The sequence below is a fragment of the Helianthus annuus genome, chromosome 6 (assembly GCF_002127325.2).
Source record: "Helianthus annuus cultivar XRQ/B chromosome 6, HanXRQr2.0-SUNRISE, whole genome shotgun sequence".
NCBI classification, from domain to species: domain Eukaryota; kingdom Viridiplantae; phylum Streptophyta; class Magnoliopsida; order Asterales; family Asteraceae; genus Helianthus; species Helianthus annuus.
This window is the reverse complement of record NC_035438.2, coordinates 145,303,710-145,375,798: the sequence shown is the minus strand read 5'-3', so window position 1 is coordinate 145,375,798 and position 72,089 is coordinate 145,303,710. Positions and strand designations below refer to the sequence as shown.

The 72,089-nt window shown below is 37.2% G+C and overlaps 4 protein-coding genes and 2 long non-coding RNA genes across 12 annotated transcripts; 3 read left to right on the top strand and 3 right to left on the bottom strand.

Annotated features, from left to right (window-relative positions):
- The first annotated feature begins 24,405 nt into the window (after positions 1–24,405).
- Positions 24,406–26,301, top strand: LOC110866001. Of its 2 annotated transcripts, none has more exons than XM_022115354.2 (3): positions 24,406–24,483; positions 24,581–24,652; positions 25,370–26,301. In XM_022115354.2, exons 1-3 carry the CDS (start codon positions 24,462–24,464, stop codon positions 26,065–26,067), a joined length of 792 nt encoding a protein of 263 aa, XP_021971046.1. In that variant the 5' UTR covers positions 24,406–24,461; the 3' UTR covers positions 26,068–26,301. The 2 variants fall into 2 exon arrangements, with proteins under 2 accessions (XP_021971046.1, XP_021971045.1); XM_022115353.2 differs by having other exon boundaries at positions 24,578–24,652.
- A 592-nt stretch (positions 26,302–26,893) lies between these two features.
- LOC110945114 lies at positions 26,894–29,823 on the top strand. Of its 2 annotated transcripts, none has more exons than XM_035974607.1 (7): positions 26,894–27,109; positions 27,771–27,854; positions 27,935–28,042; positions 28,131–28,584; positions 28,663–28,846; positions 29,057–29,135; positions 29,380–29,519. In XM_035974607.1, the coding sequence occupies exons 4-7, from the start codon at positions 28,157–28,159 to the stop codon at positions 29,499–29,501; spliced, it is 813 nt and encodes a 270-aa protein (XP_035830500.1). In that variant the 5' UTR covers positions 26,894–27,109; positions 27,771–27,854; positions 27,935–28,042; positions 28,131–28,156; the 3' UTR covers positions 29,502–29,519. The 2 variants fall into 2 exon arrangements, with proteins under 2 accessions (XP_035830500.1, XP_022042444.1); XM_022186752.2 differs by having other exon boundaries at positions 26,899–27,109; positions 29,057–29,311; positions 29,380–29,823.
- Positions 29,824–31,893: 2,070 nt separating this feature from the next.
- Positions 31,894–34,567, bottom strand: LOC110945113 (protein FAR1-RELATED SEQUENCE 5-like). The gene is made up of 4 exons (XM_022186751.2): positions 33,861–34,567; positions 33,513–33,771; positions 32,760–33,323; positions 31,894–32,673 (listed from the first exon to the last, which is right to left on the bottom strand). Exons 1-4 carry the CDS (start codon positions 34,565–34,567, stop codon positions 31,894–31,896), a joined length of 2,310 nt encoding a protein of 769 aa, XP_022042443.2.
- A 1,754-nt stretch (positions 34,568–36,321) lies between these two features.
- Positions 36,322–39,319, bottom strand: LOC110866003. The gene is made up of 5 exons (XR_002551156.2): positions 38,802–39,319; positions 38,212–38,473; positions 36,915–37,011; positions 36,659–36,777; positions 36,322–36,560 (listed from the first exon to the last, which is right to left on the bottom strand). It is a non-coding gene; the product is annotated as an uncharacterized LOC110866003 (long non-coding RNA).
- A 340-nt stretch (positions 39,320–39,659) lies between these two features.
- Positions 39,660–40,925, bottom strand: LOC110945112 (F-box/kelch-repeat protein At3g23880-like). The gene has a single exon (XM_022186750.1). It carries the CDS (start codon positions 40,923–40,925, stop codon positions 39,660–39,662), a length of 1,266 nt encoding a protein of 421 aa, XP_022042442.1.
- A 409-nt stretch (positions 40,926–41,334) lies between these two features.
- Positions 41,335–44,153, top strand: LOC110865999. 5 transcript variants are annotated; one of them, XR_004860939.1, is made up of 8 exons: positions 41,335–41,443; positions 41,633–41,911; positions 42,222–42,301; positions 42,997–43,103; positions 43,202–43,248; positions 43,329–43,442; positions 43,846–43,957; positions 44,088–44,153. It is a non-coding gene; the product is annotated as an uncharacterized LOC110865999 (long non-coding RNA). The 5 variants fall into 5 exon arrangements; XR_004860940.1 differs by having other exon boundaries at positions 41,339–41,443; positions 41,670–41,911; XR_002551155.2 differs by having other exon boundaries at positions 41,341–41,559; positions 41,670–41,911.
- The last annotated feature ends 27,936 nt before the right edge of the window (positions 44,154–72,089 follow it).

Sequence of the window (72,089 nt, the reverse complement as noted above, 5' to 3'; positions counted from 1 at the left end):
CACCCTACAGGCTAGCACCAACTGAAATGAAGGAATTGAGGACCCAGCTGGATGAATTGTTAGCAAAAGGTTTCATCAAGCCTAGTTCATCTCCATGGGGAGCACCTGTCCTGTTTGTTAAGAAGAAGGACGGATCGATGCGTCTGTGCATCGACTATCGTGAACTTAATAAGGTCACAATAAAGAATAGATATCCATTGCCAAGGATCGATGATTTGTTTGATCAATTACAAGGGGCTAGTTATTTCTCGAAGATCGACTTGAGGTCGGGCTACCATCAGCTGAAGGTCAGAGATGAAGACGTACATAAAACAGCAATTAGGACTCGATACGGTCACTACGAGTTCCTAGTGATGCCTTTTGGGCTCACAAATGCACCGGCTGCGTTCATGGATCTCATGAATCACGTCTGCAAGCCGTACTTAGACAAATTCGTCATCGTATTCATCGACGGCATTCTTATCTATTCAAAGAACAAAGCTGACCATGAGAAACACCTACGATGTATTCTCAAATTGCTGCATCACGAGAAACTCTATGCCAAATTCTCTAAATGTGAATTCTGGCTACGAGAAGTCCAATTTCTTGGACATGTCGTAAGCGAGCGTGGTATCCAGGTGGATCCCGCTAAGGTAGAGGCGGTCATGAATTGGCAAGAGCCAAAGACGCCTACCGAAATTTGTAGTTTCCTGGGATTGGCAGGATACTACAGGAGATTTATTGAAAATTTTTCAAGGATTGCTTGCCCTTAACCTCCTTGACCAAGAAGAAGGAAAAGTTTGTTTGGGGCCCTAAGCAGCAAGAATCCTTTGATATTTTGAAGCAAAGGCTGAGCAACGCTCCTGTGTTGACACTACCGGAAGGTACCGAAGAGTTCGTAGTTTACTGCGACACGTCACACACTGGCATGGGGTGTGTGCTCATGCAGAAAGGCAAGGTGATTGCCTATGCTTCGAGACAGTTAAAAGTGCACGAAAAGAATTACATCACCCATGACCTGGAGTTGGGTGCCGTTGTGTTCGCACTAAAACTGTGGAGGCATTATCTGTACGGAATCAAGTTTGTGATCTATTCAGATCACAAGAGCCTTCAACATCTGTTTAATCAGAAGGAGCTAAACATGAGGCAACGCCGTTGGATGGAGACCTTAAATGATTATGATTGTGAGATCAGATACCATCCCGGCAAGGCGAATGTAGTCGCTGATGCCCTGAGCCGGAAAGAAAGGGTGAAACCCATCCGGATCAATGCTAAGAGCATTGAAGTTAAGAATAATCTGATTGAAAGGGTGTTAGCTGCACAGAGAGAAGCTGTGTTGGAAGCTAACTATCCTAAGGAGAAGCTGGGAGTAACTGAGGAGCAGTTAACTCTTAGCAAGGATGGAATTTTGAGATTGAATGGGCGAATATGGGTTCCTATTTATGGAGGACTACGAGATGTTATCCTCCAGGAAGCCCATAGTTCCAAATATTATGTCCATCCTGGAGCAGATAAAATGTATCAGGATCTAAAGGCAAATTATTGGTGGATAGGCTTGAAAAAGTCTGTAGCCGCTTATGTAGCCAAATGCTTAACTTGTGCGCAAGTCAAGGCTGAGCATCAAAAGCCGTCTGGCTTGCTACAACAGCCTGAACTTCCTGAATGGAAGTGGGAATGCGTAACTATGGATTTTATTACCAAGTTACCCAAGACGAGCAAAGGAAATGACACGATATGGGTTATAGTCGATAGACTGACTAAGTCAGCTCATTTCTTACCCATCAAGGAGACTTATAGCTCCGACACTTTGGCCCAGTTATACGTTGATAAGATTGTAGCCCTGCATGGCATACCCGTGTCCATTATCTCTGATCGAGATACTAGATACACGTCTCATTTCTGGAAAAGTTTCCAGCAATCTTTGGGCACACGTTTGAACTTTAGTACGGCTTACCATCCTCAGACAGACGGTCAGAGTGAGCGTACTATTCAAACGTTAGAAGACATGCTACGTGCATGTGCCATCGATTTAGGTGGTAGTTGGGATAAGAACCTACCACTAATCGAATTCTCCTACAACAATAGCTATCATACCAGCATAAAGGCTGCGCCTTTCGAGGCATTATATGGTAGAAAGTGTAGATCGCCTGTTTGTTGGGCGGAAGTAGGAGAGGTTCAATTATCAGGACCAGAGATAGTCTTCGAAACAACGGACAAGATTGTCCAGATTCGAGAGCGTCTCAAGGCTGCCCGTGATAGGCAGAAAAGTTACGCTGATCCAAAGCGTAAGGATTTTCACTTCGAGGTAGGTGAAAAAGTGTTACTAAAGGTATCACCCTGGAAGGGGGTGATGCGCTTCGGTAAGAAGGGCAAACTGAGCCTGAGATACATAGGACCTTTCGAGGTTATCGAACGTGTCGGGTCAGTTGCCTATAAGTTGAACTTACCAGAAGAGCTCAATGGAATTCACAATGTGTTCCACATCTGCAATCTAAAGAAATGCTTCGCTGATGAATCATTAGTGATCCCACACACAGATGTGCATATAGATGAGAGCTTGAAGTTTGTGGAGAAGCCTTTGTCGATTGAAGACCGACAGGTGAAAAAGCTTCGAAGAAAGCATGTACCTATAGTCAAGGTTAAATGGGATGCCCGGAGAGGTCCCGAATTCACGTGGGAAGTTGAATCCACGATGAAAGAGAAATACCCTTATTTGTTTGAGTAAATCTCGGGTCGAGATTTATTTTAAAGGGGGCGAGGATGTAACACCTGGAAATTTTGTGTCCAATAATGTGTTGACACGTGTCTTGAGTTTACACGTGGCATTTAATATTAAATAAAGGACTAAAGTTGACAAACCTTGAAAGTATGTAAATTCGAGGGTTATAAATGTCAAACAAGGGTAAGTATACTGTATAGTAACCCTAAACGATGCTCGTACCTTCAAACGAATAAATCATGGATCGTACGGAAGTGAAACGCGAGAGAAATTGAGAGATTACAAGCTGCAGGGGTTAACTGTGTCAACATGTTTAATTATACCTCTGAGTGACCCTTCGACGTACCCGAGGCTTTGTAACAGTAAAATACGCTCACTAGAATGTACTATATAAATTCCGCGAAGTTCCATTTTAAAACGAGAAAGTTATGATCAAATTCGTATGAGAAGGGTTAAAAGCGTCAACAATGAAAGTTAAGGCTTTCCGGATAACTAACAAACTAACCGGGGACTTAACAATGCGGGTAAATAACACGAGGCCCTTAGTTGTAAATAATCAAGGGCCAAATCGCAAAGTTACCCCTTCAAAACCGAAAGGTCAGGCTATTAATTACCAAAGATTCCGTTATTAATTACAAAGATTTAGTCAATGATTATAAAAGATTCAAAAATCCAGAAAATTAGACCTAACGCGGACCGCGTAGAGGTTTTGGATAAGTTGATGCGGGCCGCGAGCCTCCTGCAGTTACGCGTTCTGATATGAAAACTCAGGCGGCCCGCGTCCAAGATGCATGAACTTTCATGCGGGCCGCGTGAACCATACAGATGCAGAAAGTATGGGCAGATTCAATGATTTGGCTTGTAGACGAACTTATGAGCAATCAATGAAGCATGGGCGCCCTCTACCTGACCCCTAGCACCTTAGGACACCTGCTGGACATCCATGCTCACTTGTAGGTTGAGTTGTAATGATCTAGAGGCCATTCTTGCACTATAAAAGGCCATACATAGTTCACAATTGAAACACACCTCAAAACACATCTTCTGATCATTCCTGAAGCTCCCAAGTGTTCTTCTATAATCCTAAGTCGTGCACTAAGCCTCTGTAAGTATGCCAAACCTGCTATGGCTTTGTTTTTGCTTAGTTTAGCCTAAAAGTCAATCCGTCGTAACTAACGATTGACTTTGCGATAAATCACGAATGGTCCAGTGAATTGTCGAATCAAAAGTAGTTATGTGTTGGTATTTATGTGGGTAATAAACCTCTAAAAGGGTTCCCCCTGATCACCACTCTAACTAGTTCAAATGTCGAGTCAAACGTATACTTAAAAAGTCAACAGAAAGCCATTTTTGCGATTCTTCCATAATCTGTAATGTAGGTGATATGTAACCTGTTTGAACACTCATAAAACATGATAATAAGTATACTAACTTGTCTAAGCTCGTTTGATTCGACCATTTGCTATATTGACCCGGTTCGGAGCCGAATGTCGCGAAAGTTTGACTTTTGCTTTGACTTCAGTTCTGACTCGTTTTAGTGCAATGTAGATATGCCTTAGGACTCTCTTAGGACCAGGTCACGTGATGGTACCACCCTCTGTGACCGGTTCGTTGTTTGTCCGAGTCTTTTACGCCTTTCCGTTAATTGCTTAAAAGTTGACCGTAACGCCCTTTTCAAAATAAAACGAGTATTTCGGACACGTGAAGGGACCATAACCTTGCTTACTAAATTCTAAGCATGTCCCTAAAGTTTCACGCCAATCCGAGGTCTAGAAAAGGAGTTATGCTAAATAGCGCAACTAAAGGAAACTTTTGTAATAAACGGCGCGATTAGCATAACGCCTACCTAAACCAAGATTTCGACACCAAACCTTTTGCTCAGTGTTGTAAAATAATATTTTGGGATTTTTAAAGATTTTTAATTAATTTTAACCTGCTCATAACCTGCGGTTATGGCTACGGTTCGGTAAATACCGAATATGCCATTTTCGGCCAAAACTTGAGTTCTACAAGGTCTTTTGACCCGATTCCAGTTGCTACTGATTTTAAATAATAAATAAAGTATTTGGACTTTATAAACTGAACGGGAAACTCAGATTTTCTGTAGAACTCAGAAAGCCCTTTAAAAGTCCTTAAAATGACCGGAAAACCCCTACGGGGCGTATAATGAACTAAAACTCATTACGGGCATCACGGAAGGTATCCTACTGATACCACAACCTCTTTAAGGAATATTGACTTAGGAAACAAGTGTAGGACTCTTACGGTTACCCGTTGCGCCTTTCGCGCGCACGGTTCGGCTTATGTAACTAGTTTACATAAATTAGCCGATACGGGTCGAACCATATTATTTTGACCCCAAAATCCAGAGTGTGAATATTAAACCCATATAAAACAAGCCTTCAAACTTGTTGGGTCGGAATCACATTCCATTCCCGGTTTTCGCCTTTCACGCGATTAAACCGTATATATCCTTTGAAACTGACCGGTCTAAGGCTACGGCTAATATAAAGACCCGTTAGGATTCTAATAGGTTATTTTAAAACCTTCGTTCCAGAATAGGAGCCCAGTAAAAGATATCTGTTGAACAATACTTTTATTACTTTGATCCCCCTGTGGATACCATTCGACTAATTGTGATACATTCGATATTACAATCAATGGTTGAATTATATTTATCTTTATGCTTCCGCTGTGCATTCATATAATTGTGTGGTTTGACTATATTGTTGCCAACTACGTCACGGTAATCCCCCACCGGGCCCACCGGTGAGACACGTGGAAAATCGGGGTGTGACACAAAACATGCGACCCAATACCCATTCGGCCCAAACAATAAAACAACACTAAATCTTGTGCGGTCCAAATAGACTTGTGCGACTACAGACAACTTGTGCGATTGGAGTCTTGGGCTGTCCGGCCGAACCACATCAACAGTTTGTTCTTTTGTGTGTGGCCCAACATATTGTGCGATCGGCACAGGCTTGTGCGATCCACAATATGTTGTGCGATCATGCATAAGTGATTTGTACATAGTGTTTAGACAATTGTACCACAGCCATCTATCGCTTGTGCGACTAGTCCTTGTGCGACCAAGGACTTGTGCGATTGTTGTTGTGCGATCAGAAACATGTGCGATTGAGCTCTTATGCGATTAAATCTTGTGCGATCAGTTACAAGTTCCCTTAAATCCTGGCAATCAGTTATAATCATACAAACAGTTTCCTAGTTTGCGTTTACTTGATCAAAACAATCAAACAGTTTCCAATTAATTTATATGAATTTCCTACTTTCCTCCAACCACAATTAATAACATAAACAACTTTTAATTTGGATTAAACACCTAATGATATCATTCTCAATCATACTTGATCCGACTAGCATGTAACCCTAATCGAAGTCATGACAACCCTTAGCCCGAAATCATTCAAGTTGCACAACAGTCTTTATCAATGATTCCATCTCATAACCCTAAAGTTCATACCATTCTAATCATCACATACTTGGTTAATAACAGTCAATCATACTCATCATTCAAGGTGAAACGATCGTGAACATAATTCATTATACAACATGCAAATCGTGCATTCATGGACCATCAAAATATTAGATATTCATCAATCATCATGTATGTATTATCAAACCATAAACAAGACAAATGTCACACCCCCAAAACCCACCTGCGGAGTATCACCGCTTGGGAGCGTGACTGACCAGGATCAAGCCACCAATCATATAGAACATTGTATAAAGTAAAAGTGATTGCAATATAAACCAAACCAATTCCATATGAAAGGTGTTTCCAAAACATAAGTAAGATATCATTGTTTAGCGGAAGCGTATTAATAAGAACCCATCGTAAATAAGTATCAAATATCAAAAGTGTTTAACAGGGTAATCACGATCCAAGCCCACAACGACCCGCTCCTCCATGTGCAAGCTCCATATACCTAACGACCTGCAAGGCATGTAACAGAGGATCAACAACTAGTTGAGCGAGTTCACAGAAAGTAAATGCGTATTAGTAAGTTCGTTTGTAATAGGTGGCTCTACTGGGCCGTTAGTACGTTCTATTAGTGGGGGCTTCCCATGTTGTATAACCACTAGACTACTCGTAACCATAAGTATCCTTCACAACCGAGGATAGTAATAAGCATAAGTATCCTTCACATCCGAGGATAGTAATAAGTATAAGTATCCTTCACATCCGAGGATAGTAATAAGTATAGGTATCCTTCACAACCGAGGATAGTAATAAGTATAGGTATCCTTCACAACCGAGGATAGTAGTAAGTATAAGTATCCTTCACAACCGAGGATAGTAATAAGTATAGGTATCCTTCACAACCGAGGATAGTAGTAAGTATAAGTCTACGTAGATTGTAAGTATGTGTCCTGCACAACCGAGGACAGTGAATAGCAAAGGTATGTGTCCTGCACAACCGAGGACAGTGGTATGGTAGTCTAGTATTAGTGTCAGTACGTATCTATTCCATCTTATTCCTTCAAACCCATTCCCAAGCCCTTGGGAATCCCATGCCTTAGTAAGGGTGTGAACTCACCTTGGTTTGCTTGGTATGCTATGCTCTAGGGTTTAACAATTGTCTAAGTCCGTTACACACGACCTAGGATACATTGCACATATTTGACGTAAGTATATAAACTCAATTAGGGTTGGCAACTCTTCGTTGATCAAACAATCATATACGATATTGTATCATACAGTACAAGCAGTATCTTAACATGTAGGACCAAGTAACAAGTATCAGTCAACATGTTCTTCATCCAGAGTTTTGATTTAGTATTAACAGAAGGCTTAGATCATGCATCACCTTAAACTCAGGAGTATATGTAAGCATCCAACACATCACGTATCAAACTCAGACAAGGACCTCCTTAGCATTTAAAAGTTGGATACATATGTTACTACCTAAAGTCGGACTAGCATCCCCCTCTACTTAATAATCAGACAAGCACATCACAAGCAAAACTCGGTCCAGATAAGGTGGGCATGAAGCTCGGACCATTAATGGTCGGACAAGAGAGTGGGGGGGGGGCTGCCCCTGTCAAACTCGGACCAAAGGGGATCTTGTCTAAAACTCGGACATTACACAAATATGTTAATAATTCGGACATATATCATACAATAAACTCGGACCATCATGCTACACACACAAACTCGGACCCTTGTGTCTACAAACTCGGTCCATCATGCTTGACACAAACTCGGACCCTTGCTTGCTACACAAACTCGGGTTACAATCCCCTTCAATAAACTCGGATATACAACATCTTGGTTTGAAACTCGGCCCATCACAAAGACAAGGAACTCGGACCAAGATTTTTGGATTGAAACTCGGTCCATTTGCTCATTATAAAACTCGGGCATTTATGTCCTTTATATGAAACTCGGACAGTGCGAGGACAAAGAAATTCGGGCAATGCATGTTGTTCAAAACTCAGACAAAACATGTTTATAAACTTCGGACCTTTATGCTCTACCCAAAACTCAGACAAGAGGATCCAAAAACTCTGACTTACAGCAACATACATACGAATGATCGAGTTTATATCAGTTACGTTCTTATATTGAACCAGTTACGTTTACATACAATCCAAACCCTAATTCACATTACAGAATTCATAAACAGTAAATCGATGATTCCAATAACAATCATATAACAAACGATCCATCCGGCATACAACTAATCATCATCGTCATCACAGTAATTTCAGAATCAAATCAATAACCACAGCCTATCTCATGAAGAACTAGGGTTTTAACATCAATCAATCAATCAACAATTAATCACAAACAAATGATTAAACAATTACCTTGATTCGATTCTAGATGGATTGGAAATCAACTTGATGCAAAGAACTTGTGAATCCAAGAATGATGAGATGGTGGTTGTAGAGAGGATTAGGGAATGTGGGTGTACGTGCTTTGATTCTTGTGATGATTAGAGAATGATTAGTGAAGGAGATTAGGGTTAAGTATTACTAGAATTCCACTAATTGTCCTCTACATCCTCAAGTATTATATTTTACAATAGTACACCATCTCATAACAATTTCATAATTTCACCACCAAGTTCATATATTTATCAATTTCACAATTAACAAACAACCATGCACAATCAAACAATCAAAACATATATAATTCCATGGCAATCAATTGTGCAAATAACGACTAGTCAAAACATGAACGTGCAATAAATGCGAAATAGAATCTTGGAAATTCGAGTTGTCACAATATCCCCAACTTAAAAGAAATTTCGTCCCGAAATTTGGTACGCACTCACTGAGGAAGCTAGGTAAGCTGTAGTGTTCACTGGTTTTCCTGGGGTGTCACATCATCCCCCCGTTGATTTGGAATTTCGTCCCGAAATTCAGTAGTAGTAGCTTCAGCCTCAGTAGTGGTTGCATTGGTTTCGAATAACTGGGGGTACTTTTCTGTCATCTGGTCTTCGCGTTCCCAGGTGTACTCTGGGCCACGTTGGGAGTTCCAACGAACTCGAACAAGAGGGATTCTCTTGCTTTTGAGGACCTTAACATCCCGGTCCGTGATTTCAACTGGTTCCTCGACGAACTGCAACCGCTCGTCGATAGTGAGTTCCTTGAAAGGAACTATGAGGGTCTCATCTGACAGGCACTTCTTCAGATTCGACACGTGAAATACATTGTGAACTGCACCGAGTTCAGCTGGTAGGTTCAGTCTGTAGGCTACTGGACCTATTCTTTCAGTGATTTCGAACGGTCCAACATACCGTGAATTGAGTTTGCCTCGTTTACCAAATCGAACCACACCCTTCCAGGGTGAAACTTTGAGTAAAACCCGGTCCCCGACCTGAAATTCCAATGGCTCCCTACGCTCATCCGCGTAGCTTTTCTGGCGATCACGAGCTGTCGCCATGCGTTGTCGTATTTGTGCTATTCGTTCAGTAGCGTCAACTACCATTTTCTGGTCCTGTAATCTGACTATCTCCCACCTCTGCCCAACCGAGAGGTAACCAGCATTTACGTCCGTACAATGCCTTGAATGGAGCGGCTTGTATGCTGGTGTGGTAACTGTTATTGTACGAAAACTCCACTAAAGGGGGTTGCTTTTCCCAGCTGTCGCCGAAATCGATAACACACGCCCGAAGCATGTCTTCTAGAGTCTGAATCGTGCGCTCAGACTGCCCATCCGTCTGAGGATGATATGCTGTGCTCATGTCTAATCGTGAGCCGAAAGATTTGTGCATCGCTTGCCATAGTTCTGACGTGAATCGTGCATCCCGATCCGAAATAATGGAGATGGGCACCCCGTGCCTCGAAACAATTTCTTTAAGATAGATGTCTGCGAGAATGGAGAACTTATCCGCTTCCTTTATAGCCAGGAAGTGTGCAGACTTGGTGAGTCGATCCACAACCACCCATATAGTATCATTCCCACGCTGGGATCTGGGTAGGCCTGTAACAAAATCCGTGGAAATTTCTTCCCATTTCCACTATGGTATCCTGGGTTGTTGAAGTAAGTCTGAGGGTTTCAGGTACTCTGTCTTGACTCTCGCACAAGTCAAACATTTGCCGACGTAAGTTGCAATGTGGGCCTTCATGCTAGGCCACCAATAAGTAGTTCTGATGTCGTGGTACATTTTATCCGACCCCGGATGTACCGAGTAGCGAGACTTGTGTGCTTCATCCATCACAAGTTCTCGTAAACCGCCGCATAGTGGGACCCAAATACGTCCTGTTACATAGTAGGCGCCGTCTTCCCTTTGTTCTAATCGTTGCCTTGAGCCACGCAAAGCTTCAGCCATAACGTTTTCGGGTTTCAATGCTTCTATCTGAGCAGCTCGTATCTGTGCAGGAAGACTGGACTGAATAGTAAGCCGTAGCGCTCGCACTCGCTTAGGTAGGGTGTCCTTTCGACTGAGGGCGTCGGCCACAACAATGGCCTTGCCTGGATGATACTTGACGGCGCATTCGTAGTCGTTCAGTAGTTCAACCCATCTCCGTTGACGCATGTTCAAATCCTTTTGCTTAAGAATATGCTCGAGACTCCTGTGATCGGTGTAAATCGTGCACCTGGTACCGTACAGGTAGTGTCGCCTTATCTTAAGCGCGAAAACAACAGCTCCCAGCTCTAAATCGTGCGTCGTGTAGTTCCGTTCATGAACCTTGAGTTGGCGTGAAGCGTAAGCAATAACTTTATCCCGCTGCATCAATACACAACCAAGCCCCTGTATCGATGCGTCACAATAGACTACAAAATCGTTCGTGCCCTCTGGCAATGAGAGAATAGGTGCGCTGCAAAGCCTATCCGTTAGGTACTGAAAAGCGGTCTCTTGTGAATCTCCCCAACGGTAGGTGACATCTTTCTGTGTCAACATTGTGAGCGGCTGCGCGATCTTGGAGAAGTCTTTAATAAATCGCCTGTAATACCCCGCCAAACCCAAGAATTGGCGTATTTCTGTCGGTGTACGCGGTGCAGGCCAATTCCTGATCGAAACTACCTTGGATGGATCGACATGAATCCCATCCCTGTTCACCACATGGCCTAAGAAGTGGACTTCACGAAGCCAGAAGTCGCATTTAGAAAACTTTGCGTACAATTGCTCCTTTCGAAGGAGTTCCAAGATAAGACGTAAGTGCTGCTCGTGTTCCTCCTGACTCTTGGAGTAGATCAGAATGTCGTCGATGAAGACAATGATGAACTTGTCAAGATAGGGTTTGCACACCCTGTTCATAAGATCCATGAAGACTGCAGGCGCGTTCGTAAGCCCAACTGGCATGACTAGGAACTCGTAATGGCTGCAGTGAGTTCTGAATGCTGTCCTGGAGACGTCCTCATCCCGGACTCTCAGCTGATGATAACCAGACCTTAGATCAACCTTGGAGTAGTAACTCGACCCTTGCAACTGGTCGAATAAGTCGTCAATGCGTGGAAGAGGATAACAGTTCTTCACCGTGATTTTGTTCAGTTCGCGGTAATCAATTTCACATCCTGAAGGTTCCATCCTTCTTTTTCACAGATAATTGGTATCCAAGAGTTCTTGTGGCTGCGTCGATAGTTTCTTCCGATTCTGGTGGAGCTAAGCGATACGGTGCACGAGCTATAGGTGCTGCTCCTGGAGCGAGCTCGATTTGAAATTCGTCCTGACGATGAGGCGGTAGACCAGGTAAATCTTTAGGAAACACCTGAGGAAAGTCGCGTACAACTGGATGGTCTTCCAACATCTTTTCTTTCGCTGATGCGTCAGTAACGAGAGCCAAAATTGCGGTGTGGCCCTTCCGCAAACATTTCTGAGCCTTCCAGAAAGAGGTGATGCCAACCATAGCACCACTCTTGTCGCCTTGAACTTCGAGAAGTTCTTGACCCGAACGAGAAATGCGAACAATCTTTTCTTTGCATAGGACTTCTGCTCGCTGTTGCTGCTGGCGATTCCGATTTGCTGGCCGTGGACTCCTGAATCCTTAGCTTCTGCTGTGCTCTGGTGATCACTATTCTTGCGCTGCTGCTGTGCTTGAGACTGAACGGTAGCCGAACCCTTGCTGGAATACCCATCCCATTTCCGCTTGTTGTCACTAGGAGTAGCGGGGGTAGCAGAAGTGGTAGCGGTAGTAATAGCGCTGATACAACTAGGCAACATGTTCTGTTCCACTGCCTGATCCGTGAGGCGATAAGCAAGACGCTGAATGTCTTGTATATTGTCGTGGTTAGCCGATGAAGCATGGCTCTGAATCTCTGAGGCTAGACCCTTGAGGTAAAATTCGATACGCTTGCTTGAAGGGTCCACCATGGTTGGACACAAGATGACCAGTTCGTTCGACTGTTTCGTATAAGCTTAAAGTTCTGACCCCGTCATTTTCCAATGGTAGAGCTCCACTCCCAACTTGTGGATGTCATCACGCGTGTAGTATTCCCTTATAATGCGTTCTTTGAATTCGTTCCATGGGGTGGCGTTAGCAGCTGCCAACCCTAGTATCCGTACTTGCGCGTTCCACCAGATTAGCGCGATTTCTTCCAAAGTACCAGGGACGTACTTGACCCTGCGAGTCTCAGGGCATTCACACATCCCGAATACTAACTCGAGCTTCCCAAACCAATGGAGTAGTCCCACTGCTCCTTCTGTGCCACTGGATGTGCTTGGACGACAGTCCATGGAGTTCTTGAATGTGCAGACAGGCTGCTATGCGTTCTGACCCGTTGCGTGAGAAAGATAGGTCAAGGTTAAGCGCGAGAGTTGGGTCATGAGAGTAGGATCTAACATCCTAGGATAGGTCTGGAATAGCAGGTTATACCTCCTGCTTGTGCGGCTGCAAGCGCCGCAGCAACTAGTTCGATAATAGGTGCCGTCAACTGGGCTTGATTCATGTTAGCATGTCCAGACATGATCGAGTAGTAAGAGTAGCGTAAGTATGAATGGTTCGCGAGTAGTGCGATGACAGAAAAGTGTAGGCACATAGGTGTTCTCAAGCAGTATCAAGTAGTGAGCAAAGTAATGTAAGCATACTACGAGCAAAGTTCTATGCAATTCTAGCATGTAGGCAATAAACATAAACCTTATTACCTAGGATGTCGAGTCTTGCACGTGGAGCGAAGCGTCGTTGTGGATCGTTGAGAGCACTGTTCTGGTTATAGTCTGGTTTTAATAAAAATGTTTTCCCCATATTAAAACCAAGTTCTCTATAACCAATGGCTCTGATACCAATCTGTCACACCCCCAAAACCCACCTGCGGAGTATCACCGCTTGGGAGCGTGACTGACCAGGATCAAGCCACCAATCATATAGAACATTGTATAAAGTAAAAGTGATTGCAATATAAACCAAACCAATTCCATATGAAAGGTGTTTCCAAAACATAAGTAAGATATCATTGTTTAGCGGAAGCGTATTAATAAGAACCCATCGTAAATAAGTATCAAATATCAAAAGTGTTTAACAGGGTAATCACGATCCAAGCCCACAACGACCCGCTCCTCCATGTGCAAGCTCCATATACCTAACGACCTGCAAGGCATGTAACAGAGGATCAACAACTAGTTGAGCGAGTTCACAGAAAGTAAATGCGTATTAGTAAGTTCGTTTGTAATAGGTGGCTCTACTGGGCCGTTAGTACGTTCTATTAGTGGGGGCTTCCCATGTTGTATAACCACTAGACTACTCGTAACCATAAGTATCCTTCACAACCGAGGATAGTAATAAGCATAAGTATCCTTCACATCCGAGGATAGTAATAAGTATAAGTATCCTTCACATCCGAGGATAGTAATAAGTATAGGTATCCTTCACAACCGAGGATAGTAATAAGTATAGGTATCCTTCACAACCGAGGATAGTAGTAAGTATAAGTATCCTTCACAACCGAGGATAGTAATAAGTATAGGTATCCTTCACAACCGAGGATAGTAGTAAGTATAAGTCTACGTAGATTGTAAGTATGTGTCCTGCACAACCGAGGACAGTGAATAGCAAAGGTATGTGTCCTGCACAACCGAGGACAGTGGTATGGTAGTCTAGTATTAGTGTCAGTACGTATCTATTCCATCTTATTCCTTCAAACCCATTCCCAAGCCCTTGGGAATCCCATGCCTTAGTAAGGGTGTGAACTCACCTTGGTTTGCTTGGTATGCTATGCTCTAGGGTTTAACAATTGTCTAAGTCCGTTACACACGACCTAGGATACATTGCACATATTTGACGTAAGTATATAAACTCAATTAGGGTTGGCAACTCTTCGTTGATCAAACAATCATATACGATATTGTATCATACAGTACAAGCAGTATCTTAACATGTAGGACCAAGTAACAAGTATCAGTCAACATGTTCTTCATCCAGAGTTTTGATTTAGTATTAACAGAAGGCTTAGATCATGCATCACCTTAAACTCAGGAGTATATGTAAGCATCCAACACATCACGTATCAAACTCAGACAAGGACCTCCTTAGCATTTAAAAGTTGGATATATATGTTACTACCTAAAGTCGGACTAGCATCCCCCTCTACTTAATAATCAGACAAGCACATCACAAGCAAAACTCGGTCCAGATAAGGTGGGCATGAAGCTCGGACCATTAATGGTCGGACAAGAGAGTGGGGGGGGGGGCTGCCCCTGTCAAACTCGGACCAAAGGGGATCTTGTCTAAAACTCGGACATTACACAAATATGTTAATAATTCGGACATATATCATACAATAAACTCGGACCATCATGCTACACACACAAACTCGGACCCTTGTGTCTACAAACTCGGTCCATCATGCTTGACACAAACTCGGACCCTTGCTTGCTACACAAACTCGGGTTACAATCCCCTTCAATAAACTCGGACATACAACGTCTTGGTTTGAAACTCGGCCCATCACAAAGACAAGGAACTCGGACCAAGATTTTTGGATTGAAACTCGGTCCATTTGCTCATTATAAAACTCGGGCATTTATGTCCTTTATATGAAACTCGGACAGTGCGAGGACAAAGAAACTCGGGCAATGCATGTTGTTCAAAACTCAGACAAAACATGTTTATAAACTTCGGACCTTTATGCTCTACCCAAAACTCAGACAAGAGGATCCAAAAACTCTGACTTACAGCAACATACATACGAATGATCGAGTTTATATCAGTTACGTTCTTATATTGAACCAGTTACGTTTACATACAATCCAAACCCTAATTCACATTACAGAATTCATAAACAGTAAATCGATGATTCCAATAACAATCATATAACAAACGATCCATCCGGCATACAACTAATCATCATCGTCATCACAGTAATTTCAGAATCAAATCAATAACCACAGCCTATCTCATGAAGAACTAGGGTTTTAACATCAATCAATCAATCAACAATTAATCACAAACAAATGATTAAACAATTACCTTGATTCGATTCTAGATGGATTGGAAATCAACTTGATGCAAAGAACTTGTGAATCCAAGAATGATGAGATGGTGGTTGTAGAGAGGATTAGGGAATGTGGGTGTACGTGCTTTGATTCTTGTGATGATTAGAGAATGATTAGTGAAGGAGATTAGGGTTAAGTATTACTAGAATTCCACTAATTGTCCTCTACATCCTCAAGTATTATATTTTACAATAGTACACCATCTCATAACAATTTCATAATTTCACCACCAAGTTCATATATTTATCAATTTCACAATTAACAAACAACCATGCACAATCAAACAATCAAAACATATATAATTCCATGGCAATCAATTGTGCAAATAACGACTAGTCAAAACATGAACGTGCAATAAATGCGAAATAGAATCTTGGAAATTCGAGTTGTCACAACAAACACTAGCAAGAGGCTAACCGAATCAATTGAGGATCCAAGGATTATGCGTGAATGACAGAGCTTCGAGAAAGAGGAGGAGAGATATCAGTCCGCTTCCACTTCGATGGGGGCTGTCGTCGGGTCTCAATGTGAGAGAAGAGGAACTAGGGTTTGGTTATCCTTGTGTGTTTCTGAAATTTATGAGAAACTAGCCCCTAACGGGATATATGAGCGCATACTAGGAAGTGGGCCGAACTCAATCATAGGGCTGTCCTTAGCTACGGATCAAACAAAGTGGGGTTGGGCCGAGAGGAGTAGTGCGAATAGAGGTACGGCCCAAAGGGTGTTATGCGATTAGACTAAGCTTATACGATTCACATAAGTTATACACATAAACATAACATATCACAATCTTGCATCACATTCCACATAATAAAGCATAATCGTTTGGTGTAAACAAACACATTTGTCAACTCATAAAGTTCACACAGGTTACATCAAGGAACAAGTATAAATTTTGAAATACGAGTTGTCACATTATCCCCAAGTTGAGAGAAATTTCGTCCTGAAATTTAGCATGCGGTTACTGAGGAAGCTAGTTGTGTTGATTACTGGTTTTCCTGGGGTGTCACAGTACTGGTTCGCCACCAGTCGTCATTTCTCTTGTTCCATTCTAAATATATTTGGGAAACGGGTTTTGTGCATAATTATGCACATGTGCATTAACATGACTGGCCTTGTTAGCATATTATGGCAAACTATGCACATGTACATCAACATGAATGACCTTATTAACCTATTCTATCAAATTATGCACATGTGCATAACTGTATATCACCCAATGCTACCGTATTATCATATTCAACCATGAGTTACAGGTTCATATAACTTCATAATATAATTGATTACATAATAATATAACTGCATAACTGCATGTCATAACAAAAAACAACACCAAAATAACAATACATACACATTATATATCATTTATGAATAAATAATTGGCATTAGTATTCAAATTAATGTGCATATTAACCAACTATGACAATTTATGCATACGTGCATAACTATATAAAACACAAAATCACCTTATTATATTAATTTATTAAGTGAATCCTATTCAAATTTTTGTACATGTTAACATACTATTACGTTTTATGCACATGTGCATAACTATGTATCACACACCTCATTGTCTTATTCAGTGTAATCGTAGTTTGTCAAACTTTACACATGTGCATAACTGTATAGAATATAAAATTAGTTTATTCATGTTCCATATAAACCTATTATGTATAAGCCTGTTATGTCGTGTTAATGCACATGTGCATTAACTGTATATATCATAAAATGATCTTATTATACTGTTTCGTATAAGCCTATTCTGCCTTTTTCTGTATAAGCCTATTATGTCGTGTTAATGCACATGTGCATTAACACCACATAACTTGTCGACGTCATAATTCAGTAGTAAAACCCTATCATTTACCAAATCAACTTCCGTGTTGCCAATCATAACCAACATTATGCACATAACATCATTCTTTAATAAAAAAAAATACATAAAACAACACATCAGTACCACATTACACATAGTATATCACAACATTAGCCCTTCTGTTCACTCAAAAATCATATATATACCACGATTTTCAATAATTCATCTATGAAACCGCTGTTTAAATGTAATAACCACATAATAACATGTCTGAAAAGACGATTGATAATTGTTTTATCATATACGACTACAAAACAAGGTGTATGAACTTACAATTTCACGGAACGGTGCAACAAAGGATCGATAGTCTGTTGGACGACTTGTGTTCTTCCGATTATCCCTATCTGTGCATTACGATCGTTTTGCCCTAATTTAGACTGGAATACAAATGTGCAATCGGTGATTATGTTGTTAATGCATTGATATCGACTAATTTTGATGACGAATACATGATGAATTATAAGATCGAGATGATGAATTTTGGGGGATTTGGAGAGTAACGTGATCTGAGATGATGAATTGTGTAGAGATTGGATCCGGATGTGAACTGAATATAAATGATGGTTTAATCTGATGTTTAAAGTCCAGGAGGAGGAGAGGCAGCTGATTTAATTTTTATTATGTATTTACAATAATGCCATGTGTTCACATTGGTTCTCACGGTTCTCGCAATAAAGATGGTTCTCGCATGAACCCTACCCTCTATATATATATATATATATATATATATATATATATATATATATATATATATATATATATATATATATATATATATATATATATATATAGGGTGAGGTTCGGCTAGAAAGTCCAAGTTTCCTAAAAAGTGTAAAAAGTCATAAAACACAATAATTTCAGGCATAAAACACACCTAAAACTCACAAATAATAGAATGAAGATTACTAAAACACCATATTCAAACTCTAATAGTCCATAAAAACTTAAAACACACATTCGTAGAACTATGAATATAAAACACAAAAAGCTAAACAACATAAAACACAATAATATTTGTCATTCCATAATCAGAGCCTTAACATCTAAAACACAACACAAAACCCACATACATAATGTTTTAGTAATCTTCATCATGTTATTTGTGAGTTTTTTGTGTGTTTTATGGTTGACATTATAGTGTTTTATGACTTTTTACACTTTTTAGGAAATTTGGACTTTCTAGCCAACTCCTAGCATATATATATATATATATTGTTGACGAAGGACGATGAAGGTAATTTTATTTTTATAATAATAGATAGCTTTTTATTATTTTTTATTTAATATATATTATAATACTATATTATAACAATATATATATATATATATATATATAATTTACTTTTAGTAACATATTTTTATTTTTTTCCTTTTTTAAAAACACATATTTCCTTTACCATTTTTTTAATAATTCTTTTTTTTTCTTTTTGTAGAACATATATTAATTTATCGATTAATTTGATACTTGTTAATAATTTACGCTTATGACTTTTTTTCTAGAAACTTAAGTGCGTAGTTGTGCTTGTTTTTTTTCCCTGACATTTCGTTATAAATTTTGTTAAAAACGAAGTTGTATTCAAAATAAAGTATTTATTTGGTATCATAAAACGGTACGATGAAAAACTAAACCGTTCTAATGGTTTGACTTTTTAAACAACATGCTTTACTTTTAAATCACATTTGTTTTGCATTATTATTTGCTCGGTTTCGCCGCAACGCGCGATGTAAAAAAACTAGTTATTTAATAATTCAGAGTCTCTAAGTCTATTAATATCGATTATTTAGGATATCTTACTTTTAATTCTCATTATATTTAACTATTGTACACTATCTTAAAAGACAAAGTCGGTGGGTTTCCTTACCCTCTAAACTTTTACCATAAAACACAAGTGCTTAAAAAGATTCCCTTTATATTGACACTGCGATTTGCTTTTACGAGAATTGTTTCGCAATATTAACAATATTGAACGAAATCTGAATCAAGAGTACACATGACACTCCTTTCACCATCCTTAATTTTGATATTATACGCACATATGCATGTCTAGACATAGATTTTGAAAGAAGATATTACATAAGTTAAAGAATGACTAAAGAACAAAAGTATGGGACTAAAGAACAAAAGTATGTTGTAAAATTGACTGGATTTATATAATGAGCTTGTAGTGGACTACTCCAGAACCAGCAGTTAATCGAATTGACAAAACCATCTTTCCTGGTGATAGAAATAACCGATCCGTTATGAAGACATAAAAGCCAAAAAATTGGTTATAGTTTCTGTTTTGGCACATCACCGACCCGATCTATGCTCACCTAACCGCCCATTTGCCACGTCTATATTAGCGCTATATTTGTAATGTTTTAGTGTCAACTGTCATAAAAGAGACAAAGAAAACTACTGAATCTTTAAAGGCATGTACTGAAACTGAATATGAAGATTTCAAAGATAAAAGCTTCAATAAAGCATACCATAAACAGGAAACAGTGTGACGTTGACTCAATGGAACCAATTCACTCGCTGCAACTTCGGAAGGCCTTTCTTCATCCACAGGTCTTTTACTTGTTAAAAATCCGCCTCTCAATAATGACTGTAAACAAACTTCAAACTCATGTATAGTTCAAAAACTTGCTAGACATTAGGAGCATACTAAAATCATATAATCATATGCCAACATGGTTATATATGGCTTTAGGAGGAAATTAAAAACAAAACTAACCTGAATACGGTTGTGATGTGCAAAATCAGAAACCGCCCGTTATTTATTCTGTGAAATCCTGAAGTTCCCTCTGTCAGTGCGATAGATACAACATCACCTGATCAAGCATAATACTTTTCTATCGTCAACATAGTTGTAAATAGTGAATAGTGAATAGCGACAAGTTACCTATATGCCACATGGCGAATAGCGATAAATAGCGAACGGCTATTTTATAAATAGTGATGCACAAGAAAAGAAAATTTAAAAATTTTGTACGTGTATTATATCAAAATACCCTCGTGTAAATACTATTTTACATGTATATTAAAAAAAACCCCTAAAATCCAGCTATTTTATAGCTATATTTAATTGCTATTTATATTAAAATACAAATAAATAAATTAATTGTCGCTATCTATCGCGACAACCCTAATATAGCAAGTCTAGACCTATACGCTACGTAGTGCGCTATAGCGATCGCTACGCTCGCTATTGACAACTATGATCGTCAATGATACAAGTCAACACGAATATCAAACGGAATGAATCGATCCGTGATCCATTACAATTAATGGAGGAAACACAAACAATAGTTTACAAACGAATTCAATCTCGACACTGCAAATGAAACTACCTCTGAAGCAGTTGAAATTGGTTCGGAGATGGTAAAGTTATTGAATTTAGGGGAGAACGGTAAAAGTTGTTGAATATACACATGACGAAAATGAAGTTGTTATATGAATTTCCAATTAATTTATATGAATTTCCTACTTTCCTCCAACCACAATTAATAACATAAACAACTTTTAATTTGGATGAAGTTGAAATTGGTTCTGAGATGGTAAAGTTATTGAATTTAGTTGTTAAATCAAAACAATCAAACAGTTTCCAATTAATTTATATGAATTTCCTACTTTCCTCCAACCACAATTAATAACATAAACAAGTTTTAATTTGGATTAAACACCTAATGATATCATTCTCAATCATACTTGATCCGACTAGCATGTAACCCTAATCGAAGTCATGACAACCCTTAGCCCGAAATCATTCAAGTTGCACAACAGTCTTTATCAAGGATTCCATCTCATAACCCTAAAGTTCATACCATTCTAATCATCACATACTTGGTTAATAACAGTCAATCATACTCATCATTCAAGGTGAAACGATCGTGAACATAATTCATTATACAACATGCAAATCGTGCATTCATGGACCATCAAAATATTAGATATTCATCAATCATCATGTATTTATTATCAAACCATAAACAAGACAAACACTAGCAAGAGGCTAACCGAATCAATTGAGGATCCAAGGATTATGCGTAAATGACAGAGCTTCGAGAAAGAGGAGGAGAGATATCAGTCCGCTTCCACTTCGATGGGGCTGCCGTCGGGTCTCAATGTGAGAGAAGAGGAACTAGGGTTTGGTTATCCTTGTGTGTTTCTGAAAGTTATGAGAAACTAGCCCCTAACGGGATATATGAGCGCATACTAGGAAGTGGGCCAAACTCAATCATAGGGCTGTCCTTAGCTACGGATCAAACAAAGTGGGGTTGGGCCGAAAGGAGTAGTGCGAATAGAGGTACGACCCAAAGGGTGTTATGTGATTAGACTAAGCTTATACGATTCACATAAGTTATACACATAAACATAACATATCACAATCTTGCATCACATTCCACATAATAAAGCATAATCGTTTGGTGTAAACAAACACATTTGTCAACTCATAAAGTTCACACAGGTTACAACAAGGAACAAGGATAAATTTTGAAATACTAGTTGTCACATTATCCTCAAGTTAAGAGAAATTTCGTCCCGAAATTTAGCATGCGGTTACTGAGGAAGCTAGTTGTGTTGATTACTGGTTTTCCTGGGGTGTCACAGTACTGGTCCGCCACCAGTCGTCATTTCTCTTGTTCCATTCTAAATATATTTGGGAAACGGGTTTTGTGCATAATTATGCACATGTGCATTAACATGACTGGCCTTGTTAGCATATTATGGCAAACTATGCACATGTACATCAACTTGAATGACCTTATTAACCTATTCTATCAAATTATGCACATGTGCAAAACTGTATATCACCCAATGCTACCTTATTATCATATTCAACCATGAGTTACAGGTTCATATAACTTCATAATATAATTGATTACATAATAATATAACTGCATAACTGTATGTCATAACAAAAAACAACACCAAAATAACAATACATACACATTATATATCATTTATGAATAAATAATTGAGATTAGTATTCAAATTAATGTGCATATTAACCAACTATGACAATTTATGCATACGTGCATAACTATATAAAACACAAAATCACCTTATTATATTGATTTATTAAGTGAATCCTATTCAAATTTTTATACATGTTAACATACTATTACGTTTTATGCACATGTGCATAACTATGTATCACACACCTCATTGTCTTATTCAGTGTAATCGTAGTTTGTCAAACTTTGCACATGTGCATAACTGTATAGAATATAAAATTAGTTTATTCATGTTCCATATAAACCTATTATGTATAAGCCTGTTATGTCGTGTTAATGCACATGTGCATTAACTGTATATATCATAAAATTATCTTATTATCCTGTTTCGTATAAGCCTATTCTGCCTTTTTCTGTATAAGCCTATTCTGTCGTGTTAATGCACATGTGCATTAACACCACATAACTTTTCGACGTCATAATTCAGTAGTAAAACCCTATCATTTACCAAATCAACTTCCGTGTTGCCAATCATAACCAACATTATGCACATAACATCATTCTTTAATAAAAAAAATACATAAAACAACACATCAGTACCACATTACACATAGTTTATCACAACATTAGCCCTTCTGTTCACTCAAAAATCATATATATACCACGATTTTCAATAATTCATCTATGAAACCACTGATTAAATGTAATAACCCCATAATAACATGTCTGAATCGACGGTTGATAGTTGTTTTATCATATACGACTACAAAACAAGGTGTATGAACTTACAATTTCATGGAACGGTGCAACAAAGGATCGATAGTCTGTTGGACGACTTGTGTTCTTCCGATTATCCCTATCTGTGCATTACGATCGTTTTTCCCTAATTTAGACTGGAATACAAATATGCAATCGGTGATTATGTTGTTAATGCACTGATATCGACTAATTTTGATGACGAATACATGATGAATTATAAGATCGAGATGATGAATTTTGGAGGATTTGGAGTGTGACGTGAACTGAGATGATGAATTGTGTAGAGATTGGATCCGGATGTGAACTGAATATAAATGATGGTTTAATCTGATGTTTGAAGTCCCGGAGGAGGAGAGGCAGCTGATTTAATTTTTATTATGTATTTACAATAATGCCATGTGTTCACATTGGTTCTCGCGGTTCTCGCAATAAAGATGGTTCTCGCATGAACCCTACCCTCTCTCTCTCTCTCTCTCTCTCTCTATATATATATATATATATATATATATATATATATGGTGAGGTTCGACTAGAAAGTCCAAGTTTCCTAAAAAGTGTAAAAAGTCATAAAACACAATAATTTCAGGCATAAAACACACCTAAAACTCACAAATAATAGAATGAAGATTACTAAAACACCATATTCAAACTCTAATGGTCCATAAAAACTTAAAACACACCTTCGTAGAACTATGAATATAAAACACAAAAAGCTAAACAACATAAAACACAATAATATTTGTCATTCCATAATCAGAGCCTTAACATCTAAAACACAACACAAAACCCACATACATGATGTTTTAGTAATCTTCATCATGTTATTTGTGAGTTTTTTGTGTGTTTTATGGTCGACATTATAGTGTTTTATGACTTTTTACACTTTTTAGGAAATCTGGACTTTCTAGCCAACTCCTAGCCTCTATATCTATATATATATATATATATATATATATAGAGGGCGGTTAACCTACATTATGAGTAATCGTACATAACATACGTTATAATCCTGACCGTAGGATCAAGGGATTAAAAGCGTGATTAAATAATTGTTTAAGGGTCTGTCTAAAACGTAATTATGTGAACCAAAGGTTAAAATGGTCAATTTCCTATACCTAAATACCCGGCTAAATCTCAGTATCTAATCAAAAACCATATTTGATCATCAAAAATTTCGGTGAGTTTCAAACGATTCCGACCGACGGAGAAAAAACGATTCCGACCATCGGAGAAAGACGATTAACAACGGTGAACAAGCAACGACCATCGATTTCACTTGAGAATGACGAATACGGCATTAAGAGGTATCGATTTAATCATCTTCTGAACCCCGTTTATTTTGTTAGCCAGTCCCAACCTTATAGTTGAACTAATCGGCGGTTACATTATTTGTTGAAGAAGCTAAAAGAGAAAGACGGAGCAAGAAAAGAAATGATCCGGTGAAGCCGGTGCACATTAGCGGCATAACTACAGGTTTGATGTTGATTGAAGTTTTTTTAAGCCAAAATTAGGGTTGGTTAACTAGCGTTATTTGATAAGAACGAGCGTAATTTTTTGCTGATTCATTGATATGTAGTAGCGGGATTATCAGGCTTAACATTAGATGATGATTCTCTTTAATGAACTAGCGGAATTAGGTTACATTGTGCAATTGGGAATTTTACCACTTGATATTGGGCGTCTGATCTAATTGTGAAATTGAATCATTTTAGCTAACAAACAACATTAGCATGATTGATATGGAATATTGAATTAGGTTACATTGTGAATTGGGATATGAAACTTATAATCTTGGGGCTTCTGCGGTAATTTTAAGCCAAAATTAGGGTTGGTTAACTAGCGTTATTTGATAAGAACAAGCGTAATTTTTTGCTGATTCATTGATATGTAGTAGCGGGATTATCAGGCTTAACATTAGATGATGATTCTCTTTAATGAACTAGCGGAATTAGGTTACATTGTGAAATTGGGAATATGAAACTTATAATCTTGGGGCTTCTGCGGTAATACTGAAATTGGTGATTTAGAGGTAACAAGCGGCATTAGCATGATTGCTATTACATATGTTGAATATTTGATATGACCTAGCGGTTCTAGCTTAAAAATTGTGTAGTTGGAGATTTTGAAATAACAAGCGGCATTATCATGATTCATTCCATCTTTTAAATTTTGTATTAAAATATGATGTAGGGGTTGCTGATGATGATGATGATTTTGAGCCCCCGATTCAGTCGATGATGACAAAGCAACCTCAGAAATTAAAGGTTAATAGAAAGCATACAAAATTAAGTCTACAAGATGATGATGATGACTTTGAAGTACCTATTAGAGACTTGATACTCAAAAGGGGTGAAAACACAAGAAAAAGGCCAAATACTACAAGTAACCAAGATGGTGATGACTTTGAGCCAGTAAAAAAGAAACAATCGAAAAACGAAAAGCAGATGGATCCTATCGAGGGGAAACGGAAGATTACCGGTGCAGAGCCTATTAGGACAGAACCAAGACCGTACTATGATTATCATCATGATGTAATAAGCCTACGGTGCAGTCCTTCAGGTTTTTTGGATACAGTTAAGCACTTTACTGAAGCGCAGGTGGCGGATGTGAAGAGCATTGGATTTGGTGAGGTCCTTAATATAAAGCTTTATCATATAAGCACACGTTTAGGGTATTGGCTCGTACGAAACTATGACGAGCAATACAGCACACTAAACATAGGAAATCACAAGATAGAAATCACCCGAGATTCAGTACATGACGTGTTTGGTATTCCAAAGGGTAATGTTATTGTACGAGAAAAAAATAAGCCTAGGAAAGGAGCAATAGTGGAGAAAAATACGGCTACTCAAGGCGCAGAAACAACCATAGATGAGTTCAAAAACTAGTGGCCAGACACAAACAAAATTACTCATACTTTACTTGCAAGAACTATGTCAGAGCAAACCACTGGCGGACGATTATTCAAGCTAAATTTCCTAGCCTACTGGAACACTTTGTTTGTAGAGATAACAAAGTCAACAACTGTTAAACAAAGTTTTCTACTTGCAATTGACAAAGAGGAAGACATTCCAAATCTGGATTGGTGCTCCTTCGTTTTAGAATCGCTGAAACGAACAAGACAAGGTTGGAAAAAGTTAGACTCACAATACAATGGCCCGGTTGCATTCCTAACGGTATGTTATGTACACATCTTTAAAGGTTATGCTAAATACGATATTAATATTAATAATTTGGTTTTTTTCAAAAAACAATATGCAGCTTCTATACAGCCATTATTTCAACCAAAGACACAAAATTTTCGATGAACCTGTCAAAATGCCTGTCATACAGTATGTAACCTCTGGTATGATCGACGACGTGGAAGAATATTTATACAACAACGGGCCGCTAAGTGTTGAAGATTGTGATGAAGTGGAGGAAGACGAAGAAGCAAATGATAATCGCCAGGATCAACAACATGTTACTGCCTCACGCATCAATGGCAATGATCATCAAAATCAAGAGGCTACGACCGCACCATTCGAAATCGTAAAACAGAACACTTCGACGCTGTACACTGACCTTTTCGCTGACAACATCCCGATACACGAGGCAGCTGCAGTACAAGAAAACCTCACCGAATTCAATACATTAGATCAGCGTATGGAAGATACGGATGAGTACATGATACCACCAGTGGATACGACACATGTCTACAACAGAAGAAACCTGGATGGGGAGGATCCGATTGACGAAGGTGACATACCATCAAATACGGATTGGTTTGACGGGTGGAATCCGAATGAACATATTTCAGCTTTGAATTTAGATGAAATGGACATAGGGACACAAACGCAAAAAGAGATTGACTACTGCAGCACTCCGGTTCAACTAACCGGGGTGATCTATGATCATGCTGCGTGGGAAGCCTCGAAAAAAAGTAAAAAGGTAAACTGGATTTTTTGTTTTTGTTACTGTCAATAACACATGCTATAATACTTGTTTATGATGTTAGAAAATAATTACTGTACATGTAATAACGCATATTGGACAACAAATTAATAACGCATGGTTGGGGACTTCAGAATTTGACAGTTGGGGTTCCAAAAAATGAACGTATGCTGCTGCTGGTTTGGGCTGACATAAGTCTGGACTAAGGAAAAAATATATATGACTGTCAAATAGGAGGCCCATTAGCATAAATCTTGATGCCATAAAAAGTGCAATGGGCTTCTAATTTTATTTACTACCCACAAGTTTGAGCTGTTGGTCCAATTTTTTAGTAGTAACACATATCCTGATAATCACGCATGATATTAAAAAAAATGAAACTTGGCTTCTTAGACTGGTAATCACGATTGAACTTTTTGAATGTCCAATTCCGCAGGTGTTGTTGAAAACAATGGACAATAATATAAAGAAATACATTTCTCTGGTTTCGGATATGAATAATCTCGTTAAGGGGGTAAAGGAGAAGTATTTCTGGGATGTTGAAATTATGGAAAGGTGTAAAAATGGAATGATGCGGTTAAAAGTACAGTTTCTAAAAATAGAGTTTCGATACCTGTTCACGTAAGCTCTGCTGGTGATGAGGTGGTTCAAAACAAAGTTGGACAGGGTGGCGAAACAAATCAAGAGTTAGAGGGCGATGGAGATGCAAGGTTGGAACATGAAAACACAGGGAAAGATAAAGGTATATAATAATTTCTCTTATTTGTTAATATTTACAGTAAATTATGATTAATAAAAACCAAAACGTTTGGGATTTTATAGGATGTGATGATGTTCATAATACCCCATTTGATGATGGTGGTATTTCGGACTCATGCCTGGCTGCCTTACAAACAATCGAACCAGGCGTATACAGACAGACTACAGAAGGTAACAAAAATACGTTCATTACTAAAAAAAGGTACATTTTTGTAGCTTGTGATTACAAAAAAATTAACCAAATCAAACATAAAAACAGTGGCACAAGCAGATGTGGTAAACAACATGGACCAACCTGTAAATTTGGCAAAGTGCAGTCAGCAACAAGCACATAAACAGAATACAATAACCGACGCCTATGATAAAGAAAAGCCTCCGACAACATCAGCTGATGAACCTGATGAAGTGACCGAAGCAGAAATGCAGTCGGTTGAGACACTTTTAAAATTGGCTCTAATCCTACAAACATCAAGTGCAAGTAATCCAAAGACTCCTGTGTCAGCGAACACAAATAAAACGGATGACGAGAGGCATACACACCTAGTGAGAACGCGTATCAAGATGATCAGGGAAAAGAACGAAAAGCGGATGGCAGAACTAGGTGACGCATACAGATCACCTTACTGCAACAGGGTAACCGACTTATATGAGCCACTTTTGGCACGTGACCAAACAATCATCTGTTATCTCTTAGCTCCGGTGGGAGATATTGGGTAAGATTTTTAACCCTAATAATTAGTTTAAAAATTTCATCTTTTTTTAAACTTTTCTTTGTTGGTATTAAAAAACAGGACATTGATATACAAGTCTGACAGTGGAGTCGAAACGCTAAAAATCATATTTGAAACCTTCCACCCATCGCAATACATATCATATGGTGGAATGGACGCATTTGTAGATGTTTTAAACTTTGAAGAGAAAAAAAGGGACAAAAAATCATCACCCTACAGGCTGTTCTTGCCAACTACAATATTGGTAAGTTTTTCAACAATAATCACGCAAGGTTGAAAATTTAATATGTTAATCACGCATGGTTGCATTTTTATATATTACACACCCGTGTATTAATGTTTAATAATGAATACATGTTTAATGTTACCCACCCATTCTATATTATAATCACTCTTGTTAACGCTTAAATGGAGCGATGGATTTTAATGAGAAAAATCACGAAAATTCTTGCAGCAAGACGAAATGTTTGAGCCAAAAATCACAGATAGTGATCGATTGAAAGTATTCGGACCAAGCGTAGACGATATATTGTGTAAGTATCAGGTGAAGAAAGTTGACAAAGTTGATCTCATCTTCATTCCAGTACTACTTTCTGATCATTACTGGTGCCTATGCTTTAACATGAAAAATGGAGATATCGAGTTAATAGATAACTCTAGGTATGCCGAATCGTTTACCAAACGCTACCGTGGACGCCCCGAAAAGCTGGTAATTCTAAGTAGCTTTTTATTATTATGATGAATAGGTACTAATATGAATTTTTATCGTGCTTATAGCGGAGAGTTCTAATACTATACCTAAAAGGCAAAATTGGACAAAAAGAGTGGATAACAAAGTTGGAAAAGGCAAAAATAATTCGAAAGGAAATGGATTGGAGAACTCTTCAAAACGGTTGTGACTGTGGTGTCTTCACTATGAGACATATGGAGACATACAAGGGCAAATCTCCATGGGATGCAGGGTTTAAAACGGAAGACCAAAAGAAGATGCAAGATTCACAACTACGGTTTTTGCGGTACAGGTATCTTAGTAAGATTGTATTGTCCGACTACAATCTTATAAGGAAAGAGGTATACGACAAAGCTACGGACTTTATGAAGAATTCGATACCCGCAGATGCTTTGCACGATCTAGATATCAAAATAAGTAACAGATTGGATCAGTTCTTCAAGCTCAAAAAGGGGAAACAAAATGAAAAGTCGTAGTACTACTATCTTGCTGTCTTTTGTTCGAAACATCTTTGACATGTTGGATTTTTTATTTTTATTTATAGTTCTAATAATTTCTGGTTATAAACATAAACTAGTCGGACATTTTCATTATTCAAACACACAACTTTCATACAAAATATAAAAACACTTAGATAGACATGATTTCACACCCCATATGATTGACGATACATAATAACCATCAGAAATAAGTCTCTAAAAACTGGATCTTCAACTCCATAGAGCATCCCAAGACGGTAATGGCGTCCGCGAGTTGTTTTAACTGTTTCTCATCCCGCTTGCCAAGATCAACCATAAACATCATAGCCACCTCTTTGACACTTGAATCTGACATACCAGACAACAAATTCAGTATCTCTTCTCTCCTTTTCATGTTCTCTCTAACCCTATGAATGTTAGTTTCCAGCAAGTCTTTACAAGACTTGTCTTCAGCTATTTGATCCTCAATTCTCTTTTTTAGATAAGCACGCATACCAGATGACGAAGACGAACCACTCGATGAATTACAAGAATCTGCCATGTTTTAAAATAAAAATTGAACGGATAAAAATTGAACGGTTTTCCAACGATATATAAAAGGGAATTGCAGAGCAAGAGGACAATATAAAATTATTGACCATGACAGCTGTTTTTTTTTTTTTTTTTTGTAGTTTTGTTGGCCCATTACAAGTACAAGTTAGATTCTTTTTATGTTAAAAAAAACGCTTGAATATATGAAATCACGCATGACCAATTTATACCGCAGGAATTAAAAATATAACCCATGCCCAAGTTTTATCCCGCATGAAATGATAATTAGGCAAACATTATATTAAAAAACACGCTTACAGTATACAACTTTTATTCCAGCATGAAATCACGCATGTCCCAATTATACCGCATGAACACATTAGGAAAGCACGCATGACCAAATTATACCGCAAGAATTAAAAAAAAATAACGCACGTCCAAGTATTTATCCCGCATGAAGTGATAATTATGCAGACATTATCAGTATGCAACTTGATGTATAAAAATACTTATCTCTTCAAATAATGAAACCCTATAACTAGATAGACTACTGTTAAGTCGATATGACTTGTAATGATGTAAAATATTAAATTTAACTTACCAAAATATCTCTCAACTACCAAAATTAATTACACAGTAACACACATATATGATGAACTCACCCCCCCCCCATTAGGCATATACTCAAAAAAAACATATATCAGACTCTCTTCAAGAACAACAATGTCGACAGATCCCGCAAACGAAGCAATCAAGGAGCTCTTGAATACCCGCAGGTTAACGGAACTTGCTTCTAATGTTAACTCTTGTAACAATATTCTGGATGTGCAGGGAAGGCTATTAGAACAACAAAAAAAAAACCCAGGAAGTGTGGGGAATGCTGCTGGAAGAACCAAAGTCTTTGTTGAGGGATAAAGCAATACAACTGATGAAGGATCAAGCATCTGCAGATAACTTGGTATACTCATATCTGAAAGATGCAGTGGAGACCGTTGAAGAGAAGATGGAGACGTCCGAGAAGGAGGTTGGGAAGATAATGTCACCGAAGTAGGTGGTATGGCTGATTAATAAACTATTTTGTTGATTTTCGGGATGACCTAATGTGTTGTTGGTATTTTGAACAATGGTAGTTTTAAGTCTAGTTTTATGTGTATTGAAGTTATATGTGGTGGTATATTTTGGTAAATCATCCACCCATATCTAGTTATGATGATGAGACTCGGTGTTATGTCACTTGATGTCTCATACTTTTTTGAATGTTGCTTTAGCAATATTGATATGAAAAAAATGCATGTTAAAAATTATCACGCATGAGTTTTTATTTTATTACGCTAGTTATGGAGATGAGAATCAGTGTTTGGTCACTTGAAGTCTCCATTTCAAATAGTCCTGTGTATGGTTATGATTAATCACAAAAAAAGGGGTAAAAAAATCAATTGAGATATATAATCACCCATATCATGTGAAAAAAAAACATGTGAATGTCATAGATTACATAAAGTTCAGTCATAACAAAATCATTAAATATGGAATGTTTATGTTGTTCAAACACTACTCGTCTTCGCATTCAAAATCACTATCTTCTGCTTCGTCGGACTCCTCAAACTCCTCTTCGTCACCAGTTTCAACCTCCTCGTCCTCTTCATCAACTAAATTAGGATCCTTCTCTAACTGAATTGCTCTTCTTTTCCTCCCCTCCTTATTGGCAACCTTATCAGCAGCAGTAGCTTCACCCTTTAACACCTTGCAAGTTCGAATGTCATGACCTTTGTTTTTGCAGTGACTGCATGTCCGACCTCTCTTGCCTTTTAGACTAATAATTTTCTCTTTTTTTGATTTAATGCGCTTATGTGAACCGCGTCCTTTGTTTCTAATACCAGTTGGCACACGGACTGTAGGTGGATCGTCAGTGTTTGGTTTCTCGTAACCAATTAACCTTGAATATCTATCAAACTTAGGGTCGATGGGCTTGGTTATGCGAAGTTCATCAACCATTTCTTTCATCTCTCTCATCCGATCCCTGACTATAAGTAGATGATCGAAATCTTTGATCAGGTTACCAATAAGATACTCTCCAGTCTGCATAATCTCATACGCAACCTCTTTGGCCTTTTTATGCGCATCATCACCGTCAACAGTAATATCAAATGTATTATTAAGATCATTCGGTACGACATCTTTAGTCCATCTTCTCATTACATACTTGTTGGGAATTTCCTTCACTTTGAACATCTTGAACATGAAATATATATGCTTGCACAACAATCCATATTGTTCAAACCTGCGACACGTGCATAATGCAATTACATCCTCCCCCTTCTTGAAACATACCTACACAAGAAAAATAATAAAAAATAAAATAAAAAGGAAACATGGTTTGGCAATAAACGCATATTAGCTGATGTATATATTATTACCTCTAATAAACCGTCGCCGTGAGCTTTCCAATCCTTCATACTTATCCTCAAAAAAGGTTCCTCAATTTTAGTCTCTATAGGAAGGCACTCGGACAGTGTTCCTTGTAACTCTGCCTGTTGATCAGCAAAAATTGACCTGGTGTAAATTTTCATGGCATCATCCTCTAGAGTAGATTCAGAAAAGTTATCTGGGACTGTATTTCTAGATATATGGTCATTCTTCCGATGGTTGAATCTTTGAATGTCCATTGCACCATCAAAATGGTTAAAGAACTCAACAAGGGTAAGTTGAGAATTCGCAACTTGACAGAAAAAATGGTTTTCGCTCTCTGATCTAGAAGTGGTCCGCATAAGCCCAGACATAGGCTCATGACGATAGAACGTTGGGATCCACGAAGGTCTCATGCCAAACATATCATCAATCCACTTATTCTCAGTTAGACCGAAATCAATCATTATCAACTTCCAGTCTCTCTCAAACGTTTCTGGCGTAATCGAATCTGTCCATACAATGTCACACATACGTCTCTTAAAGTCTTCGTTATTGCACAGCTGATGTACGACCTATTAAACCAAAGAATTGGAACTTATTGAATAAGGGTAATGAAAAAAAATGAATAATGAACATAATAACGCATGATGTATATAATAACGCATGATGAATATTTTTAGTGTGGGCAAATAAAGATATGAAACCAATACAACTATTACGCCAGTTCTAACATAATCACGCATACTCTATTTGAACCTAACCTTATCAGCAAGTTTCTTCATTATGTGCCACATACATAATCTGTGCCTACTCTTATCGAACACTGCTTCGATGGCTTGTTTCATCGCGGGATCCTGATCAGTGACAACCACATTCGGCTGCTTACCAAATGAGTTCAAAAATGACTGTAAAAGCCACTTGTATGATTCAATGCTTTCGGATGCTAACAACCCGGCTCCAAGTGTCACATTTCGACAATGATTATCAATACCAGTAAAAGGTACAAAAACCATTTTATACCTTCAAAATGTGAATTCAAAAAATGAATATAAAAAAAACAAGATGATTATAAAAAAAATAACAGTAATAAGCTTGAACTGATGACTAACTTGTTGGTTTTAAATGTAGCATCAAACGATATGACATCTCCAAACTCAGCATAGTTACGTTTGCACAAGCCATCGGCCCAAAACAGGCCGGTTAATCGTTTGTTTTCATCGACCGAATGAAAGAATGAATAATCAACCATAAACTGCTTTTTATCGGTCAACCTATTGATAACCATATCTGCATCATACTGTCCGATGTAGCTATGTATCCTAGCTCTAAAATTCTTGCAATCGTCTTTAGTTGCGCCTACATTTTCAAACCCTCCGTATCTTTTTCTCATTATATTAAAGGCTTTCACTGGCCCAAGATTCAATGTACCAAGCTCCCATATCATCTCTTCTTGTGTCTCAGACAGATGTCTATAAGCTGGTAATAAGTGCATATCTTTGGGGCACACGAATGAATGATTATGCGATTGAACAAACTTATCAACCTTAAACAACACCCCATCCGTCGAACAAAGCTTAATTTGTGCTTTACAGCCGGTTCGAATAGTCGGTCTGTTCCTACGTTTATATGGCTTAGACAACTTCGAATAATTATCATCAAATGCCTGTGGTTTATGCCCCTCTTTTGAATACACAAAATATTTAGACTTTATGATACCACCAACATGATGTTCACCTCCTTTTCGAGCGGAGAACCCTGCCTTCTTGGCATATATCTGATAAAAAACATATGCTTGTTCTATGGAAGAGAACTCCATTCCAATAACAGGAACACATGATGAAGCTACCTCTGGGATATACAATCTTTCATCTACATTTAAAAAATGACAACAAGAAAATATTATAAACATACAGAGAAATAAAGTAAAATCACGAAAATTGAAAAAAAAAATAACGCATCACTATAAATAACGCATGTAATAATAATAACGCTTCAGAATCTAATACCGCATAAACAAAAAACACCCAGTAAATTAAACTTCTCTTGCATTCAAACAAACACTCGTGATTAAAAACACATTTAAGAAACCTAATAACTGTGAAAATGATGGAGATAAAACACAACACATTTAGTAAAGCCATTTACTTTACAACTTACTAGTCTGATCGTCTAAGGTAACGTTGTTGTCTGATGTCGGATTCCGATATTGCTCTGCATCATAATGTCCGGTATCGACCTCAGCATCTTCAAATTCGACATCATCTATGTTTCGAGCATTACTACTCTGTGGATCCATTACAAAGAAAAAACTGATGAAACCCTACACGCCCACCAATAACCGCTAATTTTATAATTTGAAAATGGAAATCAATTGAAACTGATACTGATCGTAATTACCGGGATGCTGGAGATAACGAACTCGCGTAATTTCCTTGTTTTTAGTAAATGTCTGAATTACCCCTGTGACAAGAATGAAAAATACTAATCTGCCCTTAATGATTAAACCTTAATTGCGAGATGATCAAACAGATCTGACGGTCAGCATATTAGCGTACGTGATGTACGATTACCCCTTTTGTACATTACACTTCCTCTATATATATATATATATATATATATATATATATATATATATATTGTTGACGAAGGACGATGAAGGTAATTTTATTTTTATAATAATAGATAGCTTTTTATTATTTTTTATTTAATATATATTATAATACTTTATTATAACAATATATATATATATATATATACATATAATATACTTTTAGTAACATATTTTTATTTTTTTTCCTTTTTTAAAAACACATATTTCCTTTACCATTTTTTTAATAATTCTTTTTTTTCTTTTTGTAGAACATATATTAATTTATCGATTAATTTGATACTTGTTAATAATTTACGCTTATGACTTTTTTTCTAGAAACTTAGGTACGTAGTTGTGCTTGTTTTTTTTCCCTGACATTTCGTTATAAATTTTGTTAAAAACGAAGTTGTATTCAAAATAAAGTATTTATTTGGTATCATAAAACGGTACGATGAAAAACTAAACCGTTCTAATGGTTTGACTTTCTAAACAACATGCTTTACTTTTAAATCACATTTATTTTGCATTATTATTTGCTCGGTTTTCCGGCAACGCGCGATGTAAAAAAACTAGTTATTTAATAATTCGGAGTTTCTAAGTCTATTAATATCGATTATTTAGGATATCTTACTTTTAATTCTCATTATATTCAACTATTGTACACTATCTCAAAAGACAAAGTCGGTGGATTTCCCACTGGCTTTTTCTTACCCTCTAAACTTTTACCATAAAAGATAAGTGCTTAAAAAGATTCCCTTTATATTGACAATGCGATTGCTTTTACGAGATTTGTTTCGCAATATTAACAATATTGAACGAAATCTGAATCAAAAGTACACATGACACTCCTTTCACCATCCTTAATTTTGATATTATACGCACATATGCATGTCTAGACATAGATTTTGAAAGAAGATATTACATAAGTTAAAGAATGACTAAAGAACAAAAGTATGGGACTAAAGAACAAAAGTATGTTGTAAAATTGACTGGATTTATATAATGAGCTTGTAGTGGACTACTCCAGAACCAGCAGTTAATCGAATTGACAAAACCATCTTTCCTGGTGATAGAAATAACCGATCCGTTATGAAGACATAAAAGCCAAAAAATTGGTTATAGTTTCTGTTTTGGCACATCACCGACCCGATCTATGCTCACCTAACCGCCCATTTGCCACGTCTATATTAGCGCTATATTTGTAATGTTTTAGTGTCAACTGTCATAAAAGAGACAAAGAAAACTACTGAATCTTTAAAGGCATGTACTGAAACTGAATATGAAGATTTCAAAGATAAAAGCTTCAATAAAGCATACCATAAACAGGAAACAGTGTGACGTTGACTCAATGGAACCAATTCACTCGCTGCAACTTCGGAAGGCCTTTCTTCATCTACAGGTCTTTTACTTGTTAAAAATCCGCCTCTCAATAATGACTGGAAAAATATAAACAAACTTCAAACTCATGTATAGTTCAAAACCTTGCTAGACATTAGGAGCATACTAAAATCATATAATCATATGCCAACATGGTTATATATGGCTTTAGGAGGAAATTAAAAACAAAACTAACCTGAATACGGTTGTGATGTGCAAAATCAGAAACCGCCCGTTATTTATTCTGTGAAATCCTGAAGTTCCCTCTGTCAGTGCGATAGATACAACATCACCTAATCAAGCATACGATCAAAACATACTTTTCTATCGTCAATATAGTTGTAAATAGCGAATAGCGATAAGGTACCTATATGCCACATGGCGAATAGCGATAAATAGCGAACGGCTATTTTATAAATAGCGATGCACAAGAAAAGAAAATTTAAAAATTTTGTACGTATATTATATCAAAATACCCTCGTGTATATACTATTTTACATGTATATTTAAAAAAAACCTAAAATCCAGCTATTTTATAGCTATATTTAATTGCTATTTATATTAAAAATACAAATAAATAAATTAGTTGTCGCTATCTATCGCTACAACCCTAATATAGCAAGCCTAGACCTATACGCTACGTAGCGCGATATATAGATCGCTACGCTCGCTATTGACAACTATGATCGTCAATGATACAAGTCAACACGAATATCGAACGGAACGAATCGATCCGTGATCCATTACAATTAATGGAGGAAACACAAACAATAGTTTACAAACGAATTCAATCTCGACACTGCAAATGAAACGTACCTCTGAAGCAGTTGAAATTGGTAAAGTTATTGAATTTAGGGGAGAACGGTAAAAGTTGTTGAATATACACAAGACGAAAATGAAGTTGTAAAGGGGTAGGTTACCAGCAGATGATGAGGCCAAGGTTTTTTAAAGTGAATTGTGACAATAATCAATGACCATAATTAAATAAATGATACGTTAACTTCATAAATGTTTTGCCCTCTAAATCATTACAATTTGATATCCAAGTAAAAATACCATTTTATCCTTTATAAACTTAATTAAGTTGTTGTACCATAAGCACAGAATATTGTAATTACTTAAATTTTACCGTCATCCTTCTTAAATGCTTTATAATATAAATATAGATATAGATACAGATACATACCACATTATCAAGCACATAATCAAAATATTAGGCATAGCTCATCATAATCGTCATACTCACATATAATCTCAATATGATTATTCTACCATTTAATACACATTATTAGACATAAGATAACATCAAAATTATGTTAATTAAGAATTAAAAGCCTCCCTTTTGGAATCCATGTCAAAAGCCATCTCAAAACACCTCCCGGTGAACTCGTTTAACACTCATCAACCATCTACAACCCGTTTAGAAATCTTTTATTTATTTGTAATTATCAGACCAAAAACATGTAAAAAATTTAAAGGCATATAGATCGCACCTTGAACGTCGTCAAAATGTTTAGCTTGCTCTTGGTAGATCATTGGGTATAAAGTTGCCAGAACCGTCGCTGTTGAACTGCCTTGGCATCTCGCTGTTGCTCCATTGCTTCTGTACAGGTTGATCACAGGTCACCACTACCCATAAACACCTCTAAGGCAGCCTTACCAGCCGTCTTGGCGTCTTCATTTGCCTGCCGCCGCCGTTGACTATAGTATGCCGTCCAACTGCTGCGGTAACACCGTCTTGGCGTCTTCATGTATCTTCAGTGCAAATCTCAAACCCCCAAATAAAGAAATAAATAAAATATTTAATATAACTATAAAAAATTGCCATCCCTTTTTCATGTGTTACAGGAAACAAAGGCATGCATGAACCTAGTGAGCGAATAATAGAAAATAAGGAAACACCAATATTACCAAATATTGAAGGATACTAAATTAAAGTCTGGTGAAGATGTAACAAATTAGTTTTTTCAATTGAGAGACACATGAAATACAACCCCAACTCCGTTGTTTACAAACTCGAAGATGACTACTTTAAAAGGTAACACAAAATTATACTAAAAATGAAAGTTCTAAAATCACATACCTTGAGATTCGATATCTAACTCGAACCACTGCTGGACAGAAATCGAACGATGATGTTGACAAACAGTTCTGGATTTTGCATCCGTCGCGTTAAAAGAGGTAGTTGAGAAGACCATCTATCCATTCTGATCCGTTTTTAGTTTTTAGTTTAGTTTTTCCTATTTTTCAGGTTTGCCCACTATGACCCATTAAAACTCATATCTAACCCAAAACAACACATCATCTTAAAATGAATGTCCAAAGTGGAATAATTATCAAAAGCTAATTGCAGATTCAAGTATCCTTATGTTTTGACCACACTATTGAATGGTCATTTTGGATTGTTTCAAGGCCTCCATTATGTTTCAAACCACTATCTTTGTTAGAGAAGCAAAACCATTAATATTGTTTCAGTACAAAAAACAACACGAAGAAAACCATGTTGTTAGTTTAGTTGTTGTCTCTATCAAGGGCATGCATTAGCCCCATAAACCCTGCTTGCTTTTGACCCGATACACACCACACCATATGGAAAGTGTAAAACAAGTTGACCATCCATAACATAACAACAAGGATGAAGGAATCATATCATAATTCATAAAATTATCATCTCAAAACTGAACAAAATTGGATAAAAATTCCAAGAATTTAAAAACGAAAACGAACCTTTGAGCAATAGAAGAATACCAAATGCACAACACAATCAAACGAAAACGAAAACAAATACGAGGTTTGTTCTTTCAAAATTTTGTGAAAGGAACTAAATAAAAAGTCCATTACATTTCATTTCATTTCATGTGCGCCTTGCATTTCAATGGATAATAGAATGAGCAAAGAAACTAAAATGATTCATTACCAGAAGTGCTTCCAAGCTATCGGTTTATACCTTGCTTGTATGCTTCAAAAGGCTTAAAATCTCAGCTCTCTTCTTAACGATGTAGCCTTTACCTTTGTCATAAACCATAAAATCTGGTTGGTCAAGCAGAAGTAGTGTTTCCTTGTAGGAACACACATAAAAGGAACCTATTCCATTAATCCCAAGATTACTGATGTGTTTTGATTTGGGTTCATAAATGGCAAGCATTGACGGGTTATACGGGACATAACGCGGGTCAGCATCATTATCTAAAATTTCAATTACAGGTTCACAACTTCTCCTAAATTCTAGCACACTTAGTAGTGTTGCATCTGGTGAGTAAATAGTGAATAGCTTTGTAAACGACTTCGATACACCATCATCCTTCATTGACCAAACATAACAAACATTCTCTTCCGGATTTTGATCAAGCACAACAAGAGACTCCCTTAGATTAGAGATGTTCAAATAAACAACAGACCCCTCATATATTAAACTATCTGGAAGGTTTACTTCTGTAAATTCTTCACTTGTCATATGAAATGAAATAATTAGATTATAAGCCTTAAATCCAGGATCTATAGTACTCCTATCAGTAGCAAGCCAACAACAGAACCCATCTACAACAACCTGCGAAAAGCTGAATTCAATTGATTTACGAGGGAGATTGGTGCTATATGGACATCTCCAAACCCCTGAGCTTACCGTAAAAACCTCAACCTGCCAAGGGATGAGAGTTACGCTTTCCGTATCACTCCACGTAATAATTTGTGTGATCTTGACAACCTTAGGGTCACTAGTCTCTGGACAAACCCCAAAACTCAGACGTGTTCCATAATTCTCATTCCCATATGCAAAATTAGGCAAAACAACAGCAATAGCTTTTCTAATTGAAATATTCCAAATAACAGCCATTATGGTTCCAAGACCAAATATGTCATCATCGCCATAAAAACAGTGCAAACACAACAAGCCATGGGAGCTGCCGATTATTATAGAATCTCTAAGCCAGTTAACCAACGGGGGAGGAGTGAGGGAAACTCTCCGGTTGTTGGGTAAAGTATGATCATCGACAGCTGAAGAATATATTGGCGTAGAAGTATGTCCGTGATCATACCTCACGAGTAGATGTTGCAGCTGTGGGTGTGGGGCGCTGTAATCTGCAATAAAAGCACTACTGCTAATGAGAGACTTCCAGGCTTTGGAGACCAACCGGAATCGGATCAATGATTTGATAGGAAGCCTTTTGATAATTTCTACTTGAATTTCGAAAGGCACATTGTCTGACATGTTGATTTTGATCAAGGGAGAAGGTAAGAATTTCTAGGGTTTATACAACCTCAACCTCTGATGAATTGGTTCAAGCTGGGATTCAAAGCGAGACGGATATCTCTATACCTAATAAAACAACAAGGTTCTGCCACTTGGCACCCCCACATTCAACCAATACACATGTCAAAATTCTAGCCAGTCCACATCATCCTATCCTAGGTGTAATTTTGTGAGATTTTTCAATTTTTGTGTATTATTAATTCTTTCAAATATGCTGAAATGTTTGGGCGGTATTCTGTGGATTCAATTTTTGAATTTGAATTCCATTTACTCATCCCAAGAAACTCATTACCCTGTCCTCTCACTATCAACTTTTGTGTATTACTGTTTCATATTCTCTAAATATAATAAAACAAAAGGTTTCTATCCTAGATGGCATCACCACAAACAACCCCCTTTACCTCTCTCCTATCTTCCGGTTCGATTTGATGAATTCAAAAACCCTAATCCTATTATCAATTGAAGACGGCTTCAAGGTAACTTGCAATCGAACTTGATTTTAGGTAACTTTCAACTTCTTTCAATTGGTTATCGTATGATACTCGTGGGTTTGTCGAAAACCCTAATCGGTTTTCTGAGCGATCTGATAAAGGTAAATCCAAAACCTACATATGTGTTTTTTTAAGGTTTTATGATCTTCATTATTCTGGATTTGGATTCATCAGATCTGGTTTTAAGGTTTTAAGCGATTCTTTCAACCAGTGCAAAAAGATGGGTCCTTCAAGAAACCCAACCTCTCTTCTTCTTCTTCACCAACACCAGCAGTTGATGGTGAAACAAAAACACCAGCAGTTGTTGAAGATGAGGAGAATAAATCGCAAAAGAAAGAACCCACAAAGTTGTTAACTTGGAATGCCAACAGCTTTCTTCTTCGTGTTAAAAACAATTGGCCTGAGTTCGCCAAGTTCATCGATGACATTGACCCTGATGTTATCGCCATACAGGTCACATTCTGCCCCTCAATTTTTATTTTCTTAATATAATTAATTTTACCCTAAACAAGTTTGAATTCAATTTTTTTTTTTGTATGAGAATTTGAGGAATGTTGTCATGTTATTGGGGATTTGTGTTGTTGGATGTTATAAATTGTGAAATGGGTTTTAGAGCTGTTAAATTCATACGATTTCATCTTAAACATTCGTTTAGGGTTCAATTTTATATGGAAGCATATTGTTGATGTTTAGTGCATTGGAAGTAAAAAGAATGGAATCTATATCTCTGAAGTAATCCATTTGTTTGGTGATTTTTTTTCAGGAGGAATCTATATCTCTGAAGCTTTACACTACCAGACTTGGAGTAAAGCTTTGTTTTTGAAGTGTTATGCTCTTTATTTGGTTCGTTTTCTCATCCCGATAGTTCCATATATTTTGTAGCAACTTGGTTTAGGATTATTTAGGGAATTGTTACTTGTCTGCTGGACTGTTTAGGGTTGTTGTTTTTCATGCATGCCAGTTGTTCGATTAAATGCTGGTAGTGTAAGTTGATATGATGCCTCTTAAAACAGTTATTATGTGTGTTTGTTTAGTATATTTAGGAACGTTATAACTCCAATGATGATTTTTTGTGATTGTATTAGTTCTTTTTTGTGGTGCATAGGTTAAAGAACGCTGTCTTATATTTCTTGATCATATCATTGACTTCCGCTATATAAATAAGTAAATGAGGTCGATCATATTAAAATCATGCCCTTATGTTGCCACGAGAATACAAGATGCATTTCGTGATTGATATTGATAATGAATGCTAATCTGCCTTGCTACCTTAACAAATGATCAACATTACGTATAAATGAAAAGCTAAAATGAGATAAACACAAAAAATTCATATGCTATTCTATATGCATCGAAAATCATCTTTTAGCATCGAAAAGCTAAAATGAGATCAACGCGATTTTTTTTTATTCTAAATATTCTGACTGGCTTCGATGACCTTTCTTTGCAATTTACACTTTTTACTCCATTTAAAATTCTTCTGCAAGATTTTATTATTGGTCAGTTTTGGTCAATTTACATTGTGTGCTTTTTAATAGGAGGAATTGAAACCGGATCTATTACTGAAAGATACGACGAGTTTCGTTGTGGGAAGACTCAACTTTGTCACACTCTATGCATAACTTGCCAATGCGTAACTTGCCAAGTAAGAATGTGTTTTTTGACTATCATTAATTAACGCGTGTCTTACAAAAGATAACAAATGTGCTGACTTTTGGTTTTATTAATTATTATCTTATCAAGGTGGTGGTGAAGGGAAGGCCGCAAAGACTCTTACAGATAGCCGACAGGTGGTGGACATCGTTGTCAAGATCAGCATGTTTTTTACCTTATTTAATTCATTTTTTAATCATGTTTTTATATGTTGCAGGTTTGGGTTGAATGGTAATGATGTATTAAAGAATGTAGCATATGCAAGAGCTTACAACACAGATCATCAGTCAAGGCTGCTGCTTGAAGCGGCTTCCATGATGGTTGAAACCAGGTTTTCTTCTTTAAGTCTTTATGTATTCTTATTTGACATAATAAGGGCTGCCGTTTGCATACGTGCATATCGAACCGAACAAATCTTAACAAGACTGACATATTTTAAAAGTTTAAATCTTTTCCGAGTGTTCTAATTACTCAAACCAACTGATAAAACAGCTTATTACTATAGTTACCCTTTGTTTGATCAAGAAAAAGTTGTTAAAAAAGAAGATCTAGATCCGGTTAAATATATTATTCAAACCAACTGATCTTATTTGCTTCTTTTATGTAGAAAGTGTAATCCACTATCATTTTTTGTAGAAATTTTATATTTTGGATACATATTTTTTTGGGTAATTTCAACATCAAAAATTGTCCCACTATGCTTGATTTCTTACGATATTGCTTAACTTATACAGGAAGGCCGTCGAGTGCACGTGATTGAACGGGACTTAACTGAACCAGATCGAATTGTGGGTGAACTTCTACAGCCAGGTGGCTATCTAAAATTGATCGAGTTGGGTCTTGAAGGTAAAGTTCCTCTTAATCTTCCTAAACACAATCTCTAATTCTAAAACCTCATGTCTAACCACGATATCCAAACTTAATTCTCGGTACCAGTATCACTGTCTGACATCTTTGTACATACTTGTTGCTATAGATTGTGTGGATGGAACTGAAGCTCAACAAGTTTTCGGTTATGCCATTTACATGGATGGCCAAAACACAAAACTCTCTTATCCTTTGGAAAAGTTCGAATCTGATATATCTGGAAGAAGCTTTCACAACGGGCGGTTTATTCAACGAATGAGGGAGAAAGCTGCATCTCTTCCAAAGTATAGTTTGTAACATATTAATCAAGCTGCATCTCTTATATGTGTTTTCTTTTTTTAGCGTTCAATCCGTGTGACACACGATTTCATCTTAAACATTCGTTGCGATACAGTCCATTTCCACAGTCCATTTCCACAGTAGGTTTATATTTGAAATATACATTATATATTCATTTGTTAAAACCCGCGTATACGCGGGCAATAACCTAGTTCTTCTATATATTAAAAACTGAAGCATTTGAACAATAACAATAATAATATAATAAGTATATAAACACTATAGGGTATGGGGTGAGGGTTCAGGTGTGGGTTGGGTACAGATACCCAAGCCAAAACTGAAGCATTTGAACAGTAACAATAATAATATAATAAGTATATAAACATTATGGGGTATGGGGTGAGGGTTCGGGTGTGGGTTGGGTACAGATACCCAAGCCACCATCTCGAGTGAGCTTGGGTTTCGGCGTGAACAGTAACAATAATAATATAATAAGTATATTAACACTATGGGGTATGGGGTGAGGGTTGGGGTGTGGGTTGGGTACAGATACCCAAGCCACCATCTCGAGTGAGCTTGGGTTTCGGCGTGGCCTCTTGGGCGGGGCTACGAGCATGACATGGCGGGATCGCATTGGCCAAGATTTCTAGCCGTTTGGGTTAGCCGTTGGCCAACGGCTATGTTTATAAAAAAAGGAATGAGTAAATGGTATCGGGTGTCGGTATCGGTAACAAATTTACCAAACCGGAGGTTCGGCACCGGCATTTATCGTTTTTTACCCTCAAATACCGGTGTCGTACCAGTACCGACCATATCGAGCCGTACCGTACCATGTATATTCGGTACCGATACCCACTTTTGGGGATTTCAGTAACGGTATTTTCGGTACCGGTTGGTACCGAGCTAATCAAATCCTGTAGCAGCGTAGCAATGCAAGTAATTGCACCATTTAGATTATTTTTAATACACACAGTAAGTAAACTGTATTTTGTTTGAATGAGGTTTTATATACACAACTGTAGGTCCCTCTCGGAGGATGACGAACCTAAACCTTGTTATACTAACCCACTAGCGAGTGCGGAATCCAAGCTAGCAAGCAAACCGGGATGAAACAAGCACAAACACAAACACACAAAGATTCACCGATTAACACCACTTGTATTAATGCGAATGAAAGGTTCCGGTTACAAGCACAATGTTCACAAATGTGTTTTGCAAACTCTCAAAGTGTGTGTGTGTGTTTCGGACAGAATGCTCTCAAGTGTCTCTCTATCTTTCTGTGTGCATTTATCTCTCAAGTCTATCTTTAACACACACTGCATGGGTATATATATACCCAGCACAGATTGTCTTGTCCGAAGGATCCGATAGATAAGGATCATCTATCGACTACAAAGCCATCGAAGGATTTACAGGGACCTCAAAGGATGATCTATCGAGGTCCATCAATCGAAGCATATCTTTCGAGGAGATCGAAGGATCTACATCATCCTTCGATCTCTCATCCTTCGAGACAGACAGTTACAACTATAATTCTAACAGATTGGCCAAGTCAAACCAGGAGGACGGTTGACTTGGTCAATTTACAGGACTGACAAGGACATCGTTTACATCGTGACTGAATACAGACAAAGTACAGACACAAGTGCACCAACAAACTCCCCCTTGGCTGTAGCTTTGTCTCGATCTTCGATGGTTGTAGATTTGTCTCGATCTTGATCATCTTTGATCTTCGTGTCTTCAAGACTCTGATGCCCTTTCAAGTCTTCAATGTCGGAGGATCTTCAAAGTCTTCACGTCTTGAAAGCTGAGAGTGTATCAACAAACTACCCGTATCATGTAGGAAGTGTGTTGACAAACTCCCCCTTAACATAAGCTCCCCCTTGAGTTATGCTCGTGAAATACTTGATCTTTATGAATTGAGATCCTTGAGGTGTTGATGATGGTCAGCGGCAACTCGAACATATTCATCATTTGAGTGCCTTCACGTCATGTCTTCATTCCGAAGCTTGTTTATGTGAAATTTGGGATGTGGTATTAGATGTATCCCTTTACTAGCTTAAGACCCCGTGTGTTACACGGGTTGGTAAAAGAAATTTTTTCATTAATATCGCTGACATTAAATATTATACTTTTATACACGTTAAAGCACAAACAAATAAATTAGATTACAACGACAAATTGAAATAGATGAATATGCAACCCCACCTACAAATAGGTTTTTATGTACGCCATGTATAAGTGTGTGTATTTTGTGTGTCATCCATGTGTTTATTCGAGTCCCTGCAAATTTACATGCTCTTAATCTCCATTGTTGTTCCAAAACATATTAAACTGGTCAAAGTAATAACCGATCTCAGCCCCTTTAAAAATTACAATAAATTCCATTAAAAATATCTCATAAAAATTACAACATTTTTTGTCCTACACTTTGTGGTCTCAGACTGAGATTTAGGGTTCAAAAGAATTGATCATACATGTATAAATAAATAAATACAAAACAAAGTGACATACAAAAGCAAGATTAACATGAACAACTTCAAAGTTAAGATCCCAGATCCCCTAACAGTTGTCACTAATCAAATTTAAATGGAAACATTGAACAAATATGTGCTAAAACTGTTAATAACATAGCTATAAAAAAATACATACTTTGAATTAATAAGGACCATGATTTTTTTTACCATCTTGTTTGTTAGCACCCATTTCTTCCTTTTCTACATTTGTTTCTGGTATACGAACCCGCTTTGAAGACCATAATACTCCACCATCTCTCTAAAATTTGAAACAAAACTCTATATCAATCACTTGTAAAAAATAATCACAAAATGTGTATGATAGATTGAAAAATTTAACTATATACTTAAGGATTCTTTTTATTTAACTGGTAAGATTAAACCCGCTCTGGAAAACATTTATTACAAAAACTCGATACGATTTGTCAGCCGGGGATTTGCAACTTGACCTCTTACCGGTCTAGTGTCCAATTTAACAACTTGACCTCTTACCGGTCTAGTGTCCAATTTAACCTTTTACCTATCAAAAACAACCTGCAATACCAAGCAAGAAGTAACCTATAATATGAAAACTTGACCTGCCAAGAGGCGGTTCTTCCTTTAAAGTAAATAGTTTTAAGCTCAGAAAATGAAGAATTAAAGTGGAGTGAGACGATTAGTGGGAAGTAGAGTTGTTCATTTTTATCCAAAACTTGAAACCCGACCCGAATTCAAAGCCACCAGAACCCGAATAAGGGAATACTCGAAAAACCCGAACCCGACCAACCCGAACTTTAAATGGTACGGTTTTCGGGTCAATTTTTCCAGGCCAAAAACCCGAACAACCCGACCCGAAAAACCCGAAACACGAAACCCGAAAAAAACCCGAACATTTATTGTTTTTTCTTATAAAAGTGTTTAGATTTTGAGTCTTTAATAGATGGAACACTAAGTTTTAGGTTTTTTTTTAAATATTATAATAGCATATTGTCAATTAATCTTTGAACTTTGATGATATTTATAAAGTAACAATATGAATTTTGATGATATTTTGTAAAAAATAAAAACATTTATTTTTATTTTACATCTAAACCCGAAAACCGAATAACCCGACCCGAACTGACCCGAACCCGAATAACCCAAACCCGATTAACCCGAACTTTAAATGGGTTGGTTATCGGGTCAATTTTTCCCAGAGAAAACCCGAACAACCCGACCCGAAAAACCCGAAACCCAAAGAAAAAACCCGATGAACACCCCTAGTGGGAAGTAATACCAAATTGCTAATAGAACCATCAAGACGAACTGTTAACAAAAGGTGAAGCCAAAAGCAATTGTTGATCATTGAATCCACCTATGTTCAAAGCCGACAGTTAACCGATGGTCAACGGAATTAACCGAGCCTCTTGTAAAAAAGTAAAGTAACCCATCCATTAATACCAAAACCTATTGATATGAAAACTACAAACACTCATGCTCATCCCTAATAGACAAACAAAACGTCACCTGATAACATATTTCAGTTTTATATCACCCTTCTCATTACACCATGTTCGGTTTAAAAAACGGCATTACTTGAAATGAAGGATTTAAAAAGCAAATATTCATTGTAATTGATACTATTTTATTTTCATAGTTCTCGTCGTTCAAGTGGTACTATCAAAAGATATCGAAAACTCTATATCAAAATAAAACTTCATTAGCATAAAAAAACTAAAAAATTACCTATTAGTCATTCCTCCCATTGCCAGATGATAGAAGTGAATTGAATTCCTTTAATTCTCGAAGGTGATTCAGAGGTTGCTGAAAAGGTGTCCTCAACTTATGATCAGGTAATAAACTTTTAAAATAAAGAACATCAATTAGTAGAAGTTTAGAACAGAGATAATAAGGTTATAATATGACATTATTTCACAAATAATACAACGCCAACTTCTAAAAGGAATATCTTAGAATTGCATATGTTAGAGATATAATTTAAAAACAACAATAAATATACTATCCTCAGAAGATATAGATAAGTATGGAAATCACTAAAGAGCTGCGTTGCCATTAATTCCTAGAGAAAGTTCTTAAAAACAATTATATCTTAATTCAACGTTTTACCAACAAAAGTCCATCCATTAGGGATTTAGGGCCATTCCAAAGTTCAAAGACAGGAATCCATCATTTAGAAAATATTATATAATATAATCAAACAAAGATTTTCATTAAAAGTTAGCAACTTTAAATCTTGAAGTTGAACTCATTATTCACAAAATACTTCAGGTTGCATCAAAACTGCCTCAAGTGAGTGGTACTCCATATTTAAAGCCAATTTCCACAATTACACTCACTATAAAGCAAGAATGATTGAAAGAGTAAAAGAAAGAGGTTAAATGACGTAAAATGCGAATTCTAACAATGGTACTAAATCATTATCTTAAATAAAATAATACCAGTAAACACCTTAGTTCAAAACATACTTGCTTACCATATCAATAGACACTTTTCGGAATCGGGTCAACTTGTTTAGAAACCACGACGGGTTGACCGGTTTATAATCATAATCAAACAAATTATTTAATAAATAGCCATCTTATTAATATAATTAATAAGTTGTTTACCTTCTCAGTTCTTGCTCTAATAGCCGAGTGTCACCAATCCTTTTACGCGCGTCAACTCGAATTCGGTGGTTCCAACTCCGATATAAAGATATGCACCTACAACCGCACTATCTATGTCAAATTCAATAAGATTAGATATGAGAGATTGGAGTGAGCAGGTGAAGAGAGACTACGACTAACATCAACAAAACCTAAACAAAGAACTGAAAAAATGCTTAGATTCTTTAAACCTCACATAAACCAAACATCAAATTCCTATCGAGAACAAAAACACATGAAACCCTTTGATAAACCTAAACTAACAAATCCACTCAATCTCTAACCCAAATAACAGAATCTTATCACCGATTTCCACACATACCTTGGAAAAATGCTTTAATCATGTTATTAACACAACAGACACAAATTTCTAAACACCATATGGTAAACCATGAGAAACCCATTATTGCAACAAAATAACAAAGTATGGTGGTTTGAGATATCAATAACCTTTCTTAAAAAAGAGTATGAATTTACGATTGTAAAAAAGAAGTTATAGCCAATCAAGCATGCTACAGCGCCACTTCTCAAGAAGCCTGCCGGGATTTACACCACTATAGAAGCGTCAATTTCTCACATCTATCACAACAAAGCCAATTTTCACTCACTACTGCAGCTGTACCAGAGCAGGCCCACCATTTTCCATTCTAGGTAGGCCCGGGCCCACGGGACCCACTACTAATAAAGATGGTTTTGGACCTTTCTTTTCAAGTCTATCCTTTGAAAAAACATCACTTTCTATAGTGTTTTTTTTTCGGTAAGATTTTCCAATTTTGACACATATATGTTTTATTCTTTAGGTAGAGTATTATCTTTCTTTAAACCATTCTCCAAGATCTGACTTCCTTTTGAGATTTTTTATTTCAATAAGATGGTTTCCCCAATTTCCACATCAAAATTCTATTATATTGTAGTAAACTGTATTTAGTAAAAAGGATCATAATGTTCTACCATACCTCCAGAAAGAAAATCATAATTAAAAGAGCATATTGGACCATAGTGTTTATAATTAAGGTGTACCTTTAGTGGCGCAGTTAGATTGCCATCCACAGAAAAAAACAATTCTCCATTTTTCTCCATCAAGCCGAATTGCTAATCAGACCTTAATAAAATAACCATACATTTGAGATTTTAATATGTATATACTTACATCACCACTGCCCAATCAGACAGCTTTTTTACTGGTTCATGGCTGTTTTTATCCCGTTAGGTACTTTTGGGCCTTTGGCACCGTGCTACACGTCATGGGTTTTGCTACTCCCTGCCTTCCCTAGGCACGCGCCTTTGATTAGATAAACTGAAACAAAAAAAAACATACCTTGACGTGTAGTAGAAGCGATGAAATGGAATCTGAACCCGACCAACCCGAACTTTAAATGGTTCGGTTTTCGGGTCACTTTTTCCAGGCCAAAAACCCGAACAACCCGATCTGAAAAACCTGAAACACGAAACCCGAAAAAAAACCCGAACATTTATTGTTTTTTTCTTATAAAAGTGTTTAGATTTTGAGTCTTTAATAGATGGAACACTAAGTTTTAGGTTTTTTTAAATATTATAATAGCATATTGTCAATTAATCTTTGAACTTTGATGATATTTATAAAGTAACAATATGAATTTTGATGATATTTTGTAAAAAAAACATTTATTTTTATTTTACATCTAAACCCGAAAACCGAATAACCCGACCCGAACTAACCCGAACCCGAATAACCCAAACCCGATTAACCCGAACTTTAAATGGGTTGGTTATCGGGTCAATTTTTCCCAGAGAAAAACCCGAACAACCAGACCCGAAAAACCCGAAACCCGAAGAAAAAACCTGATGAACACCCCTAGTGGGAAGTAATACCAAATTGCTAATAGAACCATCAAACCGAACTGTTAACAAAAGGTGAAGCCAAAAGCAATTGTTGATCATTGAATCCACCTATGTTCAAAGCCGACAGTTAACCAATGGTCAACGGAATTAACTGAGCCTCTTGTAAAAAAGTAAAGTAACCCATCCATTAATACCAAAACCTATTGATATGAAAACTACAAACACTCATGCTCATCCCTAATAGACAAACAAAACGCCACCTGATAACATATTTCAGTTTTATATCACCCTTCTCATTACACCATGTTTGGTTTAAAAACGACATTACTTGAAATGATGGATTTAAAAAGCAAATATTCATTGTAATTGATACTATTTTATTTTCATGGTTCTCGTCGTTCAAGTGGTACTATCAAAAGATATCGAAAACTCTATATCAAAATAAAACTTCATTAGCATAAAAAAAACTAAAAAATTACCTATTAGTCATTCCTCCCATTGCCAGATGATAGAAGTGAATTGAATTTCTTTAATTCTCGAAGGTGATTCAGAGGTTGCTGAAAAGGTGTCCTTTAATTCTCGAATCTGACCAATGACCGTTAATTGCTACGATCTGTGTGGTATGCAAAGGAACTTTTCCAATAAAATAATTCAACCATATATTATGTGATATCTTCTTCTTTTTCTGATGCAGAATCAAATGAACTTTGTTTCAGAAACAAAAATAAACATATAACACGAACATTTCAAGTATTTAAAAATTAAACAACTCTTAGAGATACATATACAAACAAAGATGGACTACTGAATAGAATAATCAATTAATTTGAAATTACAGAGCCATAAAAAAACTTATAATCAGCATTGAAGAGCCCATGTATGTTAGATAGTTATCCTAATATGAAACGAAATGAGGAAGTTCATGAAATAAACTTATAACAAAATAATCAATGGTGTGTATTGATAATATCTCTAATATAATAATCAAAACACATGAAATTCGAATGAGAAATATTAACACAGTTGTGGAAACCCAATACAAAATCAGAAAACAGAATCAAAAGTAAAACCATACCTTTGATGTAAAACAAAAGATGCAAGCTTGTAGTGGTTGCGGGAATTACCTTAAGAAGGAAAACAAAACAGAACAAAGGAAGAACAATCAGGAATGAAAAACACAAACAACCGAAGAATAAGAACAATTACCTTAAGAATTAGAGAATCAGAAGCGACATAGTGAGGTGTAGACTGAAATTTAGGGTTCAAAAGAATTGCAGATTTACATATCCATTCTCAGTTTGACATAAACATAGAAGCTTTGAAATAAATATTATGATTTTGTACCTTTGATTGCGAGAAATCCACACCAAACAATCGTAGAATGAGGAGATTATCTTGAAATCCATTGATAAAACCATTTGATTCTTTAACAAATCGACACTGTTTAAACAATATAAACCCTAATTTCAGATATGGAAATTGAACTTAGAATCAAAATCTGAAGAAGAAGAAGAAGAAAAACTACAGAGAAGAAGAGTCTAACCTTGATCTAGAATGTTAGATCCATTGTCTTCGCATAGATTAATTGTCAAAGTAGATTGAAAAGGAAGGGTTTAAACAGAATGGAAAGTCTGGTGAATTGATTGATAGTGAAACGTATCAAGCACTCTTTGATAAAAAAGAGCGATGTAATGAGATAAAGAAGAATAGAGGTTTGGCGCCCAGAGTGAATTCTCTTGATTAAGAGGGTGTCCACATCATCAAAATGATTGGCTAAGAATAGCCCATGTTGCCTAAGAGAATTCATTTGGTATAATAGATAGATTACCCTTTTACTAGATTATTAGACCCATGTACTTCTCTTCGTAAATTTATATAAGTGAATTCTTTACCGTAGATGATGCAACAGTTGGTCATGTGTAAAAACTAATTCTCTTATAAACAAACCAATTTTACATAAAAATTGTCCTATACTTTTATTTATCGTCATGGCAAAACATTGGGCCAGAGGAATCTATCTCTTTTCAATATAAATGAAATATTTCTATTTGGAGGTATTAAACGAAATTTAGGGATAAATGTTCAAGTGTTATTATTACTTCCGAAGGATAATATGAGTGCCTCAATAACCTAGTCACCTAGTGATAGGACCTGTAGTCGAGTTCGTTACATAAACTATTCTTTCAATGAATATTTCTTAATAACGTCACTGGAACATTGACCTTTGTTAATTATCAATGGTATGGCAAGCCTAAAAATATAACTCCATTTAGGGCATCCAGTGAGTATAGACTTGTATCAAAATTAGTATGAAGATATTATATCCTTAAACGCAAAAGTGTTTTCAAAGCATGGAAGTAAACCGATTTTCAAATATCAGATTAACCTATTATTTACCTTTTTTATTATTATAATATAAAATAATAATTTATTGTAAAGAAATCTTTTTTTAAAGAATAAGAAGGTGTTGTCACATTGACATTATATGAAATTGTTTATTATAAGTATAATTGTTACTAATAACTAACTATATATTTTAGATAAGTCAAAATTAAATAATTAATATCTAAGTAAACAATAAAATATTTATTAGTATTAAGTTGTTAAGGAATTTTTTATTGTTTTGTATTAATTAATTAAATAATTAATAATAATAATAAATGTGAATTGAAGGAGAAAATGATATATGGCTTTATGTAGGCTTTTGTTTAGTATGAGAATGTCATGTGGCATTATCTATACCTTTTTATTAGTATTAGATTATTCAATCCTTGGTATTAGGTAGGATATCTTGCTTTTAATTCTCATTATATTTAACTATTATTTAATAATTTAGAGTTTCTAAGTCTATTAATATCTATAATATGAGGGAAAAGATTAATTTTGGCTTGGAAGGATAGGAAGCTATAGGATTATGACATGTGGCAACATTTAAAATAAAGAAAGATGGTATTTTAGTCAATCCAACTCCTTCTTCTTCCTTTTTCAAAACCCAGTAACTTCAAAACCCACCATTTTCAAAACCCATCATCTTCAACCATATCTTCACTTTCTATCTCAATAATCACTACATTATAGTGCGATTTTCATCACCAATCAATGATTCAAACCCCGATCAACGTGTTCTTCAGCTTTTTTTTTTAAGAAAACCTAGTTTAATTTCATAAAAAAATCTCGTTTTTTCCGGTGATTTTGGAGATAATCACTCGATTCGTTCGATTCGAGCGTTGATAAGTGTTTCTATCATTCAGATTTCATCAATTGATGAAGAAATCGGCTTCGATCCATGTAAGAAATTCTTTAATTTCATTTTCACAATCTGGGTTTTTTATTTAGTCATTGCGTTTTACGATCTTGGCGGGGGTCCGGGGGCGGCAGCCCCTGGCGGGGTCCAGAAATTGGCTCATTTCGAAGACAGTAATTCGTAGACAATTCAGACAGTTCACAGTGACAGACAGTTTTATGTGTCCACTGCGTTTTAGAAATAAGAGAGTTATATGTGGTTTCTGGCTATTGCGTTTTAGAAAAAAAAAACACATTTTTAAGTGTTTTTAGTTATTGCGTTTTAGGTAAAAACACATTTTTTTAGGTGTTTTCAGTCAATTGCGTTTTAGAATGAGTCATTTTTAAGTGTTTCTGACCATTGCGTTTTACAAATAAGACATTTCTTTGTGTTTTTGGTGCATTGCGTTTTAGGTAAAACACTTTTTTATGTGTTTTCAGTCCATTGCGTTTTAGAAAACAGACATTTTAAGTGTTTTCGGGCAATTGCGTTTTACAAATAAGACATTTCTTTGTGTTTTTGGTGCATTTCGTTTTAGGTAAAACACCTTTTTATGTGTTTTTGGTGCATTGCGTTTTAGGTAAAACACATTTTTATGTGTTTTCTGGCCATTGCGTTTTACAAATAAGACATTTCTTTGTGTTTTCTAGCCATTGCGTTTTACAAATAAGTCATTTCTTTGTGTTTTTTGTGCATTGCGTTTTAGAAAATGTCATTTTTTAGGTTTTTTTTTTTCATTGCGTTTTACGTAACTGGTGGTTTTTCTATTGCGTTTTACGTAACTGGTGGTTTTTCTATTGCGTTTTACGCAACTGGGTTTTAAATTTTTTTTTTTTTAAAATATAGCAATAGTATACTCGTTTTAAAGATAAAAAAAACGCTCGTTTTTTTGGTGCAATTTTTATAAAAAAATAATGTCGTATGAAAGAGTTATTAACGTTTAAAAAATGGGGGGAATTGGAGGAGAGAGAAACTATTGGCTTGGATTGACTAGAATGCCCTTGAACAAACTCAAGCGCATCTTTTCTTCCTTTCAATTTCCCTGATTTAATCTTAGCCCTTGATTAACTTAATGGATGGTCAAGATCACTTCCTAGCCTTCCTAGCCAAATAAACTTCCTATTGTATCTCCACCCACCCATAATATGATAGTAAAAAAATTTTCTAATTTACAAGTCTGGCCACCCGAGTACACACATAATCAAAAAGTCACTCACATTTGCAATCGCAGACAGTGCTGGTGACTGGCCCGTCACTAATTCTGCTAGAGAAAATTATCAGGATAGCGCTAGACCATTACCCCTTGGTCTAATTTTCCCATTTTATTTTACTTTTGTCACACCCCAACCGATGGTGGAATCATCGGGGCGCGGCACTGAGCGAAACAGATTGTTCAGAAGTTTCCAAAACAACTATTTATATAATCCAGTTAAAGATACGTCCCATACCGTATCCCGAATAAACAAACATGTCATTACAGATAATCATCCAAACAAGAAATTCTGTTCCGACAACTCAGATTCATTTATTATTACAGACAATTGTTTATTATTTCTAGACTCCCTAGCCTCGATTTCATCACCACGCACCTAAGCATCCTAGCAACTTAAGCACTTGTCACATACGTTAAAATAAAGTCAATACATATAATGTAAAGGTGAGCATACAAGTTTGATAATAGCATATAGAGTTCGAATAGTTTACGCATAACCATCACGTACACAGAGGAAAACGAAGCATGTTAATTATCGACATGGACCTATCGATACCAATGACCCGTCCGAGACGGTTCGCAATACATGAATACCACCGTAATCCATGCAAGTAATTGTCCTTAACAACCCCCGTGTGAACGGGTGCTGAGTCCAAACTATAGTACTACGTCGTTAAGGCAGGTAGACAGCATTCCACGTGTAAACACAATAAACAAGCATTCATTAAGTCACGTAATACATGCATATTGGTTAGCGTTCAATAGTTTGAGTAGTGTGATCGTTTGTGTTTGATATAAGCAACGTATGTAACACCAAAAAGTGCTAAAAGCAAAAAGGGATCGAGTATACTCACAGTGATTGATTATGGATTGAAGGGAGCGCTGAGAGTAGGGTTAGCCTGAATAGTTCGATAGCACAACAATGAGTAACGTGGAAATGCAACAAATGTGAATGGATCGAGTGGGCTGGTCGATCGAACGGCAGGTTCGATCGAACGGGCTGTTCGGTCAGCTGGTATGTCCGGTTGGACAGTCCTGTTCGATCGGCCGGTAGGCTCGATCGGCTGGCCCAGTCGAGTGGATTGTTTCTTCCTCTGGTGTGTTTGTGTTTGAGGATTTGAACTTTTGAAGTTTTCGTTGTAGTATATGAGAACACAAAAATGTCCTTACCTTTCAGGTCGATCGATCGAACGGTCTGTTCGATCGGCCGGCTTAATCGATCGGCTGGGAGTTTTAGAAGTGGTTCTCAACAGAATGTCACTCGATCGAACAGACTGTTCGATCGGCTGGCATTCCCTACTATGAATGAGTTGTGAAAACAATTAAGTATTGAAGCATAGTATCTCATGATCCGAAGAGTAATGTTTACCAATCGAGTAGCGTTTTCGATCTAACATCACTTCGTCAATAGTATTGTAACAACTGTCACTAAAATCAATAATTAGGATGATAATTAGTCAATAAGAAAACCCTAATTGAGACACCCAAGTAATTCTGCATTAGCCTTAAAATTTTCAGAACAATCGGAATCAGGATCAGGGCCCATAAAACTCAAAGGGGGTAAACCCTATTTGGACGTTTATCTAAAATAAACGTTGTGTAGATTTGATTGGTCCATCTCATTGACTCAGCTAGGCTAGTCCCACGCGTGGCAACCTATAGTCGGTTTGTACCCCTTACGGACCGTAAAGGGGTCAGTCTTACGGTCCGTAAGCTAGGCCAAAATTTGGCTATAAATAGCCGACCTTGGGACTTAAACAGAGAAGTTGAAACGACGCTTAGAAGTTCTGTGTACGTCGAATTAGAGCTATAATACTACAATTAAACACACACGATTCACGAGGTGCTGCCGCAATCAGGGTAATAACTCGATCGCTATTACGATTCAACGTCCGATCGATTATAACTATCCAACGATTATCCGAGCGCTGCTCAAATTGAGCTTGTACTTTGATTATTCGTCGTGATTTCGACTTGAATATTTGAGTGCTGTTCGAATTCGGACTATGCTCTGTTATTCGTTGTGAATCCGATCGAATTATTAAGTATCGTACTTGTTAATCGATGTGAGGGTTTGATCTCGTGAATTGACGTAACTGCTGAATTAGTTACTAACCCGTTTGTGTGTGTGTATTATTGTTAAGTTAGGAATAATCAAGGCTAATCAGTAAGGCTTATATCTTGCTCGTTAAATCTGCAATGTGAGTCATTCTCTTTTTATCAACTTTTTACAATACCTCAAATTATTTTCAAAGTGTTATAATTAAAGGGACTAAGTCGTGGATATCTTTATTTATTGGTTAGTGGGGTATTGTGCACATTACTATTTCTCTCAGTTAGGTTCATTGACCTACTAGGGAGGAACGTCACTATTAGAGTTCATTGACCTAATAGTGGTATGACCATCGTCACCATTGTGACTTGTCACCATTGTGACAGAAAGCCAGATAAAAATAAGATATGAACCATTGTAATCGCTCTTATGCTGTAATTTATAACTATGGGTCATTTCCTAAAAACTCGAATGAACTCACTCAGTATTTCCCCGCTGACAAAACCTTTTTCAAACATGTTTCAGGTGATCTGTTGTGAGCAAAGAAAAGTGCCAGGAAGCACTACCAGCTTAGAAAAGTGGCTCAGTGTAAATAAATAAAGAAACATGTTTTGAAAAATAAAGATTTCCCAGATAAAATCACATTATTGTAAATTATGGGATTTTATCCCCAAATTATGTAAACGAGCAGTTTTAATAATAAAAGATCCTGTTTTAAAAAGACTTCCGCTGTCACCTAAATTAAATACCACAGGATTTCTGTCCCGCGGCTCCTGAAACGGGTCAAACCGGGTCGGGGGCCGTGACAAGTATACTTCATAAAAATTGAAAAGTGTAGAACCATGGGCTAGCCGGTCGGCTGGCCCGGTCGATCGGCTGGCATGTCCGATCGGCTGGGCTGTTTGAACAGCCTAGCCGTTCGGCCAGCATTTCTGACCTGGTCGGCCTTTCGTCTAACACTTGGCTGTTTGACCACTTGTTGTCATTTCGAGGTAGTTTGATAATGAGTTGAACTATGATATCCTCTGTTCCTACTCGTTTCTTCGACTCGGACAGGAATCACCCAAGTCCGGCCGGTGAACGGTTCGGAACGTCGGTTTAGAGTTTAACCCGAAATCGGTGAACCTTGTTCATAGAATCCGAATCTTGAACCTCTTAACTGTTAGAATGATTAGTTAGTCGGTTCAAGCTCCGTTTCTACCAGTTTTAAGGTTTTCGAGTGTAAAGGTTGAAGAATGTTGGAAATTATCCATAAAAATGTTAAGGCTTGTAAGAATCTTAGTTTGTTTAAGTGGAAATCGGTCAGATCTAAGCTATTCATGGTTGAATGAGGCCAAAGTTTGGTGTTCTTGAAGAACACTATGATGACATCACCCAAGAACACTTAGATCTTGATGATTTCATGGTTAGAAATCGAGTTTTGAAAGATAGAAAGGTGTAGAATCATGCAATGATCAAAAACGTACAAGAATTAGAGTGAAAACTTACCGGAGTTGAGAGAAATCTGAGAAAAGGTGAAGAAGAAGGCTGGTTCGGTCAGAGCTTTCCAAAAATGGAAAGTGTGACAATGAGAACCCTATTTATAGGCTCCAAAAGAGGAAAGTGGCAGCCGATCGGCCAGGAGCTCCGATCGAATGGGCTGCTCGATCGGCTAGGAAGATGCTAGCTGATCGGCTGGCCTGTTCGATCAGGATGTCTCCTGTTCGATCCGCGACACACTTTGAGTATTTCGTGACGATTTTCGATGTTTCGATTTCGATGGACGATGATACGAATACGATAGAGTTCCTAGTCAAATTACTTTCAGTCCCAACTACTATATCTAACATACAATCTTCTATAAGTCACGTTTCGATGTCGGTTTCGATTGAGTTCGATTGCTTTTCGAGTTCGATTCGATTTTCGATTGATTCGCTTGAATACCACACCAAACATATAAGTAAACACGCACAAGCAACACATAAGGCTCACACACACGTATAATAATACCAGAGTTCACATAATTCGAGTCTCGAGTTTGATTGATGAATCGATTAGCTTGATTATTGATTGATTAACTTTATCGCATTGTTACTTCCTACTATTCACAGTCGTAAATCGGTCGTATTGATTAAACATTCGATCATTTCATTTATACAACACTTACTCCACATAATACAAAAGTAAAAAGAACATTAACAGTCAAAGAAGTCAAAGTTGACTTGGACTTTGACTTTGACATTCGAAAACACGGGGTGTTACAGCCTCCCCTTGTTTAGGGAATTTCGTCCAGAAATTAAGTCGAAGGCTACACAACGCCGTGATTTACCAATTTGATGCTTCAGATCTATTTATATAAACAACTGCGGGTACTTGGCCTTCATGTCGCTTTCAAGTTCCCAAGTGAACTCCGCGCCTCGTTTGCCTTCCCATCGGACCTTCACGATCGGGATGCGAGAGCGCCTGAGTTGCTTGGTTTGGCAATCCATGATTTCGACAGGCTTTTCCACGAAGTGTAACGTTTCGTTGACCTGAAGATCGTCGAGTGGTACGATTAGATCATGATCAGCAAGGCATTTTCGGAGGTTAGAGACGTGGAAAGTCGGGTGGACGTTACTGAGTTCCTCTGGTAATTCGAGTCTGTAGGCGACTTTTCCGATCCTTTCCAGAATCCTAAAAGGTCCAACATATCGAGGCGCGAGTTTCCCTTTCTTGCCGAATCGGACTACACCCTTCCAAGGTGATACCTTTAGGAGTACGTAGTCACCAACTTCAAATTCAAGGGGCTTGCGTCTTTTATTGGTGTAACTTTTCTGTCTGTTCCGCGCTTTCACCAAGTTGTCTCGAATCTGGTGGATTTTGTCAGTCGTTTCTTGTAGAATCTCGGGACCGGTTAGTTGCGAGTGACCGATCTCGTTCCACACAATAGACGATCGACATCTCCTACCATACAAAGCCTCGAAAGGTGCCATTTGGATGCTGGCATGATAGCTGTTATTGTACGAGAATTCCACCAATGGCAGGTGTTTGTTCCAACTACCGCTAAAATCTATGACACACGCCCGGAGCATGTCTTCAAGACTACGGATCGTTCTTTCAGTATGTCCGTCGGTTTGAGGATGGAATGCAGTACTCAGATTAAGCGACGTACCAAGGGCCGCTTGAAACGTTTCCCACAATCGCGAAGTAAACCGAGCATCACGATCTGAAATGATGTCACGAGGCGTACCATGATTACGAATGATCTCGTCGGTGTAGATTTGGGCTAGTCGTTCCACCTTGTAGTCTTCCCGTATCGACAAAAAGTGGGCTGATTTCGTTAGATGATCGACTATGACCCAAATACTGTCGTGACCTGATGGCGTGGGCGGGTGCTTTGTTATGAAATCCATAGCTATACTCTCCCACTTCCATATAGGTATCGGCGGTTGTTCGAGTAAGCCTGAAGGTCTTTGATGTTCAGCCTTGACTCTTGCACATGTTAAGCAACTTCCAACGTATAGGGCGATATCTCGTTTCATGCCCGGTCAGAGCTTTCCAAAAATGGAAAGTGTGACAATGACAGCCCTATTTATAGGCTCCAAAAGAGGAAAGTGGCAGCCGATCGGCCAGGAGCTCCGATCGAATGGGCTGCTCGATCGGCTAGGAAGATGCTAGCCGATCGGCTGGCCTCTTCGATCAGGATGTCTCCTGTTCGATCCGCGACACACTTTGAGTATTTCGTGACGATTTTCGATGTTTCGATTTCGATGGACGATGATACGAATACGATAGAGTTCCTAGTCAAATTACTTTCAGTCCCAACTACTATATCTAACATACAATCTTCTATAAGTCACGTTTCGATGTCGGTTTCGATTGAGTTCGATTGCTTTTAGAGTTCGATTCGATTTTTGATTGATTCGCTTGAATACCACACCAAACATATAAGTAAACACGCACAGGCAACACATAAGGCTCACACACACGTATAATAATACCAGAGTTCACATAATTCGAGTCTCGAGTTTGATTGATGAATCGATTAGCTTGATTATTGATTGATTAACTTTATCGCATTGTTACTTCCTACTATTCACAGTCGTAAATCGGTCGTATTGATTAAACATTCGATCATTTCATTTATACAACACTTACTCCACATAATACAAAAGTAAAAAGAACATTAACAGTCAAAGAAGTCAAAGTTGACTTGGACTTTGACTTTGACTTTGACATTCGAAAATACGGGGTGTTACAACTTTATTGTTAACACTCTAAAAAACATTTTATCCTTTTGCGTTTAAACTTTAACTAGTTAATTTCCTCCGTGTGTTGTGGAGGGAATTTGGCCGGTAGCAATTGGGTTCAGTGTTTACGTGTATAGCTGTAACAGCTCTCACTAAAATTAATACTTAGTAGGATAATTATCTAATTAAGAAAACCCAAATTGAGAAACCCAAGTAATTCTGCATAAACCCTAAAATTTTCATAACAATCGGAATCAGGATCAGGGCCCCTAAAACTCAGGGGGGGATAAACCCTAGCTGATAATTATCTTAAATTCTTGCTGTAGAAGTAAAATTCGTTTGGTTGTCAACACATCTAGGCTATTTGGGACACGAAACACCCTAGGCTAGAAAATAGACCCGTCGCGCCACGCGACGTGCGCAAGGGAATCCTTCGCGTGGCGCGAAGGGGGCATTTTCCTGATATAAATAGGGGATGTTGGCACTTGAAATTTGCTGTTCATTCGACGTTAAAACTCTATTCACACACGGAGATATCGTCTATATACTGCACAAAACACACACTAATCCCGAAACGCTGCCGCAATCAGGGTAATAACTCGATCGCTATTACGATTCAACGTCCGATCGATTGAAACTATCCAACGATTGTTTAAGTGCTGCTCAAATTGAGTTTATACTTTGTTATTCATCGTGATTTCGACTTGAATGTTTGAGTGCTGTTCGAACTCGGACTATACTCTGTCATTCGTTGTGAATCCGCTGAATTGTTAAGTATTGCACTTGTAAATCGTTGTGAGGATTTAATCTCGTGAATTGTCGTAACTGCTGTATTAGTTACTAACCCGTTTGTGTGTGCATTGTTATTTAAATTAGGTTAATCAAGGCTAATCAGTAGGCTTATACTCTGCTCGTTAAATCTGCAATGTGAGTCATTCTCTTTTTATCAAATTATTTCCAAAACCCTATTTATTTTCAAAAGTTATAATTACAGGGATTAAGTCTTTGTAATCACCAAATTACAGCCAGTATGTGGGGTTTTGTATACATTACTTGATAACCGTCACTATTGGACAACGAGTTAGCCAATGAGTGATATGACCATAGTCACAGACACCATCGGGCAAAGAGGCTACCGATGGATGTTCGAGTGACAAGTACTGTGGGTAGTTGGTTTGATATCAGAAACATTGTAATCGCTCTTAATACTGTAATTTATAACCAATGTGTCATTTTTAGTAAAATGAATGATTCACTCAGTATTTCCCTGCTGACAAAACCTTTTTCAAACATGTTTCAGGTGATCTGTTGTGAGCAAAGTAAAAGTGCCGTGGAGCACTACAAGCTTAGAAAAGTGGCTCAATGTAAACAAATAAAGAAACATGTTTTGAGAAAATAAAGATTTCCCAGTGAAATCACCTTATTGTAAATTATGGGATTTATCCCTATATTATATATATACGAGCAGTTTTAATATTTAAAGATCCTGTTTTAAAAAGACTTTCGCTGTCGCCTAAAATAAATACCACGGGATTTCCTGCCTCGCGGCCCTGGACCGGGTCAAACCGGGGCCGAGGGCCGTGACAGGAAAAAGTGGTATCAGAGCCACTGATTTAAGCTTACTATTGATTTTAGCCTATTAAAGTAATTAAGAAATACTTAGGAAATTTAATTGCCATTCTGTGAATATCTGTTTTATTAACTGGTTAATTATTGAGTTACAATATGGGTAAACAAAAGCTTTCTGCTATCTACCACAAATTAGATACTGCACCCACAGAAAAAGGAACCTCTTCCTCAAAACACCCAGCAGATCTGGAAGAAGGGATTTTTGTCCGTAAGGCAAATTATGAAAATCCTCTCACCCCAGATAAAAGAAATTCGGTTCTTAGGAAGGGACAGGAGAAAATAAAGAAACCCCAAGTCAAGAAAGTGAGGTTTAATTCAGAAATTCAGGAATTAGGCAATAATCCACCTTGGGAAGACAAATTAGATGAAAAATGGGCAAATCTTTATATGCTAGCTACCGTAGCAGAGAATGCAAACCTCTAATATCAATAAGCCTGGTCTAGTAGAAAATTACTACCTAGTAAATAAATAAATCCTAGTGTGTTCTCTTTCTTGTTATCTTTTGTACAAATTAATATGCAATAAAACTTTAATGTTTATTTGTAAAACTTTGTTCCAAAGTTTTAACTTAGCATTTTTGTGCATTTCGCATATATGCTATCCAGCATGAATGAGATATCGGAAGCATTTCAGAATCTCAACCTCTACCCAGTACCAATTGAAGTCTCCCACGACTTTACTGGTTATATTGCTGACATAGAGGAACCTCTGGAATTCCAAGCTCCACCGCTAGAAAAAGCAAAACCTAAAAAGAGAAGAAGATATGTAGGATGGAGGAAAGTGCGCAGAAGAAAGCCAGCCACTAGGAAACTCCCCAAAATAGAAAACCCTATAGACAAAGGAAAAGGAATCGAAACCGGAAAAAGTTCTAAGCCAGCAGAGATAGAAATAAGGAAAGATTCTAAACAAAAAGGAATAGAAATTGGAGAGAGCTCTAGACAACCTGAGGAAATCACATTTCAAGACGAAATAGACTGTCTACTGGCAAATTGTGATGTCATTAGCCCTATCCATAATAATCTATATCCTTACCCGGCCGAAAACCAACTTCCTGTAAATCTGGAACCAGCTATTCCAGACCCATTAATCCACACTCGGCCTTTAGGCCAAATGGAAGAATGGTGGACGAATGACTGGCAATTCCAAAATATGATCAACAGTCCTTATTCCTTCCTCCCACAGTTTGATCCAGAACCTATCCCCAATCCTCCAATGAGCAACGAAAACTTAGCCGAACTTCGTCAGTTCGTTGAAGAGCTGATAGGTACAGGGAATAGGATCCGGGAGATGGGGGAACAAATCTCCTGGAAATACGACGAAAGGGAGCGTCGCTACTAAACTGCCAGTTGACCAAAGAATAGTGGGGTTAGGAAGAATGTCTGTATAATAACAGTAGTAGAAAAATATAACTTTGTAAAATGGGAAATAAAACTGTGTAAGATAAGCAGTGTGTATAGATGCCTATATAATCTATAACACAAAATAGAAGTCGAAACATCGACAATTTTGACTCTATACATGTGTGTTGTGAAAAAGATTTATGTGATTACTTGCCATTGTTTTAGTTACAATCATTTGATACTAATAGTTATATCTATAATAATTATCAGATGGAAAACGCTAGTAATGAACCAGTTAATGAAGGGAATCAATCTGAGCAAAATCAGGAAAACCAATACATGACTAGATAAGATATTGAAAATATCATCACTCAAGGTATAGCTAATGCTATTCCTGCAATCATGGCTGCTGCTCAAAAAACGGTTGAACCGCAACAAATCATTCCTAGTAAACGTACCCAGGAAGACAATTTTAGTCATAGTGTAAATGGAGGCGGCAATCATGACGATAATAATCCACAACAGGCTTCACCTCCTAAGAAAATGAAAGCTGCAACGCCTGGGTGCATTTTCAAAGAATTTCTTGCTTGCAAACCTGCTGAATTTGCAGGCAACGAAGGAGCAACTGCAGTACTGCGTTGGTTAGAGAAAACCGAAGCAGTAATTGCAATAAGTAAGTGTGCCGAAGAAGATCAGGTTATGTATGCGTCAAATTTGTTCAAAGAAGGGGCACTAGAATGGTGGAACACCGTATTACAAGCAAAAGGTAGAAGGATGACTTACGCTATGAGATGGGAAGAATTTAAGATTCTTGTAGAAAGAAAATATTGTCCTGAATATGAAAAGGAACAAATGGCAAATAAGTTCCTAAGCCATCGTATGGTAGGCGTAGAGTGTCGCGGTTATACTTCGACGTTCTTTGAATATGCTAGAGTGGTACCAACACTGGCTTCGCCAGAACCGGTACTCATTTCCCATTATATTTGGGGATTAATTTGTGAAATCCGTAACATCGTTAAAGCTGCGAGACCTCGCACTATTGACGATGCTGTGGAATTAGCTAATACCCTAACTGATGAACTGGTATGTGCAAGAGAAGAAGATCGAAAGAAGGAATTGGCACAAAAGATTACCCAAGGATTTCGTTTGGATAATAATAATTGGTTTAAAAAGAGAGGAATGAGGCAAGCCGCAAATCCGCCTTTTTGCAGAAATTGCAGAAAGAATCATTTTGGAAAATGCAATGTAACCTGCAACTTTTGCAAAATGATAGGACATCATGAGGAAGATTGTAGGAAAAAGACCAGGGTCTGCTATAATTGCGAAGAAACTGGGCATTTCAAACCCGAATGCCCTAAATTGGTTAAACCAGCAGATAACAAAGGCAAACCAGCTGACGGAGCTACTAAGAAAAATGCTAGAGCATTCCAGCTGACCACCTAGGAAGCAGAACTCATCCCAGATGTAATAGCTGGTACGTTCTTAGTCCACGACGTTTATGCAAAAGTATTATTTGACTCTGGTGCAAACCAAAGTTTTATCAATACTTCATTCTACCAAGCTCTTAATTTACCCTTAACCACCCTTAGGCAAATTTTTACAGTCGAAACGGCAGATGGGAATTCTGTTAACGTAAATAAGGTTTTGCAAGAAGGAAAGATAGAACTGTTAGGCCATAAGTTTTCTGCAAACCTGTTACCTATGAAGTTAGCCGGATTCGATGTAGTGTTAGGAATGGATTGGTTGATAGCCAACCATGCTCGAATCCTTTGTGATAAGAATTCCGTACTCCCATCGATTAGCACTCACTGAAATGCTAGAATTGAAAAAGCAGTTAGATGAGCAAAGGATTTATACAACCTAGTTCATCCCCTTGGGGAGCACCAGTGTTGTTTGTGAAAACGAAAGATGGATCGATGAGAATGTGTATCGATTATAGGGAACTAAATAAGGTTACAATTAAGAATCGGTACCCATTACCTAGGATTGACGATCTTTTTGATCAACTTCAAGGCGCTAGGTATTTTTCTAAGATAGACTTGCGCTTCGGATATCACCAGCTGGAAGTACAAGAAGAAGACATACCTAAAACTGCTTTCAGAACTAGGTATGGTCATTATGAGTTTACAGTCATGCCCTTTGGACTAACAAATGCCCCAGCAGCATTTATGGACATGATGAATCGGATCTGTAAACCATATTTGGATAAATTTATAATCGTTTTCATCGACGATATACTTATTTATTCCAAAAGTCAGGAAGAACATTGCAAGCACCTGCATGCACTCTTAACTTTGTTAAAAGAAGAAAAACTTTACGCCAAATTCTCGAAGTGTGAATTCTGGCTGCAAGAGTGTCACACCCCGACTTTCCACGTGTCACCGGTGGGCCCGGTGGGGAGTATAGTGACGTAGTTGATATCATCATAGTCAAACAACACAATATTTAAATGCACAACGGAAGCAAAAGATAAATATATTACAAACCGATATAAAGTAATATCAAGTATTACAAACGGAATGTAAAGGATCCACAGGCAAATAAAAATGAATCATTTGTTCAACAGACTTAAAGGCATCCAAGCTTGCGAGACTTATTGTGGACGCTAGAAGACCGCCAGCCTATTACGCGTAGTACCTGCACATAACCTTTTGGAAAATACGTCAGTTTACACTGGTAAATACAATTTAACTGACTCATTTTGAAAAGGATTAAAAATTTATTTGAATGCACATGGCACAAAACCTTTTTATAACTTGGGATAATTATGCAATATAATCTTGTAAGGGATTTACATGTTACTTATGCGTTCAGTAGCCCGGTTCGTGCCGGGTTAAAGATCAATTGACACACCACAAAAATTGAGTTATACACTTGACAGGTGTACGCCTACACCCCGTGCTCAGGTCGTGGCTATCTCGTAAGATAATGCCGAGGATATCCGGGACATGGTCATTAACCCCCCAAAGGCTTTAAGCAAACAAAACACATTCAAAACATAGCATATCAATAAATTAACCTCTATTGGATTAAGAATTCAATGCCGGACCAAGCGGTATTTTATATACCGTATCCCAAGCCCGTATAGGGAAAATAAGTTAAAAGTATTTACCTGAGCTAAATATAAATTCAATCTCAGCCGTATACCACCAAGCAAGTACAGATAGCTTTTACTGGTTCTTCTTATTCTGGAACAAAGGTTTTTAATAACCTATTAGATTCCTAACGGGTCTTTAATTAAGCCTAAGCTTAGACCGGTTAACTTTCAAAAGGAAGACACGGTTCAAACGCGTGATAAAGCGAAGACCGGTTTAGAATGTGGTTTTGACCCGACGAGTTTGTATACTTGTTTAATATGGGTAACTTAAACACATTCTGAATTTTGAGACAAAAACGATATGGTTTGACCCGTTTCGGCTAATATGTGCAAACTAGTTACAAACGCCGATCCGAACGCGAAAAGTGCGTAACGAGTAACCATAAGAGTCATATGTAAGTTCCCTGAGTTAACATGCCTTAAATATGTTGTGATATCAGTAAGGTATCTTCTATTATGCCCAAAACGGATTCAAACACAAAAATTATGCCTCATAAGGGCATTTTGGTCAATTAAAAGATTATAAAAGAGTTTAATTAGTAATCTGAGTTACAGGTCTGATTTATACAGTAAATACACTTAATTTAATAAGTTATAACAGTAGGGTATGACCTATATGTGAAATTTATCATTTAAAACCAAACTATGCACCTTAGGGGTATTTTGGTAATTTCACTTAGGCTTAAAAGGTCAAACTGGAAACCTGAGTTCAAAAACTTTTACTTACGGTTATTATCTCAAAATATACTAAAAACATCAGTAGGTATTAACCGTATATGTTTAATATAGTTTTAGTACATACTATGCGTTAAAAATGCTTAAAAAGGCGATTTGGAGCCATTACCTGGTTTTTAAAGGAAAGCTGATATTTTTATAATTCCAGAAGGCTCAAAATATTTTGTTTAACAAGTAAAATCAGTAGAAAAAGGTTTGGGGTCAAAAGGATTTGTAAAACTCATTTTATGGCTTAAAAGGGCATAATCGGTATTAACCGAATTAAGCTTGGAGACCTATGTTATGCTCAGCCAAAAATTAAATAAAAATCTTCAAAAATCCCAAAATATTATATAACATCAGTGGGTAAAAAGTTTTATATCAAAAAGTGGGTTTAAATAGGTTATACGCTAATTACGCCGTTTACTTAACATAAAGCTTTCAAATTACGATAATGAGCATAACTCTTAATCTAGACCTCAAACTGATATCAAATTTTAGGTGCAAGTTTATAAATCAGTAACAAATGTTTCTACTCTTTCACTTTTTCAAAAATCATGTTTTATAGTCAAAAGGGCAAAATAGTCATATTTAAGCATAAACCGGTAACATGCATATGAATCGGATAAGTGTTGAACCAAGTTTTTAAAATCTCAGAGAGTTGTACATATATAAAAATGGTCCAAAATAAGCTCTAAGGCAGATCTCAAACATGCATACACGGATCCGAATTGAGAGTCAAAGAAAAAGTCATTTTATGAGACTTTCGGTTCCGATCCGGGTTTAAACTGAAAATTGTCGAGTTGATCATGATGAAACATGTTCTTACATTATTTACAAAGTTATTTTGATGATCAAATAGGTTGCATGTGATCTACACTGTTAATTATGCTAAATTTTGCAAAAACCCATTCTGTTGACTTTTTAAGAAAAGCTTTGACTCGACAATCATCATGCTTAGAGTGGGAATCTGAAAATACCCTTTTAAGGGTTTGTTACCCACATAAATACCTACTTGTAGTTACCTTCAATTCGAGAAGTGACTGAGTAATTTCCGTTTAATCTCAAAGTCAAACTTAAATCACGATGGTTTGACTTTTGATTAACTAACTAAGCTAGAACGAATTAGAGAGGGTTAGGAATACTTACAACAGTCTTAATTATGATTATGGATCATTAGAAAGCCTGAGTTTGATCAGAGAGCTTCAGAATTGTGAATGTAAGTGAAGTATCAATAAACTTACTTCCTTTATATGGTTTTCGGGTCTCCGTAGGATCATGACACTTGTCGGGAGGGGTAATCTGATCAAAACAGATGTCAAGAGGCTTGATAATTCTGTGGGCAAGCCCCTAGTATTGATTTGGTGGTATTAGAAACCAGTTTGCACATGAAGACAGCAACGAACAGGCTGTTAATAGCTGTTCTGCACTTCTGATGAACTCATGCGGCCCGCCTGAGAAACCCCAGGCCTGTACGCGGGCCGCCTGCAGGTCCATAACAGCAGCAACAGTTTACTTAATGGCAGAAATGGTCCCCGAGAGTCTTTAATGTTATTTAAGGCACGTTCAAGGTCCGTTATCCTCATTTTAAGGCTCCACTAGGAGGATTAAACATAGAGGACATGAAACATGTTCAAAAACATGTCGGATGTCAGTTCGTTTGGCCGTACGGTCACGATATGCGTCGAATTACGACGAAACACGGACGGATGCTAAAAACGAACCAAACGACGCGACGAAAGGAATTTTATCAAGGCGATCACTAAAATAAAATATTTTAGTGCTTACATAAATTTTTGGGTGTCCGGTGATGTTCAGAATGTGAGATATGCGCAAAAATGCAAACTTGTGCACTTTTTGACACTTTTAGTCCCTGCATGACCTTAAAGTTTATTTTTGCGCACCAAACACCTCTAAGCCTATATATAAGCTATAGAAATGATAATTAGGGCATGTTTAACTCATGGACACTTTCCGGAAGGTCCGATGCCATACGAATCGACATACTTTTACAGTTTGACGCAAATAGCCCTTAAATTGCGCAAAGTAGCGCGAAATGCCGTTTAATGTTATTCAAGCCTTCCATGACCCATATTTATCCTTCCCGAGCATATACTTAAATATTAATACGCTCTCGTTCGCTTAGATGGTCACCGAAAGGCATAGATTCAGAAGTTGACGCTTTAGGTCCCTCTATTGCGCAAACTTGCGCATCTCATCATTTAATAGCATTGAAGCCTCATCTAATCCATGTTAGACATTCTTGAAAGTATTATTAAACATCACGATGCTTCGGATTCGCTAAAAGGTCATTCAGAGGTATAATTAAACATATTGACACTTTTAGCCCCTCTAACTTGCAAAGTTGCGCGTAACTTTACTTATAGGCATAAAAACCTTAGATGGCCATTATTTGGCATTCCCGAGAGTATAATTAAATATTATTAAGCTCCCAGTTTGTTAGAAGGTCACTCAGAGGTAAGAATTAACATGTTGACGCTTTTAACCCCTTTATTGCGCAAACTTTCAATTAATTACGCAAACGACTACACTTATTCATCAAGTGGCACATTTGTGAATATAAACATCGTGAGAGGTTATTTGGAAACTTATTTTAGGTATGCTAACACTTCCAGTCCTTTTATTATCAAAGTTTTCGATTTTTCGAAAAATTAGTCCCTTAAATTCAACATTGGACTTTATTAGGGTTTATTACACGTGTCAATACATCATTGGACGTGATTTTACGAGGTGTTACATCCTCACCCCCTTAAAAGAAATCTCAACCTCGAGATTTGCTAAAATGCTGGAAGTACCTTTTGTCATATAACGGACTTAACTTCTATAGCATATCTGGAGTCTCTCCAAGCTCCCAATTTTGACCTCTATATAATAGGTTCATGTATCCTTTTTGAGGTTTCTTATCCTGTCGATCCGCATTCGATACAGGTTTATCATTATATCACAAGTCTGCCAACCGTTATGTGATAGTGCTTCTTGACTTATTGGCGAAACATATCCTTTAATCCTTAGGGTGTAATACATTGCGAGCTCCACCAAGCTCCTTAAATAGGTTTTAGCTCATAAGTTATTTGGTCTTTGGTACATTCGATTCCTTCGAATGATTTCATATATTCAGAGCTTACCTAGTCTTGGTAATTAACAAATTGGCACATCCTTCCAGAGTGATATCTTTGTTGAACCTTATTCCTTAACAAGGACTTAGGAGGGTTGCTATTTTCATTAATCTTTGATTTTTCTGCCAAAAGTGGCAATCTTACAGATGATCATGGATTTGTATGATCCTATTCGTTGTTTCCAAGGCAATTTTTAG

Coding starts and splice junctions, on each gene's coding strand:
- LOC110945114 (XM_022186752.2), top strand. CDS start 28,157: ATGGACCAACCTGTAAATTTGGCAAAGTGCAGTCAGCAACAAGCACAT. Junction 28,585..28,662: donor GCTCCGGTGGGAGATATTGG/GTAAGATTTTTA, acceptor ATTAAAAAACAG/GACATTGATATACAAGTCTG. Junction 28,847..29,056: donor TCTTGCCAACTACAATATTG/GTAAGTTTTTCA, acceptor AAATTCTTGCAG/CAAGACGAAATGTTTGAGCC.
- LOC110945113 (XM_022186751.2), bottom strand. CDS start 34,567: ATGGAGTTCTCTTCCATAGAACAAGCATATGTTTTTTATCAGATATAT. Junction 33,772..33,860: donor GCTACATTTAAAACCAACAA/GTTAGTCATCAG, acceptor CACATTTTGAAG/GTATAAAATGGTTTTTGTAC. Junction 32,674..32,759: donor ACGGCGACGGTTTATTAGAG/GTAATAATATAT, acceptor TTTCTTGTGTAG/GTATGTTTCAAGAAGGGGGA.
- LOC110866001 (XM_022115353.2), top strand. CDS start 24,462: ATGACGAATACGGCATTAAGAG. Junction 24,484..24,577: donor GACGAATACGGCATTAAGAG/GTATCGATTTAA, acceptor TATTTGTTGAAG/AAGCTAAAAGAGAAAGACGG. Junction 24,653..25,369: donor CATTAGCGGCATAACTACAG/GTTTGATGTTGA, acceptor AATATGATGTAG/GGGTTGCTGATGATGATGAT.
- LOC110945112 (XM_022186750.1), bottom strand. CDS start 40,925: ATGTCAGACAATGTGCCTTTCGAAATTCAAGTAGAAATTATCAAAAGG.